The sequence below is a fragment of the Pseudorca crassidens genome, chromosome 14 (assembly GCF_039906515.1).
Source record: "Pseudorca crassidens isolate mPseCra1 chromosome 14, mPseCra1.hap1, whole genome shotgun sequence".
NCBI lineage: Eukaryota > Metazoa > Chordata > Mammalia > Artiodactyla > Delphinidae > Pseudorca > Pseudorca crassidens.
Window position 1 is genome coordinate 76,388,546 of NC_090309.1, and position 71,651 is coordinate 76,460,196.

General features: G+C 47.0%; 1 protein-coding gene across 1 annotated transcript; it reads left to right on the forward strand.

Moving 5' to 3' along the window:
• Window positions 1–4,745: 4,745 nt before the first annotated feature.
• Window positions 4,746–44,142, forward strand: APOB (apolipoprotein B). The gene is made up of 29 exons (XM_067703607.1): window positions 4,746–4,848; window positions 5,162–5,200; window positions 6,252–6,367; window positions 7,406–7,551; window positions 9,798–9,951; window positions 10,805–10,960; window positions 11,409–11,533; window positions 12,524–12,609; window positions 14,110–14,329; window positions 15,086–15,313; window positions 15,535–15,652; window positions 15,744–15,890; window positions 16,594–16,805; window positions 17,061–17,298; window positions 17,859–18,035; window positions 19,460–19,651; window positions 21,146–21,313; window positions 21,770–21,981; window positions 24,496–24,678; window positions 25,384–25,505; window positions 28,393–28,603; window positions 29,170–29,345; window positions 29,472–29,659; window positions 30,133–30,278; window positions 32,065–32,438; window positions 32,954–40,510; window positions 40,905–41,019; window positions 41,118–41,304; window positions 42,202–44,142. The coding sequence occupies exons 1-29, from the start codon at window positions 4,779–4,781 to the stop codon at window positions 43,840–43,842; spliced, it is 13,704 nt and encodes a 4,567-aa protein (XP_067559708.1). The 5' UTR covers window positions 4,746–4,778; the 3' UTR covers window positions 43,843–44,142.
• Window positions 44,143–71,651: the final 27,509 nt, after the last annotated feature.

Consider the following 71,651-nt stretch of genomic DNA (forward strand, 5'->3'; position numbering starts at 1 on the left):
GGTGAGGGACCATACTCAGAGTCTGAGACTGTCCCGTGATCCCGGCTCCGAGATCCTGCCTCTCTCGTGCAGATTCAGATTCACCATGCAGTCTAAATTAAGATATAAGCATACACAGCGGCACCTGAGAGTAAAACTGAGTTGCAGGTATGAAAAACACCTGTCTCACAAGGACCATCTCACATTATAATCACAGCGTTTACCCCTTTGCTACCATCTGCCTTGCCTAGTGCGAGGTGCTGGTGAGGGAGAGGGAAGGCGAATACAAAGGTGAAAACGACGCTCAGTTCTCATCCTCCAAGCTTCTCTCTCTGGTTGGCAAGTTAACATGTAAACACATGAAAAGTTAGATAATATCACCCGAGACAAATGTAAGTTCAGGGCAACAGCAGGTCTGTATGAAGGCCCTTCACTTGCCCTGTGAAGAAACTGCCTGATAAGAGACCAGGGTCAGAAGCCATGAGGTCTTACTGGACTGGAGCCAGAGGAAGGCTCCTCGAAGGAGGTGGGGCTGGAGCAGGCCCTGGCAGGGTGGAGGGATGAGACCTTCATGGTCAAGGAAGTGATAGCTGCACACACATAGAACCTGACTGCACGCTAAACGGTGCTGACTTCGGACTTTTCTCCCCAGTAAGAACCGCTGCTCAACATTCTGAGCTTATCTCTTGGACAGCAGAATAACAAAGTAAGAAAGTTTCTTTCTGCTTCCTCACCGGAGGTTAATCATCCATCAGTAATGTCTTCATCTGGTCGACACTGGGCCCATCCCACCATCTTTCACTTGTACCACTCACCTCAATGCACTTTTTTTCCCTGACGTTTATCATTTGTGTCTGTGTTTGTATATGTGTGTGTGTGCACTTGTTATTAGCATGCACAGACCACGCTGGGCATGGCTCCATCTACAATTCTTGAAGTTTACTTTCCAGCTTCTGGGCATCATGTGCAATTATAATGCTGTCAGAGGCAGAAAAGAGATAGGCTAATTAGTCATTGTCAGCACTGGTCCCTATTTGCCAGATGAGTTATTTGAACAGTACAGCTGGGAATAATTTGCATCAGATTGTATCTCCTTGTTTTATGTCACTGTAAAGATTTATTTAGCGTCATGGTCACTGTACATAAATATCCTGAAAGCCGTGGGGTGTAACTGAATGGCGTAGATTCGTTTGTATTCGGCAAATATATACTGAACACCTATTTCAGTATATGAACTACACTAACTCAGGATATTGGGCTGCTGAGGGGCTTTTAATAGTCTCCATAGGTCCCTGAACTTGACCAGGGCCCTTCTGGTCACCTGCACATAAGCAATGTGTAGTTTCGCTTCTCGAGGCTGTTAACTGGAGTCCCTGGCATTATCTAATTCCTTGAAGTTCCATTCATCAGGTGACTTTCTGATGGGTACGCAGAGCTTTGTGATTACTCAGACTGATGGTTCACCTTATGGGACTTTGCATTCACAGACTGTCAGGTCATAGCCACTAGCTGAGATTAATCTTTGTGATATCAGAACGTGTCTCTGCTAGAGTCACTAGTCTGCTTGCTGTAGGAAGGCCTCCATTCACCCCCAGAAAGGACAGTGATTTCACATCCCCAGAAAAGTTAGGAATCATCAGAGACAAATGGATGTTCTGTCTCCCCTACGCGCAGCCCTCAAGGATGCCCTGTCTTGTTTCTGCTCTCTTTCCCTAATGCGATTTCCTGTTTTTGTTCTGTCAATCTCTGTCTCTATATCCATTGTGGTTAGCTAGCTCAATAGCTACCCTCTAAATATACTTCCACGCCAACACACACACATAATAAATGATAATTTATCATTCATTGTCTTTTTTGCCAGGCATCGTGCTATCAATGCAATTATTTACATAATTGTTTCACTTAATTCTCACAAAAATTCCTATGAGGAAGGTTGCTATTTTTAATCCGGTTTTAGGGATGGCTAAACAGAGGTTTAGGAAAGTGAAGTCACCCAAGGTTACAAGCCACACAAGAAACCCATCTAGGACACAATCCCAGGTCTTCTTGAGTCTAACACTCATACTGCTTTCCTTTACATCAGCTGACCTCGCTCGACCTGGGTTTTCTCTGTTCAATGAATACCTTATACTAGTAGATTTCCTGACTCCTGACACCATTTGATGTCTCTGTGAAGACAGGTCACTGTCCTTTGAAACTTTGAATGTGTTTAGTAGAGGGAACTGAGAAATGTTCTTCTTAAAGGCAAAGAGATGAAGGGTGATATCTGTGTTCACAAATAATGCTATTTTAAAATAGCTTTTGACAAAAGATCTAAGTGGATTTAGTAATGTAAGAATAGTCTACGCAGTAATCCTTACAGTATTTCTGTAAGTGTACCCAAGTCAACTCAACGATCCAACACTTCCTCTGTGGTGCTTCTGTACCTGACCTTGTCAGAGGATGAGTACTGCTGGCTGCTACCCAGCACTAGGGTGACCTTTCAGAGGAAATCAGGGGAAGAAAGAGAAGCTGAGCCCAATGCTTCCAAGTCTCCATTTAGAGATGGTGACAGTCACCTCAGGGGCATCTAAGCAACCCACAAGTTTTCCCTGCATCCAAGTTAGCAGATTCATTTTCTGATTCCCAAATCATAAAAATGATGTCCTCTACTTTTTTAAATCATCATAATTCAGTATTTCTGTATGTTGTGAAATGATCACAATGCCAACATCTTACACTATACATGCCCCCGCACAATTTTTTCTTTTCTTGTGATAAAGACTTCTACGATCTACTCTCTTAGCAACTTGCAAATACACAAAATAGTGCTATGAACTATGTTCATCATGCTGTTCATTACATCCCCAAGTCTTATGTAATGTTCTCTGCTGACAGACTATAGGACAGTGGCTTCATTTGTCATCCAACAGAGAAATCCTGGCCTTGTGCTTATAAATTGAAGTTAACCATCTCATTTCAGTTTCTTTATACCTAAATATTTTTACCCACGTGCATGGGAGCATGACCGTTTCCTGATCTACTAACAGCAGCTCCTCCTGTGGAAGGACAATCCACGGAAAATAGTTCAAATAAAGTGTTCAGAGAAATGGGGTTCGGGGGCAGTTACTTCTTCCAGACCTTTCTGAATTCAGTGGTGTGGGTGTGAGCAGCCTTGGGTTGAAACCTCTGTAATATCCACTTTTAACAATATTAATATACCCTGGATGCAAAGCAGCTCATCACTGAAGGGAGTTTAGCTGCCCACAGGGAGCTCCTGGCTAAGGAAAATACATGAATTGAGGAGAAGTGTGGCAACCCAAGTGCCAGTAACAAGACAAACATCCTCCTGCAAGTCTCGGCTAAGGTAATGGGGGGTTTATACACTGTTACTGTCTCAGAACTGACCCTTCTGACCATCATGTTTGGCACCAGAAGATTTAAATGACTTCACAGTTAGTTTGTTACACCTGGATACATCTCATAAATAACAAATCGTAACAACAAATACTGACTTCTGCCTCCGGTGCTTCATGTCCCCGTCAGTCCACAGCCCCTCTTCATTGCTCCAGGACCCCCGTCTCCCACGCCTCCCTTTGCTCTCCTCCAGCAGTTATACCCCACACAGTTCAGCATTGCTTTCAGCCTGCCTTCACTGCTCACCAGCAGTTTCCCGTCTACACACTTTGTCTCCCCAACCGGATTGGAGGTGCCTTGTGGACATGGCCAGTCCCAGACATTTGTCCATCCCATCACAGCACCATCCCATCATTCACCCTTTATCATCGCTTCTGGGTCAGTAAGTCAGTGTTGCTGAAATATCTATACTGTGCCTTGGCACAAGTTTCCTGTGGGGAATGGACAGTACCTAGAAAAGGAGGGGAGGATTCATGGAGACGTTTCCGGGATGTTTAGGAGGAACATTATGCATCCACCCACTACTCTACTTCTCCTCGCTGGCCTCCCCCATCCGTGAGGAAACCCAGAAGCTGTTCATGTAGGGAAAAGCCTCCTCTCCTCAATTTCTGAAGAAGAAATTGGGCTGCTGGGGGGAAGACGGGGGAGGCTGGTCTTTTCCAAAGGCCCCACCTTACTGGGGTTTCTAGAAGATTTAGGCTGCTGGATTTCTGCTTTCACTGAGACGTGGTCCCTCAGGTCGAGTGGGGGTCAGTCCCTCACCAGACCTCCCTCCTTCCCCTTGCTGTTTGCTCCCTCCAGATGGGCTGAATCCAGGGCATGTGACCCAGAGCCACGGGTACTGACCTGGGTTACAGGCCCCCATGCAAACTCAGAGTCCACTAAAGGGGGAGGAAGGGGTAGGAAAATGTCTCCACCAAGACGCTGTGAAGGACTGGCTCCCCAGTGGTTACAAAGCTCAGGGAGCAGGGGCGAGATTGGCTCCTGTGCTTGCATCTCCCGGAGGCACCCCTAGCTCAGGGCAGGCGCTTCGGGTGCTGAGCCCACTGGCCCGGGGCCCTGAGACCCCGGGGACAGGAGAGGCGAGAGGCAAGGCCCCAGTGGCCCTGGCTGAGTCCAGGCTGAGCCCCCTCCTCGGGGCTCAGAGCAGGGCCTGGGGCGGAAAAGCAAACAGGCCCGGGACGCTGCCCTTTGGACCTTTTGCAATTTGCCCAGCGCTCTTTCAGCTGCAGCCCTGCGCGGGCGGCGTCATATAAATAGGGCCCGGGCGCCGGCCCCGCATTCCCAAGGCGGGTGCGGGTGCGGAGCTGCTGCCAGTGGGCGCCGGTCCCTAAGGAGCCAGCGAGCAGCGCGGAGGCCAGGCCCAGCCAGCGGACGGGAGGGAGCCGCCGGTCAGGTCGGCCATGGGCCCCCCGAGGCCTGCGCTGCTGCCGCTGCTGCTGCTGCTGCTGCTTGCCGCCAGCGCCCGGGCCCGTGAGTGAGGCCCCCCCGGCCGCTGGGGCGCCAGGCCGGGGGTGGGGGGCGGAAGCCAGGGCACGGGCGGGGGCTGGGGCAGCTTGGGCCTGGGTCAGAGGGAGGACGGCCACAGGGTCGGGGGGCAGGGGCACAGGACCAGCTGGGTGGCTTCTCCAGACTCAGGTAATGGGTGGGGCTGGGGATTGGGTTCCTCAAAACCTGCTTCCCTCCAAGACACTCAAAGTCCTCTGCAGTTGTCGTCCCCGTCAGACGCTAGGACCCATCTGAAAGGACGGGAACACCCACAGTTGTCGTTCTCCCTTTCTTACAGGAGACACCGTGCTGGAAAATGTCAGCCCGAGCTGCCCAAGTAAGGCATTTCCCGCAGGGGCAAGGAAGGGCCCACCCACCCATCCCCCACCCACCCATCCCCCACCCATCCCCCACCCATCCCCCACCCATCCCCCTGCACCTCAGGCCACTTAAGTGCTGTGATGCTGTGATTGGCGTACCCTGCTCTGAGCCCAAGAAGCCAGTTCCTTGAGCCTCTGACCCCCTCCAAGGGGTCTCCGCTCTCTTCTACCCACCCTTCCCATCGGTCCTAAAAGTTCAGCCTGGGAGTAGGGTGGGGAAGGGACCGCCAACTGTTGGTCCATAGACAATTTAAAGAGACATCTGTCCTGTTTGTCAGGGGCTAATCATTAATTTGAAGCGCAGGAAGGTGAGGAAATGCTGACTTTAACCTTTGTGCAGAAATCCAGATGCCCACCCCTTTGTATTTACCTGACCCCTAGGGGTCAAAGGAGCTGGCCTTGCAGTGGTACCCTGTGTTCTCCCAAGAGCCGGAGGCTGCCCTCTGATGGAGCAGCACTGCCATCTCGTGGGCGTCTGGCATCACTGCATCTGGGCTCAGAACCCAAATGTTCTTTTTCTCAAATTGTTCAGAAAATGCCTCTCACGCCCTGTGGAAACCTCCGGAAATTCCTTCTTGGGGGTTTCTTAAATCAGCCGGATACTCTTAACGCTTAGTGAACTTAGCCTCAGATGTTTGGTAGAATCAAAAAAGAGCCACAGAATTATGGTATTTTCAAGCTGAAAAGGCAATGAGAGAGATTTGCTTCTATGCTATCAACTCTTAATTTTCCAGGAAGTCTTTCCTATAGACTTTCTGAGCCTCATTACTTGACACTCCCTGCCTTGTGTCTCAGATTATATATTCAAGGATTACCAGCTAATTTAAATATTAGCCTCAGCAAAATCATAATGCAGAAGCTAAATCTATAAAGGAAAATTAATAAAAAATAATTTGAGTTTAATTACCATTTTTTATTATCTTTGCCACTACCCCTCCCTGCCCAGGACTGACTGTCCTCGGGCGAGTTATTCCTGCTGTGTAGCTGACTGACTTCTCCTCATTGCAGAAGATGCAACGCGATTCAAGCACCTCAGGAAATATGTGTACAACTATGAGGCTGAGAGTTCCAGTGGAGTCCCCGGGACTGCTGATTCAAGAAGTTCCACCAAGATCAACTGCAAGGTATGAGGGGAGATGGAGGGCCCTGGAGCCCGGGGCTGAGCAAACCAGCTTGTGCCAGGACTGTCGTAATCTCCAAGTGCTGGACTGGCCCTCAGTTTGAAAGTCAGCCACTTTGCTGAGAAGTTTTCTGCCACAGAAAAAAAAAATTTACCCACCAGGTGTATTTTCCCATTAGCTTCCAAGATGTAATTAGAATATGTGATCTAGAATATCAGGATTGCAGACCAGAAGATTTAATATGTTGAGAGATGTCCAGCGGGTGAGCCAAGGGAGGTGAGCATCCCAGGAAAGCATTCTGGAGAGCGATTTTTATCATCTAAGTCAAATAGTATCTGCTACTACTTATTGTTGAGAATGACTGTACTCCTATCCATGTTCCTGTGGAACAGATCTAAGGGCCACTATTGGGGTTCGTGTGGGAAAGAGAAGTCAGGCTGGGCCACCCTCTTCTTTCTAGGGTCCCAGCGTCTGGCTGTCAGATAAGGTAGCCATTAGCCACGTGTGGCTATTTAAATTGAATGAAAGTAAAAATTCAGATTCTTAGTCACACTAGCCACATTTCACATGCCCAATAGGCACCTATGCCTAGCAGCCCCCATGTTGGATAGTGAGAATATAGAACATTTCCAGCACTGCAGAAAGTTCTTTAAACAGTGCTGGATAACAACTAGGGATCTGTTTAAACTACAGCTGCATGCAAAGCTCTGAATAGGCCCTGATAGGTACAGTGGTCTTGGATTTTTGGTTTTTCTATTTATGTTAAGGAAACATTCGCTGTTGAAAGCAATGATAGCCCTCCTCCTGCCTCCTGGTTTTCTTCCAAACCCTCACTCCTAGGCTGCCTTTCTTCTAGCCAGTTGTACATCTTTAAAGCGCGTACATTTAGAACCAATAAAGATATCATCCTTTGCATGCATAGGGGAAAACTTCAGAAGCATGGTACCCTAGGACATGGAAAAGGCCAGAAAGCCCTGGGCTGAGGGGGGATCTGGTGTTCTTGGTGGAGAGTCTTAATGTGCTGTTCCCCTCTGTTGTCAGGTTGAGATGGAGGTCCCCCAACTCTGCAACTTCATCCTGAAGACAAGCCTCTGCACCCTGAAAGAGGTGTATGGCTTCAACCCTGAGGGCAAGGCCTTGCTGAAGAAGGCCAAGAACTCTGAGGAGTTTACTGCCGCCATGTCCAAGTAAGACGTGGGCCTGTGCATTCACACTTCTGAGCTCTGAGTACCGCTGCACGTGTCGCACATGAGCGTGTGGGTGTGTGTCCACTGAGGCATGAGTGTGTGTGTTTATGTTGGGCACGTATGTGAGTGTAAGTATTGGTATTCTCTGTTCACCATGGATCAGGGAATTGCTGAGTTTTCACAACAATCAAAAGAGAGAAGCAGTATTTACCCTCCCCTACTGAAGTTCCCCTAATTATCATTTAAATGTGGTTCTAAAAGATCTCACGTTTTAAAACTCCTTGAGACAGTAAAGCTGAGATGGTTTGTTTAAACAAGTGAACTCACGGTTAAAGAATGAAACAAGACTACGCCTCGTAGTCTTCAGACAGGGTCCCGGCAGGACTTGCTGTGGCCAAACATGGCAGTGCAGGGCCTGCTCAGCAGAGGACACCAGCTTCAAGGGGTCCAGGGAGAGCTGAGGCCTGAGCTGATCTCCCTCCAGGGCTGGCATTTTGCCAGTGCACACGGACCAGGCCATTCCTCTTGTTTATGACTGGCATCACTTCTGACTGATCAGTGTTCACGTTGTATTGGTTGTTAGATTTTTTTTTTTTTTGCGGTACGCGGTTGTAGCCTCTCCCGTTGCGGAGCACAGGCTCCAGACGCGCAGGCTCAGCAGCCATGGTTCACGGGCCCAGCCGCTCCGCGGCATGTGGGATCTTCGCGCACCGGGGCACGAACCCATGTCCCCTGCATCGGCAGGCGGACTCTCAACCACTGCGCCACCAGGGAAGCCCTGTTAGATTTTTTGATCATCCCTGCCTCATCTCCAGATCACAGTTTGTAGTGTCCTGAGTGTGTGCAAATACAGACAGTCATGGATTTGTTGATTTGGTAACATCGGAAACTCCCCCCCCTCCGTGCCCTTCTTTCAGTTTGTTAAACATCAGACTCGGAAGCCAGAGTGGGCCTTGATGCTTCTGTCTCTTACCAATACATCTTATTTTATCCAAGACTTAGATGTATCTGAGGGAGTGGGGTGCAGCGACAGAAGGGAGTCACAGTTCCTTTGTGGTCCTTACCCTCCTGCAAAAAAGGACTCCTGCTTTTGGCCACCTCAAGGCTTTCCTGTGAGCCTGCATCAGTGTCTGCAATTTTCTGAGAGGATGGACAGCTGTGGGAAACATGCCTGGTCTTCTTTTCTTTACTCTGACTTAACTAGAGCAGGTGCTGCCAGGCCATGTGAAACCCCCTAAGGAAGTCCCCAGAGAAAGGTCCCTTAGATCAGAGTTGACCCAGGCTTTAGACATGGCCTGAGATCATATAAAAGAGTGAATGAATGTCCAACAAATGTATGGAAAGAAGCTCCAATCGCCAGTGGTCGGGAAATGCAATTAATGTAACAATGAGATACTTATCACCTTATACCCATTAAGACTACAGAAATTGACAACAGCTATAGCACTTGTTGCTAACAAGCCTATGAGGAAAAGTGTACCCTAGTGCACTGTTGGTGAGAATGAGTGCCGTTAGTCAATATCTACTATAATTAAAAATACTTGTAGCATTTGACACAGCAATTTCAAATGCTGGGACTCTAGCCCATGAAAAGAAAAGTAGTAATGTGTGACAATAGATGCATAAAAATGTTTATTTCAGTGTTGTTCGTGTGGAAAAAAAAAACTAAAAAATCTAGGAAGAGAAAGTGAATGCCATCAAACAGGGGACTATGAATAAAGTATATATAACCACAGAATGGAACGTTGTACAGCTTTTTAAAAAGAATCTGTTAGAGCGCTACCAAATGACTCAGAAGGATTTTCATGGAGTATAATTAAATGAGAAAAGCAAGATAAAGACAAGCATGCATAATAGCATCCCATTTGGATAAAACAAGGAACGACAAACTCTTTCTATGCAGGTGTTTTCACTCCCACGCTTCTATACGGGATTGTCTGAGTGTGGAGATACAAATGGGGGATGCCCAGTAGGTTGTTCTGTGGGGGAGTGTGACCGCAGAGACCCGATGTGGGTAGAAAAGAGAGAGGATGAGTGAGCCAATCAAAGAAGGAAAAGAAATGAAAGAATACCAAAAGCATATACATATTTGTATGCTCTTGAAAAAATATATATATGTTGATATGTATGAAGAAAAAATGTAAAAAGAAAATAAGTAAAAAGGAGGCTACAAAGCCACCCAGCTTATGCCCATCAGGTTCATGGTGGAGAAAGGACACTGAGTGACCACACTCTCTCTGGCACAGGTACGATCTCAGGCTGGCTGTTCCTGAAGGGAAGCAAGTTTTACTTTACCCAGAGAAAGAAGAGCCTAAACACATCCTGAACATCAAGAGGGGCATCATCTCTGCCCTCCTGCTTCCCCCGGATACAGAAGAGGCTAAACAAGTGTTGTTTCTGGTGAGAATTTAGAAAGCTGATAACAGTGGCCCTTTGAACGCATCTTCACATATTGGAGCCGGGTCCCACTTATACATCAGGTGGATCATTGACTCAGCTGCATGGCTAGTTACATGGGAGGCCCGATATTGGTGTGAAGCACAGTGCCCAGGGCTTGCCCCAGCCTCTGGGCTCACTGAGGGCTCAGCCCACGCAGCCTGAGCAGGTTGGGTCTAATTTTATAGCAGTTTCTGGGGAGTCCCAACCACCCTACTCCTTTGTTTGATTTTGTTCTGTTTCCACAAGGTATAGCCTCTGTGTGTTTTAAACACAGAAAATAATTGAATCTACTTGCCAGCCTCTTTTAAGAATTTCAGGTTTTGATCGGAGAGAGAATTCAATTTACTTCAGTCCCGCTAACACTTTTGAGCCCTTACTATGTTCTGAGTTCCATCCTGTGCTACTCGCAGAGAACTCACGGCTGCATCCTGCAGGGGCCTCTCCTCAGGGAGTTCTCAGGACCTGGGATGAGAACCAAGACACATATAACACAAGGCAGATTGGAATACGAGCCATAAATGAACAGCAGAGAAAATGCTCTGCGAGCACAGAATATAAAACCAGCACTGGCTAGGTCCTAGGAGGGCAGGCAGGGATGCCTCAGAACCAGGATCACCTGTAAGTGGTTTTCTCACTCCAGCTCTGGCCGCCCTTGGAACCAGCAATGCCCACGCTCTGTCAAAGAGGATGAAGCTTTCTCCCAAAGCCACTTTGCATCCGCCTTTTCTCCCTGGCTCCTTTCCCAGCCCCACCCCAAGAACCTAAAGATGTTTCCCCGTGTTGAATACACCAATTGTATCTTTTGCTCCCATAGGACACCGTGTATGGAAACTGCTCCAGTGACGTTACCGTTAAAACAAGGAAGGGAAATGTGGCAACAGAAATATCCATTGAAAGGAACCTGGAGAATTGTGATCACTTCCAGCCCATTAGCACGGCAGTTAGCCCCCTTGCTTTGATCAAAGGCTTGGTGAGTTTCACACCAGCATTGCTATTCACACTGGCAGCAGCCTCTTTATTATTAAAATGATGGAATGTTAGTGCTATAAGGGATCTCAAAGAAAAACTTCTAGGCAAAGAAAACATAAGGAGCAGTAGCAGCTGTGAAGTGTTTGTGTTTGGTGGGATGGACAGGCGTGTGTAGGATACCAGGTCATATGTACTTCGTGCAGGATCATAGGTCCACTGGGGTAGAATAAGAAGAGTCTGTAGCTCGACTCAGCCTTGGATCTGCCAAGTTGTTGCATCCCCTTGTCAAAATGTCAAGTACCAAGCTCTCTTCTCTAACTGAATTTATCTAGTGGTACAGAACCCCTATTCCCCCACCTTCTTCCCTGAAGGTAAATACCTATGGCAGGAGACTCAGGTTCAAGCCCCAGGGACTGATGAAGATGCTTCTCCCCTGATCTCATTCACAGACCCGCCCCTTGTCAACGCTGATTGGCAGCAGCCAGTCCTGCCACTACACCCTGGACCCTAAGAGGAAGCACGTGTCAGAAGCCATCTGCAAGGAGCAACACCTGTTCCTGCCTTTCTCCTATAAGTAGGTCACCCTCTGCAGCCTTGATTCATTACTTATGGAGCCAGTAGGAGCTGAATGCTTCTCAGGTGCCCTCTTGCAAGCTAGGCTGTGCCTGGGAGGGGGTTGTGAAGAGGTACAAAGCAGAGCCCATCCCTGTCCTCCTGTCTCAAGCTAACAGGCAATTTGGTAGGAAAGTCTTAGGCATGCAGAATAATTTGGAACCAACAAAAGATAGCTGAGACCCAGACTTTAAGGGCTACAGGTCAGGAAAAACTGGGGATCATTACAGCCTGCCCTGGTTATAAAGGCTTTGCAGAAGATTTGGTAATTGGCATAGAGACTTGTGTACCCAAATCCATCCTGAAAACTGGTCAGTCAACTAATGTATATTGAGTAACTGCTATAGGCTTGGCACTGTGCTGTGGGAGGCGCAAAGGGATTTCAAAGCACAATGTTAGTCCATTCCCTCTGGGCGCTCCAGAATGGTGGAGGGTGTAAGGTACATGTGTCCTTCTGGTGGAAGGACAGCCAACATGACCAGAAGGAGGTGGTACTGTTCACCAGGGGGATCAAGGACAGTTGGCTTTTTTTTTTTTAACTGGAGTATAGTTGCTTTACAATGTTGTGTTAGTTTCTGTCATACAGCAAAGTGAATCAGCTATGCATATACATATATCCCCTCTTTTTTGGATTTCCTTTCCATTTAGGTCACCACAGGGCACTGAGTAGAGTTCCCTGTGCTATACAGTAGGTTCTCATTAGTTATCTATTTTATACATAGTAGTATATATATGTCAATCCCAATGCCCCAGTTCATCCCACCCCCCTTCCCCCCTTGGTATCTATCTGTTTGTTCTCTACACCTGTGAAGGACAGTTGGCTATAACTATGGGTTGAAAGGTGAGCAGAATTTGGGTAGAAGCAGAGGTGGGGGAAACATTCAACGTGAAAAGAACAGAATGGTCTGGGGAGCCGGCCATTGACGACATGACGTGCCTCCTTTGTTACCAGGAATAAGTATGGGATGACGGCACAGGTTACACAGACTTTGAAGCTTGAAGACACACCTAAGATCAACGGCCGCTTCTTTGATGAAGGTAAGACTTTATGTGCACCTGATTGCCAGGGCTGGGAAATCTGCCCACGATGTACCAGCCATGGCTTAGCTCCTTGCTGGGCCCGATGAAATGTCTGCTGGTGATGAGGTCATGGGCTCCAGTGTTCTGGCTGTGGGCCGTTCTACTGAGAAAGCATATTCGCCTCAGAATGTCAGGTGGCAATGGGATAAAGGAAAGGGAGTTCCCCAAAGCTACCTGGGTTTTTGTAAGTAGGAAACTGGTTTCCTAAGTCAACCTTTGGTAGATCTGACAATCTCATACACCCCATGATAAGGCCTGGGGCCTGGACAGGGTGGGGCAAGTGAGAGAGACCCTCAGGGTCAGGGATCAGTCTTTAGAGCTGACAGGAACTATAGAGACCTCTAGTCCAACCCCAGCCCTGCATGTCTTGTACGTGAAGCTGTCGTATGTCTTACCTCGTTGTTCTCAGCAACCTGTGATGTCAGGTGGTAGTAACGTGTGCTTTTATACCCATCAAAGGGGAGAGGGACCCAGAGAGAGGCTTAGTGATGTGTTCACAGTCACAGACTATTAGAGGTGGTGAAAAATAGGCCTCCAGGTCTACTCTAACCTAAGTGGACTCCTTCCACTGCACCGTATTTCCGTGCTGATTCACCTGCCTCCCTGGCACAGGTGAGAGCAGGGTGATGAAGGGGACACAAAAGCGTCTTCCCCTCCCCCACAAACTGCCATTAGATCCCCCTGGAAGAAAGGGTGGGCGAGCAGCAGTGAGTCAGCTTCAACTGTTGCCACATCAGCAGCAGCGCCTCCTCACCAGGTCTTTTAGGCAGAAGGGTTATCCAATACCAGAGTCACAAAAGCCTGGATTCAGTTCCAGCTCTGCCTCTCACACCCAGAAAGGTCTTGGGCAAGGTGAGTGGCTCGCTTCTGGGTCTTAGTTCCCTTATCTTTATTTTTTTATTTTTTATAAGTTTATTTATTCTACTTATTTATTTTTGGCTGCATTGGGTCTTTGTTGCGGTGCACGGGCTTCTACTGAGGTGGCTGCTTCTCTTGTTGTGGAGCTCGGGCTGTAGGCGCACGGGCTTCAGTGGTTGCAGCACGCAGGCTCAGTAGTTGTGGCTCGCGGGCTCTAGGCGCGCGGGCTTCAGTAGTTGTGGCGCACGGGCTTAGTTGCTCCGCGGCACGTGGGATCTTCCCGGACCAGGGCTCGAACCCCTGCCCCCTGCACTGGCGGGTGGATTCTTAACCACTGCGCCACCAGGGAAGTCCCCCCTTATCTTTAAATTGAGAAATACTAATACCCTCAGGGACAGTGTGATGAGTCAATGAAAACACTGAAGTCAGACCCCTAGCACAGAGCCAGATAGATACGTAATGGGTATCAAGTAGAGTACTGGATAGTTTTCTTTTCTTTTCCCCTCTGCTGACCCCTCCTTGATCTCCAGTTTCCAGTACAAAGATGAGGGTGAGCAGCAGAGGTAAGCAAGAATCCCTCTGACACATTCCTCCTTCCAGGTGCCGAGGCGGTGGGTCTTGCCTTTGAGAGCACCAAGTCCACATCACCTCCAAAGCAGGCCGAGGCCATCGTGAAGACCCTCCAGGAGCTGCAGAAACTGGATGTCTCTGAGCAGAACGCCCAGAGAGCTAACCTCTTCCATAAACTGGTGACTGAGCTGCGAGCCCTCAGCAATGAGGCAGTCACATCCCTCTTGCCAAAGCTGATCGAGGTGTCCAGGTATTTCTTGAATGGTCGCAGCTCAATCTTTCATAGATTATACACCTGTGGTAGCTGGCTGAGACCTCGGCCAAACAGAGAATCTCAGGGACCACTGAAATTTCAACCCAGTTAATCAATTAGTCAGTCAGTTAACGTTTACTGGATAGAGAAGTATCGGCTAAGGTGTCTAGAGTTCCATGGGCAAAACACACATACACACATTGCATCCAAGGTAGATACGTATTTGTGTATTAAGACAGGAGGAAAATATTTCCCACATTTTGATGTGTATCTTCTAATTCCTAGTTCTGTAATGGGTACCCTGGAGTGTTTGAGAGAAAAAGAAGTCTGTGCTCTCTGGAAGCCTATAGGCTAGAGGAGAGAGAACTCAGGCAAACAAAATAATACCGTGCCTTCTCTTTACTCCAATGCACTCACTGTTAGTGCCATGAAGACCAGAGAAGGGACTGAAGGCTGGATGAGTGTTTGCCTGGCATGTTCTGTGTTCTGACCAAAGGATGACAGACCTTTCTGGATGTTGAATCCAGGGGGTCCTTCTTCAGGCTTTGCTCCGTGGTGCTTCTCTGGTGGATAATGCTTATAGGGAAGCCTTTCTGGTTCTAGGGATCTGAGTTAGATTTTGGAAGATGGTTGGATTTGGATTGTGAATAAGGGGAATAAGGGCATTCCTGACAGAGGGAACACCACGGGCCAAGGATATTTTAGCTGCCTAGAAGGTGATGTTTATAACTCTCTCTGCCCTTTTCTTCTCAGCCCCATCACTTTACAAGCCTTGATTCAATGCGGACAGCCCCAGTGTTACACTCACATCCTCCAGTGGCTGAAAAGTGAGAAAGCCAACCCCCTTCTGATAGATGTTGTGACCTACCTGGTGGCCTTGATCCCAAAGCCCTCTGCCGAGAGGCTGCAAACAATCTTTAACATGGCAAAGGAGCAGCAGAGCCGGGCCACATTTTATGCTCTGAGTCACGTGATCAACAAGTGAGTTCTACACTGGTTCTCCTCGTAGGAGCTAAGGAAGACCCCGCTTCTCTGTATTAAGTTTGTACCCTCCCTCCACTTTCAAATTATGATGCTTACTCTTTTGTTTTTCTACTGCTCATTTTGAGAGTAATGATTTGAAATAAGAAATCAGCAAATATAAGTGTATATTTTAAGATAAATCTGGCTATGCTCGCTGAATCCTACCTCTTATTCTGTAGCTATCATAAGACAAACCCTACGGGGACACAGGACCTGCTGGAAATTGCTGATTACCTGTCGGAACAGATTCGCAATGACTGCACTGGGAACGAAGATCACATCTACTTGATTCTGAGGGTATTTTCAGTTTTTTGTATGAAATGCAGTTTTCCTGTACACCCCTCACTTCTTCTGTGCCCTGATTCCCTCTTGTTTCTTTTCAATGCAGGTCATTGGAAATATTGGTAGAACCATGGAGCAACTAACCCCAAAACTCCAATCTTCAGTCCTGAAATGTATCAAAAGTAGACAGCCATCACTGCTGATTCAGAAGGCTGCCATCCAGGCCCTGCGGAAAATGGAGCTTAGAGACGAGGTAAAGTCCACAGAAGAGGACTGAAAGTGAAAAGTTTATTCAGACTAACAAGGATTTGGAATGAGATTCTAAATCTCATCATTCTAGTGACTTTATTCTACTGCTTTTTAATTGCAACTTTCAACACACCTGGTGACTGCCTAGCAGTAAGGTGGACGTGAGAGAAATATTTGAGCTTGTTGCTACTCCAGCAGGCGGAGTGTGAGCTGTTCACTATATGCTGTCCTCCCACCAGATTGACCATCGTTCCCATCTTGGGAAAACATGTCTGATTTTTCCCCAGTTTCCCTAGACTAGGATAGTCAAACTGGCCCCAGAAAGTGGCAGTGGCTCCAGAGCTTTGCAGACAACCTGACTTATTAGTACCAAATTCTCACTGTCCCTTCCCGCCTTTATCCTCATATTGAGATAATCTATGTTAAAACAACTTTATCTTCAGTTAGTGGCAGATCTCCGACAAGTTGTAACTTGGCCATAACTTGTGTATTTTAATGCAGTTGAATTCAACATGCATCTGATAGGTGTCTTCTGAGAACACTTCCTTCAGCTGGTTGCTCTGGGGGGAACACAGGCAAGAAGGTTCAGTACCAGCGTTTGAAGGATTCTTAGAGAGAAATTCAACTTGCGCATAATAAGACCAGGCACGTTTGCCAGGCATGTTCTGTGTTCTGACAGTGATAACAGTCTCCTCTTTTGGCTACAGGTCCGGGAAGTCCTACTTCAGACTTTCCTCGATGACACCTCTCCGGGGGATAAGCGACTGGCTGCCTATCTCATGCTGATGGGCGGCCCTTCCCAGTCAGATATTAACAAAATCACCCAACTCCTCACACGGGAAAAGAATGAGCAAGTGAAGAACTTTGTGGCTTCCCACATCGCCAACATCTTAAACTCAGAAGAGCTGTATGTCCAGGAGTGAGTGAAGTCGTCCCCATCTGCCACAGGGGCCTGAAATTCCAAACCTCAATTCTGATTTAGCCACTGCCTGCCCTTCATACATTGTTCTTTCTTCTGGAACAAACATCTGGGTGAAAGGGTGGCAGATCTGAGCCAAGCTCTTGGGGCAAATGAAACCCAAATAGCTTGGTAGCGATTGGAAATCCATATTTACTTGGGGGTGGAAGAGTAACGTGATGTGTGTCGGCTCACAATATCCTCCTCTTCATCTAGGTTGAAAAAGTTAGTGGAAGAAGCTCTGAAAACATCTCAACTTCCGACTGTCATGGACTTCAGAAAGTTTTCCCGGAACTATCACCTTTCCAAATCTATTTCTCTTCCATCACTTGACCCAGTCTCGGGCAGAATCGAAGGGAATCTTATATTTGATACAAGTAATTACCTTCCTAAAGAAAGCATGCTGAAAATGACCCTCTCAGCCTTTGGATTTGCTCCAGCTGACCTCTTTGAGGTATGTGTGAGATTGAAGCAGAGCCTTATGTTTTCTAGGCCATTCTGTTCTACATCATAAAGTCAAATCAAGGGAGCCGTGAGCCAGCTACAGAGGAACAGGAATCATCAGGCAGTGGTACCATCACTTCTTTCCCTCCTCCCTTGCCTTCCTGCCTCCCCACTAGGGGCCATCTGAAGCATGACTCCTTATATGAATGGAAATGCAGATGTCTCAGAGAAGCCCTTAGACCCCAAATCCAAGGAAGTGCATGGGCTGCACAGTCAGACGGCTCTGGTTCAAACCCCAAGTCCACTCCCAACTCTGAATCTTTGGTGTAACTATTTATGCTCTCTGAACCTTAGCTGCCTCTTCCAGAAAACAGGCAAGCGATAAGTTCTGCCTGTCAAGATTCTGCTGAGATTTAAATAAGACAACTCACGTGGAGTGCTAAGCTCAGCTCCTGCCCTGGAGTTGTCACCGAATACTTGTTTAATGAATTGGGCATAAAGAGGGGAATGGAAGGCTGACAGACAACAGAGAAACATGATGGCATTTTCTTGCCTGATTTTCTTTCTCAGATTGGTCTGCAAGGAAAAGGCTTTGAGCCAACACTGGAAGCTCTTTTTGGCAAGCAAGGGTTTTTCCCAGACAGTGTCAACAAGGCTTTGTACTGGGTTGATGGTCAAGTTCCTGATCATGTCTCCAAGGTCTTGGTGGATCACTTTGGCTACAACAAAGAGGATAAACGTGAGCAGGTATGTTTCTGTTAAGTATCCTCTCAATGAAAGCTTTGGGTTTCAATGCGAAAACGTTCTTGTCTAAGCCTGGAAGTCACCAAGGTACTATCTAACTGAAGTGACAACTATGGCTATTATTAACCAGTCCAGTGAGGATAAGAGCCAGTATCCTCTGTGGGTGTGGGCCTCCTGGAGATTCAGTCTACCCACATCCAGACTCATTAGAGGCCTAACATAATTAGAGGCTCTCTAACATTAGAGGCTCTCTAACATAGAGTTCATAATAGTATGAACTCTGGGGCATGGGTTTGAAATCTAACCTCACTCTCTTCAAGCTCTGCATACCTGGACAAGTTGCCTGATGTTATGTCTGTTTCCACATCCCCAGATTGCTAATAATAATCCGTACCCTTCACGAGGATATTTAAAGACTAAATGAACTGAAGTATGTAAAAAGCGAAGCCAAGTGCCTGACTCTTAAATTGATTACTCAGGAAGCAGATAGTATTATACTCTTTATTTTCATGTTTTCATTATTACTAACTACCTTCTTTGGCTCTCACCCACACCACTGCACTAGCTTATGAGAAGCTAGCATGAGCCTCCACTTAAGGAGTAGAAAATAGATTGTATGATCTGGAGCTTCTTATGCTTTAGCTTTTTGCTACCCAAAGTGTGGTCATCATTGGCATCACATGAGAGCTTGTTAGAAATGCAGGTTCTCAGGCCCCACTGGGCTCTGCTGAATCAGAACCTGCACTCTAACGAGACCCCCAAGGAACTGGTGTGCACATTTCAGTTTGAGAAGCAGGGCCATAATTTACTCCTCCATGCTCGCAAATGGTCCCACCTCTGTCTCCTAATTTACTTACCTCCACTTGAGGCTGAGGGTCTTTGATCTGTTTGGAGCCTTTCAGTCAATCACTCTTTTCTTCCTCAATGCCCAAGCATCAGTCTATGGAATCCTAATCTCTAAGAACTTACCTAGATAAGAACTTACCTAGACCAGGTGTTTTTCAAGCTTTTGGCCAATGTATGTAGCAGCTATGCTTTCCCAAGAAACCCCTAGTGTTTTTGCCTCGTCAAAGGAGAGAGGGAGTAAGCAGGGGAGGGGTTGGCAGACAGAGGGTCTTCTAATCTTGGGGAGCCGTTGGGATCCTGGCATCCTGGAAGGCGTCCCTTACCATGGCTACATCATTCAAGTTAAGAGCAGAGTGGAAGCGCCGTTGTCCCTGAGCGTCTTCGTCTCAGTCTGGAGGAGCTAGTATCTACCTTCTGATAAAAGGTGGGAGCCTGATTTCAGTGTCTGCCCTGTGCCCCCGCCTTGAGCATTTGTGTTTAGGCCCATCCCGGCTGCAGCAGGTAGGTCCCACATCTAAATCTATGGGTGTTTGTTTGACAACACTCACACCTCACTAGACGTTTTGTTGTTAAAATCCCAGGACATGGTCAACGGAATTATGCTCAACGCTGAGAAGCTGATCAAAGATTTGAAATCCGAAGACTTCCCAGAAGCCAGAGCCTACCTCCACATCTTGGGCGAAGAGCTTGGCTTTGTCAAGCTCCAGGACCTCCAGCTCCTGGGGAGGCTGCTGCTCAGCGGTGCCCGTACCCTGCAGGGGGTTCCTCAGATGGTGAGTGGGTGACGGGATTAGCCTGGGCTCCTTTTAGGTCTCCCAGGCTCCCTTAAGACCCCAGCCACACAAACCAGAGAAAGTGCTTGTACATCCTTCAGAGAGGCAGGTTTGTCTTGAATTTCAGTGAAGATGATTCTTGGATCCTAAGGATTGATAACATTTGGAAATTAAGCTATTCATCATGTTAGATGTATCTTTTAACAGCGTTCATTTGTTCATCTGGAAAACAATGTTAAGTGTGTCTCCCTCTACCTATGCTACAGGTTCCTTTTAATATTGAAACGATGCAGTGATTATGAAACAACATATGTAGAAAACTGTAATCCACTATCTAAATATGAACTATAGGGTTTTTTTTTTTTAAGTTTTTTTTTTTTTTTGGCTGCGTCAGGTCTTAGTTGTGGCACGCGGGCTCTTCGTTGCTGCGCGTGGGCTTCTCTCTTCATTGTGGCACATGGGCTTCTCTCTAGTTGTGGCGTGTAGGCTCCAGAGCACATGGGCTCTGTAGTTGTGGCGTGTGGGTCCCAGAGCGCATGGGCTCTGTAGTTTGCGGCACGCAGGCTCTCTAGTTGAGGTACGTGAGCTCAGTAGTTGTGGTGCGCGGGCTTAGTTGCCCCGCAGCATATGGGGTCTTAGTTCCCTGACCAGGGATTGAACCCACGTCCCCTGCATTGTAAGGTAGATTCTCTACCACTGGACCACCAGGGAAGTCCCTATAGTGTTTTATAATTATTAATTTATTAAAAAGGGAGAAAATATCCAAGTATACTCCCTAGGATATAATGAATAATAATGTGGCTTTAATAAAAGAGATCTCAAGTTATTTTGCAGGTGTGTTATAAAGAACAAAGAACAATACATACTTGTATGTACATCATCTAAATAGCTCATCAGTTTTGGTTTTTTTATTATTTTTTAAAATATTTATTTATTTATTTGGCTGTGCTGGGTCTTAGTTGCGGCCTGCGGGATCGTCATTGTGGTGTGCAGGATCTTTTAGTTGCAGCATGTGGATCTAGTTCCCTGACCAGGGATCGAACCCAGGCCCCCTGCATTGGGAGCACGGAGTCTTAGCCACTGGACCACCAGGGAAGTCCCAGCTCATCAGTTTTTAAAAATCGGTTTTACCATAATATATTGTGCTGCAAGTTAAACCCTCATTTACATTTAGACTCCAGAAAATCAGAATTAAGCCATGCTATGCAGTGATATTTAAAGTTCATAAATCTCAGAGGCCCAGAAATATTCTGAAATGCCTTCTAAATCACCAGTTGAAAACAATGTGGTATTTACACAGGGCAATTTTCTGTATCCCAATTTGTTGAAATCAATCATCATTCATCTTATTAAACTATTCAGCTAATTAAAATATGCTGGTCCCTTCCTTTCTGGATAAAGAAGAATAACCATTGTCTAATGGGGGGGGAGGTCGCATTTCACAAAGCCCACTTTGATGAGGCGTACTTTTCGTCTCCCCTGTCGGATCTACAGATTAAAGAGCTCGTAAGGAAAGGTTCAAAGGGTGACTTGTTTCTTCACTACATCTTCATGGACAATGCCTTTGAACTCCCCACCGGACTTGGATTACAACTGCAGGTGTCCTCCTCTGGAGTCATCACTCCTGGAATCAAGGCTGGAGTGAAACTGGAAGTAGCCAGTGTAAGACTCCGTCCACTTTTTCCTTCCGTAGGTTGTTCTTTTCCTCCAGGGTGGGTGTCTTGTGCAAGTTAAAAAATGTGTTTCCAGTTCAAGATGAAGTGCGTCACCATTGGAATCACCTCGTTAACTGTTACGACAAACGTCAGGCTTCCACTAGGATGCCCCACCTTGCTAGTCCTGCTGGGGCACGGCAGTAGCATGAGAACTCAGCTGTTTCTGTCGTCCTTGTGTCTTGTTATGCTTCAAGTTAACTTGGGCACTTGCTATTCCTGGGTATCAGTCTGGCCCTGGACGACTGAGAACTTGGCTTTTCCTCCTACAAACGAATCGCAGTAACGTTTCCTCTGGTGTGAGCCATTCAGAGATATTTGCCCAGGGGTGGGAAGGATGGCTGATCTGACTGCAGGGGACTGAGGTTATTTAACAAAGCTGAATAGGTTGTTTTGTGACTTACAGATACAGGCAGAACTGGTGACAAAGCCGTCTGTGTCTGTGGAGTTTGTGACAAGTATGGGCATCATCATTCCGGACTTTGCTAGGAGTGGGGTCCAGATGAACACCAACTTCTTCCATGAGACAGGCCTGGAGGCGAGAGTAGCCCTGAAAGCTGGGCAGCTGGAGTTCATCGTTCCTTCTCCTAAGAGGCCAGTCAGGCTGTTCAGTGGCAGGTAATTCTTTCAGTTAGATCTGATGAGCCAGTCTGAAAGAAGGAATTATGACTACAGGGTTTGGCCAGGCTAGACAGCTGATTGAGATAATTCAGGCCCCAGTGGATCTGGGGGCGGTGGTGGCTGGAGAGAGAGAAGGTACTGGATTACCTATTTTTAACCTGGCCTAGACTCAGTATGTAATTACAGTTTCCTCGACTTTTCACATTTTACTAAGATGAGACTTAAGACCTACTGATTAATTAGTTGCTGTTAGGTTGTGTTTTCTTGTTGTTTGTTTTGAGAATGAAGAAGCACTAGCTATAGAGAAGTCATCTTTGGGAAATGGGTATTTTTCCCAGGAAAACCACCAAAGGACATACTGATTTGCAGTGGCTAGTTCAGTGCATGAAGCATGGAAGTCCTACTCTCCTGATTATGGGATGCTGCCTCCTATCGAGAGCTCCATTTTCAATGAAATCTTCAAACGTTGATTTACCTTAGTTTCCATATTTTGGACACATTAATTTGTCCATTCAGATATAGTGAGGCAGCAGTGACTATCGAGTGAGGGCTCGGTTAGAGGAAGCAGGAGAGGACCATGAAATGACATATCACGGAGCCTGTGGCAGTTAGGGAAAACCTTCTGAAGAAAGCCACACTTGAGCTGATCCCTGGAAGCTGTGTCGGAGTTATGCAGACAGAAGAGAAAGGAATGACTGTTCCCAGGCAGAGAGAAAAGCACATGAAATGGCCTGAAGGAAAAATGATACGGTTTGGGAACTACAAGAAATTCCATGAGGTCAAGTACATGGGGAGCATGGTGAGAGAGGAAGTGAGAGGCTGGCAAGGGTCAGCCTGTGAGCCGTCTTAGGGAGATTGGGCTCTTCTGAAGGCAAAAGGGTTTCAAGTGGGAGCATAAGTAAAATAAGGTCGGTGCTTTAGAAAACTCTGACTCCAGAGCGGGAAATGGGTGGAAAGGAGGCATGACTGGCAACAGGGAGACCAGTCAGGAGCCTGTTCCAATCACATACAGGAGGGAGACGATAGTGGCCACACCCGACAAGGGCCAGGTTGACAGATGAGTGAGCCAACCCCAGAAATCCTTAGGAGGTAGAAACACAAGTACTTGGTGATTGACTGACTGAATATGGTGGTCGTGGGGGGGCGGAGAAAGAGGCAGGAGGAGTCAGGGGTGCCCTTCTTTGAAATAAGGACTAAAGAGGAAGAGCAGCTGGCGTGGGGGACAATGACGAAGTCTATTTTCAACACGCTGCACTGGAAGTCCTGTGAGCCAGCCGACGAGAACACCCAGGCGTCAGCGGACCCGTGGGTCTGAGCTCAGTGAAAAGGTCTGAGCTCTGAATACAGATCTGGGCATCACTGGCACATAGCGGCGGTTGAAGTCCAACAGTGGTTAGTATAGAGTAAGGCATGAGGGACTAGGGCAGAAACAGGCAGAACAGACACACCAGAAGGGGAGAGGAATAAGCAGCAACGAGTGAGAAGGGGTGACCAAAGCCGGAAAGGGGCCCAGAAGCCCAGGAGTGGCCACGGGGTGGATCACCCCATAGACAGGCCAACGCTGGCACGTAGGGTCCCAGCCCACCAGCAAACGTTGGTCTTAGGGCACCCCAAGATGAGGAAACAATACTGAGAAAAGAACACGATATATCAAAGATCCTTTCGTCCTTGGATGAAATCAGGACATTGTTGAACTTTCTGGCACTTACTAATTTTTTAAGTACGTACTTGGGAGGAGGATACCATAATCTTTTCAGGGGGTTCGGGTTCAAAAGTCTTAATCTGGCCATAAGTGAGCAACTCTACTGAATGCTTCCAAGAGATCAAGGAAGGCAAAGCCTCAAAATGTCCTTTGGAGCTGACTGGAGCTGCTGATGAAAGCAATTCCAGAAGCACCATGGGGGTGAAAGTCAGATCCCTGTCCAGTGAGATGGGTGTTGAAAGAAAGTGGAGACTGCAAAGGCAGACAAATTTCTTGACTGTGAGGGAGACAAGAGGGGGCTAGAAGGGAAGGAAAGAGGTGTGTGTGTGTGTGTGTGCGCACACAGTGGGAGAAGAAACTTGAGCATGTTTAATGCTGGTGGAAAGAAGCTAGTAGAGAGAGATTTCAGAGGAAAGAGAAGCAGGACACCTCTTATCCACACTTTAGGGAGGAAGGGGCAGCCCTGAGGTCCGATCCCAGCGATGATTACTGACCCCTCTGAGCCTCTTTCCTCTGTAAAAGGAGACTCTTAATGCCCACTGTTGTGGAAATTACAGATAACAAATGTGACGAACTTAGTGCAATATCTTAGTGCAAGTTGTTTCAGGAAACGTAAGAGTCACCGTGATTGTTAGCCTTGTTAATGTTCTTACTTTTCTTTGTTTCTGAGTAAATCAAAGAATCTGAGGTGGGTGTGGACAGAGGGGAGACAGAGGGCAGGATAAGGGGGCGTTTGTGCTGCGAGAATCAGTGATGTTCATTTCGGTCCGTGACTTGAAGATAACTCAGATTTTTTCTTCCTTCACCAGTAACACATTGCATCTGGTGTCTACCACCAAAACGGAAGTGATCCCACCTCTCGTTGATAACAGGCAGTCCTGGTCAACTTGCAAGCCTTTCTTTATTGGCCTGAACTACTGCACCACGGTTGCTTATTCCAACGCCAGCTCCACAGACTCTTCTTCCTACTACCCGCTGACTGGGGACAGCAGGTCAGAGATGTCTCAGTGTCCCCACCCAGCACATGCTTACCTCCTACCTTATGGCAACCGAGCAGGGCCAAGAAAAAACGCTGTGTGTTGTAGATGTCACGTCACCAGCCTCAGGAATTTGCACCGTCCTTTGATTATTTAGAACAGTTGTCCTTTGCCCAACACACCTGAAGGGTACCTACCTAACCTTTGAGTCTAGGGTGGGCGTCTTCATAGGTGGGTAGGAGTGGGGCGGTGCTGGAAGGTGAGGCGTCATGACCCCTAAGGGAGGTCTTTGCTCAAAAAATAAACAACAAGGGACTTCCCTGGTGGTCCAGTGGTTAAGACTCCACGCTTCCACTGCAGGGGTCACAGGTTCGATCCCAGGTCGGGGAACTAAGATCCCACATGCAGCACAGTGCAGCCAAAATATAAAATAAAATAAAATAAGAGTTACAGGACAAGTCTTATCCTCGTTCTCAGCTTTGCTGACACAACCAACCAACTCCTGCTTGTCCAAAACCCCAGGCACCCTGGGATCTGCCCTTGCCTTGGGCTTTCAGAGGGACTGAAAGGGATCGTAAAGATCATCATTAGTTAAGGACAAGAGACAATGTTAAATAAGGACCAGATTTTTGTTGCAGTTGAGGCTGACTTGTTTTGGGGACGTTGTCACCATCATGAAAGCTCTAACATTATGCATCACACGCATCGTAACATCTTTAGATTTGAACTGGAACTGAAGCCAACAGGAGAAGTAGAGCAGTATTCTGCCAGGGCATTCTACGAACTCCAGAGAGACGGTGAAGCTTTGGTGGACATGCTGAAGTTTGTAACTCAGGCAAAAGGCAAGTGCCCAGAAAAGGGTCCCTCTCTCTCTCTGCCCTCGGTCTCAGGTCCAGGACTCACAAGCAGAATATATTTAATTTAATGTATTTAACAAATATTTACTGAGTGCCAGATAAGCGTCAGGCCTGTTCTGAGAGCTGAGGGTAGAATAGTAAACAATGGAGATAAAGTCCCCATCCTTGTGGAGTTACAGTAAACAACCAAGTAAATATTCAGAAAGTCAGATTAGTGCTGGGGAGAAGAATAGAGCACAGAGGGGTCTAGGGAATGTCAGGAGTGGCAGCAAGGAGGAAGGATGGGGGAAGCCAGTGCCATTTAGAATGATAAGTGAAACCCTCACTGGTAAAGGGAGCATAAAAAAAAGACGTGAAGGAGGGAAGGGGATAAGCCGTGTGGAAAGAGCGTTACAGGCTGAGGGGCGAGCTGGTGCAGAGGCCCTGAGGCAGGTGCATGGCTACTGTGTTTGAGGAAAAGGAAGGAAGCCAGTGTGGCTGAAGCAGGAAGATCAGGGAGGAAAATGGTAGATGAAGTCAGAGAGGTAGGGGGTTGTGAGGGAAGGACAGTCTTCTAGGCTGTGTACGGATGTTAGTTTTTACGATGAGTGAAGTAAGAAGCTACTATTTTTTTTTAATTGAAGTATGCTTGATTTAAAATGGTGTGTTACTTTCAGGTGTACAGCAAAGTGATTCAGTTGTACATATATTCTTTTTCAGATTCTTTTCCATTATAGATTATTACAAGATACTGACTATAGTTTCCTGTGCTATACAGTAGATCCTTGTTTATCTCTTTTATATATAGTACTGTGTATCTGTTCATCTCAAACTTCTAGTATACCCATCCACCCCCTTTCCCCTTTAGTAACCATAAGTTTGTTTTCTATGTCTGTGAGTCTGTTTTGTAAATAAGTTCATTTGTATCATTTTTTTTTAGATTCCACATGTAAGTGATAGCATATGATATTTGTCTTTCTCTGACTTACTTCACTTAGTACAATAACCTCTAGGTCCATCCATGTTGCTACAAATAGCAGTGTTTCATTCTTTTTTTATGGCTGAGTAGTATTTCGTTGTATGTATATACCAGGTCTTCTTTACCCATTCATCTGTTGATGGACACTTAACGTTTCTTCCATGTCTTGACTATTACAGATAGTGTTGCTGTGAACATTAGGGTTCATGTATCTTTTCAAATTAGAGTTTTTGTCTAATTTGGATATATGCCCAGGAGTGGGATTGCTACATCGTATGGTAAGTCTCTTTTTAGTTTTTTAGGAAACCTCCATACTGTTCTCCATAGTGGCTGCACCAATTTACATTCCCATCAACAGTGCAGGAGGGTTCCCTTTTCTCCACACCCTCTCCAGCATTTGTTACTTTTAGACTTTTTGATCACGGCCATTCTGACTGGTGTGAGGTGACACCTCATTGTAGTTTTGATTCGTGTTTCTCTAATAATTAGCAGTGCTGAGCATCTTTTCACGTGCTTGTTTGCCATCTGTATGTCTGTTTAGTTCTTCTGCCCATTTTTTGATTGGGTTGTTTTTTTTGATATTGAGCCGTATAAAGCTGTTTGTATGCTTGGAAATTAATTAAGCTGTTGTTGGCAGCATCGTTTGCAAATATTTTCTCCCAGTCTGTAGGTTGTCTTTTCATCTTGTTCATGGTTTCCTTTGCTGTGGTTATAAGTTTGATTATGTCCTATTTGTTTATTTTTGAAGAAGCTACTGTTTGATTTATGTTTATGTTGAAGAAAGACTTGAGGTGGGGACAAGAGCAGAGAAACTAGTATGTAGGCTGTCAGAGTAATCCAGGCCAGAGACAGTGGTGCTTTGGGTTGGAGTGGTGATGGCAAAGGCGGTTGGACTCGGCCATGTTTTAAAGACTGGGCAGACAACAATCTGCTGATACAGTAGGTGTTCAGGGTGAGAGAAAAAAGGCAATCAGGACGACTTGAAGTTTTTGGCCTGAACAGCTGAAGAACAGGGCTGCCACATCCTGAGATGGGGGCACAGGTTTTAAATGTTCACTTTGGAAGATTTTTTATGTAGGAATAATATGTCACAAAATTCAACAAGGAAAACAAAACCCGCAGGAAGGGGGGGGGCACACAGGGGGCACATACTGAAAAAAAGTGTCAAGTAACGATTTTACAAGAGATGTAAAATGGGTATTGACCTGTGAATTCAAGGAAGCCTGGAAATCTTGTGGCAAAGAAAGGAGGAGCCGGGGAGAGGGGAAGGCAGGGCAGGGTGGCAGCGAACCAGGAAGGGTGTCGTAGGCAGACGATCATACAGAGATGTCACGTGTGCCTGACACAGAAGGACCCCGAGCCCTTACTGGTCCCTGAACACGCTGAGTTTTTCTCATATCCGAACGTTTGCCTTTCTGATTCCCTCTGCCTGGAAGGCTCTCCCTGCAGAATGCAGCGCAGCTCAGCCTCTCTCTTCATTCAGGTCTCTGCCCACACATCCTCTTGTCAGAACTTCTCTGACCACCACACGTGAAATAGCACCTGTTCTATCCCTTTCTCTCCTTTATCACCTTATCCGGTTTTACTTTTCTTCTGAACAAACATGTATTGCCACCTGACATAAATAATGTACTTGCTTATTGTCTGTACCCCTCCCATTAGAATGTCAGTTCCATGAGGGCAGGGGCCTCCAGTGCCAAGAGCAGTGCCTAGCACGCGATAAGCAATCAGTAAATACTTACAGATTGAACAAATGTGCAAGTACCACTGAGTTAAAAATTTAAGGTAAAATCCTAAACTGTGTCCTCATTTGAGCACATTAAGTACTTGAGGTTTCTCTGCCTTTTTCTCTCTCTTTCCTTCCTAAACATATCTTCTGAATAGACATCTTGATTCTCTTGTACACTCTTCCAGGTGTGAAGCAGACCGAGGCTACTATGATGTTCACATATAACCGGCAGAGTAAGACTTTGTCCAGTGAAATCCAGATTCCAGATTTTGATGTTGACCTTGGGACAGTCCTCAGAGTTCGTGATGAATCTGCTGAGGAAGAAAAGTCTTACAAGCTCACCCTTGACATTCAGAATAAGAAAATCACTGAGGTCACCCTCACCGGCCATATGAGGTAAGGAAGGCTCAAGGCAGGGTCTGACCTGAGCTGTGGGCCTTCGTGGCTCTTTCCTTTCTTCCTTTTCAGCTTGAAAGCTGACCAAGGGGTCTGCACTTTAAGGGGCAGACAGAGCCCTCAACACTGTGACCCTCTGCACGTGTCCAGTTGGATCTGCCTACCGTTCATTGGGTACTTACTATTCATCAGGCACTATACTGGGTACTTTAAAGAAATTATCTCAGCCCTCATAATAAACTGCAGATAGGTATGAGTGTCCCTGTTTTATAGATAAGGAAATGGTAGCTCGGAGGGGTTAAATAATTCGGCCAAGGCAGTAGAGCTAGTAAATGGTAGAGCAGGATTCAAACAGTTTTCGAAAACCTTCTCTCTCCCATACCTCCCTGGAGTGTCCTGAATTTGTAGGGAGTTAGCTTTAGGAGTTAAGGAATTCAATCTCTGCTCATTTCTCTGAGCCATTCACGTATCTTGTTTTCATCGCCACAAGTGGAACTTGCATTGAACCCTGCCTATCTCTTTGGAATGAATGGAGTCACTGATGTCAACTTTTTCTTTTTCAATAGTTATGACAGGAAGGAAGAAGGCAAAATCAAAGGTGTTATCTCCATACCCCGTTTGCAAGCAGAAGCCAGAAGTGAGATCCTCACCCAGTGGTCTCCCTCAAAACTGCTCCTGCAGATGGACTCATCTGCTACAGCTTACGGCTCAACAGTTTCCAAGAAGGTGGCATGGCGTTATGGTAAGCACGTCTTCCCCACGTGAGCACTTCCAAGAGCACGGTGTACTCGACAGCAGTGCGTGTTGACAGCCACAGGTGGGAGCTGACCTGGCACTACTGACAACTATTTCACGTGTGTGTTTTCAGATGAAGAGAAGATTGAATTTGAATGGAACACAGGCACCAACGTGGATACCAAAAAAGCAGCTTCCAGTTTCCCTGTGGATCTCTCTGATTATCCTAAAAGTTTGCAAATGTATGCCAGTAGTCTCCTGGATCACAGAGTTCCTCAAACAAACATGACTTTCCGGCACATGGGTTCCAAATTAGCAGTTGTAAGTACACATCAGCCAGTCAATAAATACACGGTTATAAGTGCTAATTACATAGTCAGCTCTGAGTTAGTTAGGTGAAAGAGTATCCAGAGATGGATAAGGCATGCTTCCTACCCCCAGGGAATTCCTGGGGAGAAAAAGAAGCACTCACGTATGCATAGTTACCCAGTTACACAAGGCTATGTTTTTAAATACCAGATGAATACTACTAAGCAGAAGAGTTACCTAAGATATCACAGGGAGCTTCAGGACACTGACTAGGGGTTTGACTATGCTACGTATTCCTTTTATAAAATACAGGAAGAGATTAATTACTGACAACCAAAATTCATAATTTTTATGATTTATTTTTTAACTTTGAGTATACCGTCCTGCTTAGTGATCGAGCTGCCAAATACGGATTCTCACCTGATGTTAACTGTGTTTGATGCCCACCCATGCCCATTGCTTTCAAAACTTCTATTATTTTGTAGGCAACAAGTACATGGCTTCAGGAGGCATCGAGGAATCTTCCTTATGCCCAGAATTTACAAGATCATCTCAGTGGCCTACAAGAGTTGTACCTCCAGAAAATGGAATTGCCAGACTTCCACATCCCAGAAAACCTCTTCTTAAAAAGGTAAAAAGAGGAACCAGAAAAATTTCTTGAACCATGAAAAGTAAATGGAAGATTTTACTTAGCATGATCTAGACTTCTTTTAAATTTACATTTTTAAGGGAAACAAGGTAAGCATTTTAAGGAGATTAGTAACTGTCACATAAACATTGTGGCATTTTCACATTTTTAAATATGAGGTCAGAATGTGAATGCCAACCCAGTCGGAAAAAAAAAAAAAAAAAACCTAAGAAAGTAATTAGGAGATGCTGGTACTTCCACCGTAAGATGTTTTATTCACTTAGTTTTAAAACTGAATTTGAAAGCCATTCACTTTTCCTCTGCTGTAAGTGAACTCGCCTTATGCTCAGGATCAGGATATACTCGTAATCGTGAAGAATTCAAGAGTGGCTGGCAGACTTGTTGGCTACAGGCTTGCTGTTGAGCTCACAGGGTCAGAACAGCCATTGGGCATGGAATGAAGGCACATTCTGAGAGCATATGTCACTTTAGCAAAATAGCATCATCCTTATGGGGAAGTCAGATTGGAAAATGCTCGGTCCCCTTCTGTACTTACAGAAATACATGTGATGCTTTGATTTCTGTCATGAAAATTTAAAACTCAGAGCATGAGCTGAAAAGACTACAGTCTGTTCTGGATTGGCTGTTCTCTGTGTTATCCTCAGGGTTTAGAAAACAAGTGGCCTGTGTCACATGGGCCTTTCCATAGTCTGTGTCTGGGCAGCAAAGTGTAATAGGCCAGATAAGTGTGTGAAAGGGCTAAAATCCACCAAAACAGTCATATGGACAAAATATGAAGATAAGAGAAAAAAAGTGGCAGCTTCAGAGGACCCAGGAACCTCTTCCTTCACTCCTAGTGTTTCCAACCAACAGTCTTGTCTGTGCTGTGCTGAAAAGGCAGGACCACAGGACCTTAGAAGTGGATGGGGCCTTATCAAGCATGGGATCTCATCATGAATGTTGGGATCTGCATAGGCAGCATCCAGTCCTTGACGGAGTAATGCAATGAATAGGTGTTTGTTTACTACACTTACACTCTGCCATCCTACTTTCCTCTTGTGAGTTGTCAAAATAGTCCATTGTATGTGCACAGTACGGAAAAGATTGGTATTTTAGGTATTTTTTTCTCATTTCATATCCAAGACCAGCTCTGTGAGATCAGCAGAAACGGTACTGTCATCCTCACCACACAGATAACATCACTGAGACTCAGAAAGGCGAATTCACTAGCACAGCTCCCACTGATTGCTGATACTAACGTTATAACTCAAGATTACTGATGCCCATGCCTGTGCTCTTTCCACATGTCAAGATGCCTCAATTCAGTTGAGCAGATACGTATCAAGTATCCCGTGTGCAGTACTAGATTAGACTAGGTGCAGTGAGAAAATAAAAACTGGCTAAGGTGTAATGCTTCCCCCCACAGGAAGACACTGTGTAGACACTGACAACTGAACAAATAAGTGCTAGTTATATAAGCAGATTATGAAAAGATCTTTGAGATAGGTGGAAGCGACTGTGTCACTATAAGAACAAGAGAAATTGACTGTGACTTAGATGGGATGGTAGAAATAAGGACACAGCTCTTGGGAGGTATTTGAACGGATGTGAGTGTTTGTAGGTAGAGGTTAAAGCCAAGGGACGCCAGGCCCTGGGAGCAGCAGGAGGAACAGTGCAGTGCAGGATTGGAAATGAGACACATGCACTATCGCTCAGAAGCTCAGGTGGCAGAGAACTTCGAGGGCTTGCTGTCTTACTGTGGGGACATTGTCTTTGCTCTTCATTTCAGTGACGGTCGGATCAAATACACCCTGAACAAGAACAGTGTGAACATTGAGATCCCTTTGCCTTTTGGTGGCAAATCCTCCAAAGATCTAAAGATGTTAGAGACTATTCGGACACCAGCCCTCAACTTCCAGCCTGTGGGATTCCACCTGCCATCTCAAGAGTTCCAAGTCCCCACTTTTACAATCCCCAAGTTGTATCAACTGCGGGTGCCTCTCTTGGGTGTTCTAGACCTCTCCACAAATACCTACAGTAACTTGTATAACTGGTCCGCCTCCTATACTGGCGGCAACACCAGCACAGACTCCTTGAGCCTCCAGGCTCAGTGCCATGTGAAGGCAGACGCCGTGGTCGACCTGCTCTCCTACCATGTGCAAGGTGAGCCCTGCACAAGGGGAGTTTCACAGAGCGAACTTGCTGCAGGTTCCAATGGGCTAGCCTCCTCTGGGAAGGGAAAAACTTGGGCTTTCTTGCAGACATTGTTCTTGCTACTTGGAACCCTATTCTTTTTCCTTCCTCCCTTCCTTCCTCCCTCCCTTCCTTCCTTCGGAAATATGTATTAAACACCTATGTATCAAGCATTCTACTAGGCAGTAACAGAGAAAACAGATAAACTGGCAATTAGAATTCAGTGTGAGAGGTGCTGTGATAGGGTATAGTGTGTAAGGTACAGTGGAGGACAAGGGAACCCAGCAAGGTCTGTGGTGGTCAGGGAAGGCCTCCAGGAGGAATGCCTTTTGCTGTCAGATTTTGTGCTCATGTTATAAATGGAGGAGACTGTTGCACAACTGACCAAGACCAATGGGACTTCCTTATTGAAAGACTTTCAACATAGAAATTGTTGTGGAAGTGCATGACTTCATTTAACCAATGTGTTTTGATTTTTATGCTAGGATCTGCAAAAACAACGTATGACCACAGGAATACACTCACGTTTTCGGGTGATGGGTCTCTACACCACAAATTCCTGGATTCACACGTCAAATTCAGTCACGTGGAGAAAACTGGAAACAATCCAGCCTCAAAAGGTTTCCTGACATTTGATGCATCGAGTGCCTGGGGACCACAGATATCTGCTTCAGTCCATTTAGACTCAAAAAAGAAACAGCATTTGTATGTCAAAGAGGTCACGATTGATGGGCAGCTCAGAGCCTCTTCGTTCTACGCTAAAGGTGTATATGGCCTGTCTTATCAGAGGGATCCTACCACTGGCCAGCTAAGTGGAGAATCCAACATGAGGTTTAACTCCTCCTACCTCCAGGGCACCAACCAGATAACAGGAAGATATGAAGATGGAACAGTCTCTGTTACCTCCACCTTGGATCTGCAAGGTGGCCTCATGAAAAATACCGCTTCCCTGAAGTACGAGAACTACGAGCTGACTCTGAAATCTGACACCAATGGGAAGTATGAGGACTTTGCCACTTCGAACAAGATGGATCTGACCTTCTCTAAGCAAAGTGCATTGCTACGTTCTGAGTATCAGGCTGATTACAAGTCACTGAAGTTCTTCACCCTGCTTTCCGGATCACTAAACTCCCGTGGTCTTGAGTTAAATGCTGACATCTTGGGCACTGACAGAATTAATAGTGGTGCTCACAAGGCAACACTAAGGATTGCCCAAGATGGAATGTCTACCAGTGCAACGACCAACTTGAAGTGTAGTCCCCTAATGCTGGAGAATGAACTCAATGCCGCGCTTGGCCTCTCTGGGGCATCCCTGAAGTTAACAACAAATGGCCGCTTCCGGGAACACCATGCAAAATTCAGTCTAGATGGAAGAGCTACCCTCACAGAGGTGTCACTGGGAAGTGCTTATCAGGCCATGATTCTGGGGGTCGACAGCAAAAACATTTTCAACTTCAGAATCAACCAGGAAGGACTCAAGCTTTCAAATGACATGATGGGCTCATACGCTGAAATGAAACTTGACTACACAAACAATCTGAACATTGCAGGGTTATCACTGGACTTCTCTTCCAAACTTGACAACATTTATAGCTCTGACAAGTTTTATAAGCAAAATTTTAATCTACAGTTACAGCCCTATTCCCTGGTAACTACTTTAAACAACGACTTGAAATTCAGTGCTCTGGATATGACCAACAATGGAAAATTACGGATTGAACCTCTGAAGCTGAGTGTGGGTGGGACCATAAAAGGAGCCTACCAAAATAATGAACTAAAACACATCTACACTCTTTCTTATGCTGACTTATCAGCAAGTTATAAAGCAGACACTGTAGCTAAGGTGCAGGGGGCAGAGTTTAGCCATCGGCTCAACACTAACATCGCTGGGTTTGCTTCAACCGTTGACATCAGTACAAACTACAATTCGGACTCCCTGCATTTCAACAATGTTTTCCACTCTGCAGTGGCCCCATTTACAATGACCGTCGACACGCATACAAATGGCAATGGGAAACTGGTTCTCTGGGGACAACACACTGGGCAGCTGTATAGCAAATTCCTGTTGAAAGCAGAACCTCTGGCCTTTACTTTTTCTCATGATTACAGAGGATCCACAAGTCACCATCTCGTGTCCAGGAGGAGCATCAGGACTGCTCTTGATCACAAAATCAGTGCCCTGCTCACTCTGGCCGAGCAGACAAGCACCTGGAAACTCAAGACCCAGTTGAACCAAAATGAATACAGCCAGGACTTCAGTGCTTACAACACTAAAGACAAAGTTGGTGTTGAGCTCAGTGGACGAGCCCTGGCTGACCTCACTGTGCTGGACTCCCCTATTACAGTGCCACTTTTACTCAGTGAGCCCATCAGTGTAATTGACGCTTTAGAGCTGAGGGATGCTGTTGACCAGCCCCAAGAATTCACTCTTGTTGCTTCTGTAAAGTATGATAAGAACCAAGAGGTTCACACCATCAACCTCCCATTCTTTAAAATCCTGCCAGAATATTTTGAGAAGACTCGAGAGGTAGTTATAGGTGCACTGGAAGCTATACAGAAAGAATTGAAACACATCAATATTGATGAACGCATGAGGAAATACACAGCAGCCTTGGACAGACTCCCACAGCAAGTTAATGATTATCTGAATGCATTCAACTGGGAGAAACAAGTTTTGAGTGCCAAGGAGAAACTAACTGCTTTCACAGAAAATTACAGAATTACAGAAAATGATCTGCAGATCGTATTAGACAATGCCAAAATCAACCTTAATGGAAAACTATCTCAGCTACAAACATATGTGATACAATTTGATCAGTATATTAAAGATAATTATGATTTACATGATTTTAAGGCAGCTATTGCTAAGATTATTGATCGAATCATTGAAAAATTGAAAACTCTTGATGAACATTATCATATCCGTGTAACTGTACTAAAAGAAATCCGTGATCTGTGTTTTTTTATTGAAAATATTGATTTTAACAAAATTGGAAGTAGTACTGCATCTTGGATTCAAAATATGGATACTAAGTATCAAATCAGAATCCAGATACAAGAAAAATTGCAGCAGCTCCATGTGCAGATTCAGAATGTAGACATCCAGCACCTTGCGGACAAGGTCAGACAACAGGTTGAAGCTGTTGATGTCAGAGTGCTCTTAGATCAGTTGAGAACCACAATCTCATTTCAAAGAATAAAGGAAATTATTGAGCATGTCAAATACTGTGTTACACATCTTTTTGAAGACTTTGAAGTAATTGAGGAAATCAATGCTTTCAGAGTCATGGTCCATGAGTTCATTGAGACATATAAAATAGACCACCACATCCAGGTTTTAATGGATAAGTCAGTGCAGTTGGCCCACCAATACAAGCTGCAGGAGACTGTTCAGAAGCTAAGCAGTGTCCTACGGCAAGTCAAGATGGCAGATCTTGTTGAGGAATTGATTGGGTTTACCGACCATGCTCTCAGGCAGCTTGAAGCATTGTCTTTTAAACAATTCATTGAGGAAATAAACAGATTCCTTGACTTGCTGGTAAAGAAGTTAAGGTCATTTGATTACCACCAGTTTGTAGGTGAAGCCAATAATAAAATTCGTGAGGTGACTCAGAGAATCAATGGTGAAATTCGGGCTCTGGGACTTCCACAGAAAGCTAAAGCACTACAGCTGTTCACAGAGGACGTCAAGGCCACAGTCTCAGTCCATCTGGAAAACCTAAAGGCCACCAAAGTAACCTGGTTCCTTGATTGGTTACGGGTTTCTGTAGTTCACATGAAAGCCAAATTCCAAGACACCCTGGAAGATATACGAGACCGAGTGTATCAAATGGATATGCAGCAGGAAGTCCAGCGATACCTGTTCCTAGTTGGCCAGGTTTACAGCACACTTGTCACCTACATTTCTGATTGGTGGAATCTTGCTGCTAAGAACCTTACTGACTTTGCAGAGCAGTATTCTCTCCAAGACTGGGCCAAAAACCTGAAAACATTAGTAGAACAAGGGTTCACTGTCCCCAAAATCCAGACCACCTTTGGGACCATACCTGCCTTTGAAGTCAGTCTCCGTGCCCTTCAGGAGGCTACATATCAGACTCCTGACTTCATTGTCCCCCTGACAGATCTGAAGATTCCATCCGTTCAGATCAACTTCAAAAAGTTGAAAGATATAAAAATCCCATCCAGGTTTTCCACGCCAGAATTTACTGTCCTCAATACCTTCCACATCCCTTCCTTTACAGTTGACTTGGTAGAAATAAAAACAAAGATCATCAGAACCATTGACCAAATGCTGAACAGTGAGCTGCAGTGGCCAGTCCCAGAAGTGTACCTGAGGGATCTGAGCGGGGTGGACACGGTTCTTGCTAGAATCCCTGTGCCAGACTTCCATTTACCAGAAATCACAATTCCAGAATTTGTCATCCCACATCTCAATGTTACAGATTTTCAAGTTTCTGACCTTCACATACCAGAATTCCAGCTTCCCCACATCTCACACACAACTGAAGTACCTACTTTTGGCAAGCTATATGGCATTTTGAAAATCCAATCTCCCCTTCTCATACTAGATGCAAATGCTGACATTCAGAATGTAACTGCTTCAGCAAACCAGGCAGAGATTGAGGCTTCTGTCACTGCCAAAGGAGAATCCAAATTAGAAGTTCTCAATTTTGATTTTCAAGCAAACGCACAACTCTCAGACCCTAAGATTAATCCACTGGTTCTGAAGGAATCTATGAGGTTCTCCAGCAAGTACCTGAAAATGGAGCATGAGAGTGAAGTGCTATTTGTTGGAAATGCTATTGAGGGAAAATCAAACACAGTGGCAGGTTTACACACAGAAAAAAATACACTGGAGCTTAGTAACGGTGTGCTTGTCAAGATAAATCATCAGCTTACCCTGGACAGCAACACAAAGTACTTCCACAAATTGAACATCCCCAAACTGGACTTCTCCAGCCAGGCTGACCTGCGCAGTGAAATCAAGACCCTGTTGGAAGCTGGACACCTAGCATGGACTTCTTCTGGAACAGGGTCCTGGAAATTGGCCTGCCACAAATTCTCAGATGAGGGAACACAGGAATCCCAAAGTAACTTTACTGTGGAAGGACCCATCACGTCCTTTGGATTATCTAATAAGATCAATAGCAAACACCTAAGAGTAAACCAAAATATAGTTTATGAATCTCGCTTCCTCAACTTTTCTAAATTTGAAATCCAGTCACAAGCTGAATGCCAGTACTTGGGCCGCAGTGTTCTAACTGCTAAAGGTATGGCGCTGCTTAGAGAAGGGAAGGCAGAGATAACTGGCAACCACGATGCGCATTTAAATGGAAAGGTTATTGGAACTCTGAAAAATTCTCTTTTCTTTTCAGCACAGCCACATGCGCTTACCGCATCCACAAACAATGAAGGGAACTTGAGAGTTAGTTTTCCATTAAAATTGACAGGGAAGATAGACTTTTTGAATAATTATGCACTGTTTCTGAGTCCTGGTGCCCAGCAAGCAAGTTGGCAATCAAGTGCCAGGTTCAATCAGTATAAGTACAATCAGAATTTCTCTGCTGGAAACAATGAGAAAAGCATCAAGGCCCACATAGGGATAAATGGAGAAGCCAACCTGGATTTTTTAAACATTCCTTTAACAATCCCTGAAATGACTCTACCTTATACAAACCTCACAACACCCCAGGTGAAAGATATCTCCTTATGGGAAAAGACAGGCTTGAAGGAATTCTTGAAAACAACAAAGCAATCATTCGATTTAAGTGTAAAGGCTCAGTATAAGAAAAACAAAGACAAGCATTCCATCCCAGTTCCTCTGGCTGGATTTTATGCATTTATCAATCGTAACATCAATTCCTTCAACAGGCATTTCGAGACAGTCAAAAACAAGGCATTAGATTTTTTTATCAAATCCTACAATGAAGCAAAAATTACATTTGATAAGTACAAGGTTGAAAAATCCCTCAACCAGCAACCCAGGTTCTATAAAATTCCTGGATACACTATTCCAGTTACCAACATTGAAGTGTCTCCATTCACAGTGAAGATGTTGACATTCGGGTATGTGATCCCCAAAGAGATCAGTACCCCCAGCATCACCATCCCGGGTTCTGGCGCCTACGTGCCCTCATACACATTAGTCCCGCCATTCCTAGAGCTGCCAACCCTTCATGTCCCTAGGAATCTTCTTGAGCTTTCTCTTCCAGAGTTCAAGGTATTGAGTACCACAAACAAAATTCTAATTCCAGCCATGGGCAATATTACCTATGATTTTTCCTTTAAATCAAGTGTCATCACACTGAATACCAATGTTGGTCTTTATAACCAATCAGATATTGTGGCTCATTTTCTTACTTCCTCTTCTTCTGTCATTGATGCACTGCAGTACAAATTAGAGGGCACCTCAAGTTTGACAAGGAAAAGAGGGTTGAAGTTAGCCACAGCTTTGTCTCTGAGTAACAAACTCGTGGAGGGCAATCATGACAATACTATTAGCTTCACCAAGAAAAACATGGATGCATCCATGACAACAACTGCAAGAGTCCAAATTCCACTTTTGAGAATGAATTTCAAGCAAGAACTTAATGGAAATACCAAGTCAAAACCTACTGTCTCTTCATCCATTGAACTGAAGTATGATTTCAGTTGGCCCCATGTGTACACTACTGCTACAGGGGCGTTTGACCACAAGCTCAGCTTAGAATGTCTCACCTCTTACTCTTCCATTGAGTCATCTACCAAAGGAGATGTCAAGGCTTTTATCCTTTCAAGGGAATATTCAGGAACTCTTGCCAGTGAGACCAGCACTTACTTGAATTCCAAGGGTACTCGATCTTCTGTGAAGCTGCTAGGAGCTTCCAAAGTAGATGGTATCTGGAACCTTGAAGTAAAAGAAAATTTTGCTGGAGAAACCACTCTCCAACGCATATATGCCATCTGGGAACAAAATACGAAAAACCATTTACAGCTAGGGGGCCTCTTTTTAACATCTGGAGAGCATACAAGCAAAGCCACCCTGGAACTTTCCCTGTGGGAAATATCAGCCCTTGTTCAGGTCCGTGCACGTCAGCCCAATTCCCTCCTTAATATCAATTACCTTGGCCAGGAAGTGTCCCTGAATGCTAACACTGAGAACCAGAAAATGAGCTGGAAAAGTCAGGTCCAGGTTCATTCTGGGTCTCTCCAGAACAACATACAGCTTTCCAATGGCCAAGAAGAGGCACGCCTTGACATGGCAGTCTCCTTAGAAGGGTACCTATGGTTCCTCAAAGATGCTGTCTTACCAGTTTATGACAAGAGCATGTGGGACCTCCTAAAGCTGGATGTAACCACCACCAACGATAGGAAACAGTATCTCCGTGCTTCAACTGCCCTTGTATATACCAAAAACCCCAATGGCTATCCTGTTTCTATCCCCCTGCAAGAATTGGCTGATAAATTCATTATTCCTGGACTGAAACTAAATAACCTAAATTCCGTTCATGTCACACCTACATTCCACGTCCCCTTTACAGATCTTCAGGTTCCATCCTACATACTTGACTTCAGTGAAATAAAAATCTACAAGCTAAGTACTTTGCCATTTGCCCTCAACATACCAACACTACCCAAAGTGAAATTCCCCAAAGTTGATGTGTTAGCACAACATTCTAAACCAGAAGTCTCCTCGGTTCCCTTTTTTGAGATAACTGTGCCTGCATCTCAGTTAACTGTGTCCCACTTCACCCTTCCAAAAAGTATTTCAGTTGGCAGTGCTGTTTTGGATCTAAATGTGGTGGCCAACAACACTGCAGACTTCGAGTTGCCAACAGTCACCATGCCTGAGCAGACTATTGAGATTCCTTCCATGAAGTTCTCTGTACCTGCTGGAATTTTCATTCCTTCCTTTGGAACACTGACTGCACGTTTCGAGGTGGCCTCTCCCTTGTATAATGCCACTTGGAGTGCTGGTTTGAAAAATAAAGAAGATCACGTTGAAACATTCCTGGATTCCACATGCAGCTCCACCATTCAGTTCCTGGAATATGACCTAAACGGTAAGGAAATTTCCTGCCTCCCCTACGCGCTTTATTTCTTCAGTGCGAGTTGTGAATAAATAATTATGTGTTTAGACATGACTTGAAGCAAAATTGCTCTCTATAGCAAAATTGAAAAGAGGCGGGAAGGAGACACATGTATACCCCACATGTGAAAACCATCCTGTTGAAAACCTACTGACATTGCTGAAGAATAGGTTCAGAGAAAATAGATTTTTCTGTAATCATTTTAGGACTAAAAAGGTCTCCTGTTTTTTTAAGTGAGGACCGCATGTTTCAAACATATAAATTCTATCTCTCTTAACTGTTAAGATAGAATTCTCTGCTTTCACAATGAAAATGTTTATATCCTGCAGTTACTAATCTAATGAAATATAAAATCTTTCCCATACAGTTGTGGGAACACACAAAATTGAAGGTGGCATGTTAGTTTGTAAAACTAACGGATCATTTGCACACCACGACTTCAGTGCAGAGTATGAAGAAGTTGGCAGATATCAAGGACTTGGGTATGGAACTTCTATTTTCATCTCTTTTCCAGTCATTGTGATGTTTGCCATCTCCACATCCCTTTCGTGACAGCCCATCTGCTTTCTTTTGCTTTCAGGTACTGGAATGGAAAGGTCGACCTTAACATCACCAGCCCGACATTAACTGATGTCCATCTGCGCTACCAGGAAAGCGAGAACCACCACTCCTCCTCAGTAGCCTCCCCAGCCATAGGCACTGTGGTCATCGACGTGAAGAACATTAACGATACCTTATGGAGATGGAACCTCTACTACCGCCCTCAGGTGAGTCCCATCTAGTGGGTTACACACCCCAAGAGCAAACAGAGAATATGGGCAGGTAATACAAAGTATTACCTAGGGGCTTTCCCAAACTAGGTGAAACACAAGCAATGAGCAGGTTGAACTTCTCTTCTGAGGAGCTATTCTCCAGAACGTATTAGGAGTCTTTTATTGATTGTATTTGATGCACACATGACCTCATATTACCACTATTATTTTATTACATTTGGGCAGTTCTAGAAAGATGAGAGTTTTGCCTCATCACCTAAATCATGGAAAAACCCTGCCATATGCTGAGTACATTTTTCAGACTGGGGCTTCTTGGAGTATTTGAGGCTTCACAATTCTTCCCCACAGTAGGATTGTTAGATATGCCAGGTTTCTCTCATTGGGCTCTGCCAGGGCCCAATCAAAGATGCCATCAGTAGAGGAGAGAAAATAATCGGGTTCTGTCACTAAAGTTTATCACAGGCTTAGAGGATGGATGGCCCCTGATATTGGGCTTCTAGGTCTCTGCTCGGTGGGCCCTGGACTTTTTTCTTTTTTGTTACTTCTCCTTTCTCTGAATTAGTCTTTCCCTGTGTTTCTCTCCCCGTTCTTTTCCTCCTTGTCCTCTTCTGATCTTCAGGCCTAGAAAGGCCTGAATGTTAAATGTTACTGTGTAAATGCCTTACATAATTTTGTCCTTTCTGGGGCATGTGTTAAAGAGGAATTAACAAGAGTGTATTTGTTTAACCCTAAGACAAACACATGAACTGACATATGAAAGATAAATCCCCATCAGAATATGAAAGATCCTCTGATCTTTACTTCTAACTGCTAATGAAGTTTTAGTGTAGTATACTATGAAATCAAGATAATTGAAAACATGTTCTTTTCATCCTTTTTTGCTGGTTTTAGTCCTCTCCAGATAAAACACTCAACATAGTCAAAATTGAGATGAGAGCCCCGGAATCGGATGATGAAGTTCAGATTAAAGCTAACTGGGAAGAAGAAGCAGTGTCTGAATTGCTAAGCTGTCTCAAAGACAATATGCCCAAGGCCATGGGGGCCTCTTATGACTATGTCAACAAGTACCACCAGGAGTACACGGGACTCGATCTGAGAGATGCTTCTTTAAAACTGAGAAGAGGTTTGCAGAACAGCGCTGAGCAGGTGTATCAAGGGGCCGTGAGGCAGATTGATGAGGTGGACGTGGGGCTCCAAAGGATAGCCAGAGGCACCACTAGAACCTACCAGCAGTGGAAGGACACGGCCAAGAGTCTGTACCAGGAACTGTTGGCTCAGGAGGACCACAGTGGTTTCCAGAGACTCCAGAAGAAGGTGTTTGACAGCTTAATAGGAGTTACTCAGGAATACAATGTGACAGTCAACCGTGTGATTGACTCGTTCATTGATTTCCTGAAGTCCACCAGATTCCAGCTCCCAGGAGGAGCCGGGAACTACACTGAAGACGAACTCTACACTACGGTCCTGAAGAAAGTAGGTAAGCTACTGTCCCAGGTACATTCAAAGATCCATAGTGGGTTAGAAATACTGTTTTCCTATTTCCAAGACCTGATGGAGAAATCTGAATTAATCAAGGACCTAAAGAATAAATTTCCCTTTGATTCAGTGTACTATCAACTAATAGGTATAGGCTCAGAGTATGGAAAACTGTTGAAATCTTTATCACAAGAGATCCAAAAGGCACTTAGTGACCTCCAGTCTGTCAAGACTACAGAGATGCTAAGTAATCTTAAGAGGTTTCTACAAAGCATTTTCCAAGAGACAGAAGAAGATCTTAAACGCTTGAAGGAGAAGAAATTTACTGATCTCATTAATGATATCCAACACGACATCAGCACAACCTTCGACACATTCATTTCATTTGTTTTTAGACTCCTGAAAGAAAACCTAGGTCCTAACTTTGGTGAGTTTAATGAACTTGTTCAAAACAAACTTCAGGAAGCCTCTCAAGAGTTACAGCAGCTCCATCAGTATATGCAGGCTCTTCGCAAAGAATATTTTGATCCAAGTATGGTTGGCTGGACAGTGAAATATTATGAACTTGAAGAAAAGTTCATCAACCTGATCAAGAAGCTAGTAGATGTCCTTAAGGACTTCCATTCCAAATACACTGTCAGTGCTGCTGGCTTTGCTTCCCAACTCTCAAGTCAGGTTGAGCAACTGGTGCAGAAAGATTTCCAGGAATATCTGAGCATCCTTGCCGATGCAGATGGAAAAGGGAAAGAGAAGATTGCAGAGCTTTCTACCAGTGCTCAGGAAATAATTAAAAGCTGGGCTGTTGCAGTGAAGGAAATCATCTCTGATTACCGCCAGCAGTTCACATATAAACTACAGGATTTTGCAGACCAACTCTCTGATTACTATGAAAAATTCATTGCTGAGTCCAAAAGATTGATTGACCTGTCCATTCAAAACTACCACATGTTTCTGAGATACATCATGGAGTTACTGAAAGAGCTACAATTGGCCACAGTCAATGGCATGAGCCCCTACATAAAGGTTGCTCCAGGAGAGTTTACTATCACCTTCTAATTTTTTATAGCAATTCTCATTTATTCTTCTGCTCCAATTAAACTTCCACATAGTAGGGAAAAAATTCAAACTGTATGTATTAATATAATCATCCACCAGCCAGCCCTGTAGCAGGGAGCTGACTACAAGCAGAAACACATATGAACTGGACCTGCATCGAAGCTGGCATCAGATCTCTGAGGGTCTCTGAACTCTGGGAAATGACATTTTTTGCAAGTTAAAGAAAACCAGGATCTGAGTTATTTTGCTAAACTTTGGGAGAGCGAGAACAAATAAATAAATTCTTTACTGTGTCTCATACCACTCAACGTGACTCATTCATATTGAAAGATAGAGAAATGAGGTAATTTATTCAAATGTCTGGCATTTCAAAACCTCTAGAACACACACTGTTTTGAGTGATAGGGGAAAAGGAGAATTTAGGGAGGGAAACACTTTGCCACCTTGAAGAAAGTAACTGATCTCAGAGACTGTATTTGCCAAGTGAGAATGAACAACTATTTGCAAAGGCTTTCACATAATTTGACCCACAGGAGCATCTCAGTATGTGCCACACAACCTTCCTCACCAACCAGTCTGCTTTTGCCAGGTAAGGCTCTCTGCTAGGCTCTGAGATGAACCATCAGGCCCTTTATTTGACTCACCTGCCAGCAGTGGAAAAGGAGTGGCTAAGAAAGAAGTCCTAACGGCAAGGGCTTCATGGCAGTAGGGATCCCAGAAGGCTCCCTGCGGCTCGGCCAGGATCCATTCGTGGCAGAGGAAGTAAGGGTGGGAGAGGAGACTTGGGACATGGGTTCCTAACATTTCTGGGACCAAGCATACATTAATGCTCTTGAATTTCTTTATTTCTCCAAGCTTAATATCCAGTAATCCTAAGTGTAATCAAAACCCAAGCGTTTCCCCTACTACATCCACTCACCTCAAACTCTGATTTTAAACACTGGCAACATCCAGTCAGAGCATCCAGGATGAGCTCTGGTGAGGGAAGGCTGCAGAGAAGCCGTGCAGCCCAGCTGTCCCTAATGTCATCGGGAAGGTCAGCGGTAACTTGCATTTCAGCGGCACTGGAGGACAAAGGAAGGGTGTGACCTTTGGGGAATAGGAAATTGGAGACCACCCCAAGTCCTACATGAGACCTGTTTGGAAAAGGCCCTTTTTATCCCCAGATACCTTCAAGCTGCAGCATTCTTTCATAAAGCCTTCAGATTCCCTTGGTAAAGGCCACTCTTAAAATGCACAAGCATTACCTGGAAAAGAAAACACATAGCCTCTTGGTACCTTAGCAGGATTCTCCTGTCTAGAACCGAGGAGCCAGAAAGAGTCATAGGGAGGTGGAACATGTATGCTCTGGTGCTTTGCTTGTCCTCTACCTTGGTCTTCCACTACATATCAGGATACTTCTCTGGGTTCAGTTAGTGGCTACATTCCTTACTTGTTTGGAGCTTTGCGCATCTTATTTCCCCTCTGTGAGCTTCAGTTTTCTTATCTACAAAATGAGGATAATATCTATCCTACCTGCCTTGAAAGGCTGTCCCATGAAAATCAGTTGAAATAATAATGTGAAAGCGTTTTGTAACCTTTAATGTTGTGTAGAAACGAAGTGTTATTATTATTAGATGATTATTTAAACAAGTTTATGGCAAGGAGAGAGAATGGAGACAAGGAGAACTGGCCAGTTTAGTGAACATTTATTAAATGCTTCTATGTCCTAAGCACAAAAGCTCTACAGAGGAGACAAAAATCAGCAAGACACAGTTCCTGGATGTCTGTCTGTCCATCTGTTTATCAAAGGTGGAATGTGTTGTCGCGTGATGGGTATAAACAAAGTACTATGAAGGCTTTATAACAGGAAAGGATAAGAATCAAGAAGTTTTCATGGAGACCATTGAAATGGATCTTGAAGTTACATAGACTTTAATAAGAGATAAGGGAGAAATGACATTCTAGAAGAAGAAAATAGCAAATAAAGATAGATGGGTGTGTTTGAAGGTGGCCAAAGCACAGAAAAGTCAAGGGGAGACAGGACTGGAAAGGCAGCAGAGGTCTTGAAAGCTGGAGTGAAAGGTGGTACTCTCTTGGCTGGAGAGGACATCCAATGAAAGTATTTGAACAGGAGGGTGTTATGGGTTGTGACTTAAGAAAACTGATAATGGCAGCTCTTGCAGGATGAATTGTAATGAGATGAATCTGGGTATGAGGCTGTTCCAAGGTCCAAGTAAAAGATGCTGAGCATCTGAGCCAAGTCATAGGTGCTGCAGATGGTGAGGACCGGTTGGATACAAGAAGCATCATGAGGACATAAGACAGAGCCAGGGGGCTGACTGTTTAGGACAGAAGGGATGGGTACAAAAGCTATTAGAACTGAGCTGCCTTGAAAATTCACTGGAACCAAAAATTGGAGGGGTTGCTGGAGTGACCTGAAAACAAGGAAGAAGGACTAAAGCAGACTTCAGAGTTACGAAATTTTGAACCTGCGTAACTTGAAGACCTATGGGGCATCACTAGAAATAGGAGAAACGTGTTGAGGGTAGACTATTAATGTAAGGCATGGACTCACAGATGATCAGTGACAGCTGGAAAGGGAGTGTGGGATCGCATGGTGAGTTTCAAGTTGCAGTGGTATGTCCAAGCAGAAGTATCTCCAATATTAAATTGGAAATGTGGGCTAGAGGAACAACATCCAAAGGAATGGGGACTAAGGGGAATTTTAACCAATTGTATTGATTTTATGTCTTTATATGTACCTTTAGAAACATAACAAGAAAACAAAGTTTGTCCTCTTGTACAATTAATTGGCCTATTGACCTGAGAGTGAGCCAACATGTACGTGTCCTGAGAACATACTGTGAGATGACTCGGAAAGCACTACAATAAACACAGCTATTCCTCCCGTAAAACAAATATCCAAAGTTTAAAACCAAAGGAGAAATAAGATAATGGCGCCCAGCCCAGGTCCCTGGAACTCTGGAAGCGTGATCAAGCTGTGCTTTGGTTTGACTCCCAGGTCCTGCCTTCGACAGTGGTGCTGTCCCCAGAAGAAACCTTGTGATCGTTGGGTCCACTGAGAGTGGGCACCACCAGGTGCTTTTGGAGCCCCCTCAGTTCTCTTTGCTTTTCACCTGGCGGCTGGTCAGTTGGGGAACCCAATTGCACTTTATTGGTGAGATGAGCAAAACCCCCTCTGACTTCTCATTCTAGGTCCCTCTTCTGGCTCTAATTTATGACTTAGTCCCCATTCAGTCAGAGAAGGGGCCAAGCTGGCCCTCAAATGGGGCCTGTAACATGGGAGCCATAGTGGACAAACAGATGTTCCCTCTAAAAGTGTCCAAAAACCAGAGATAAATGTGCAGAAACAGACCCTACCTCTTAGCTCATCTCCTTGTCTTGCTGTTTCACATTAAGAGGTCAGCTGCACTCCCTTCAAGCACTCCATTTTTTGGTGCGATGGTTGGGTGGTCACTAACAAATAACATTCCAGGGCCTCGTAAAAGCTGGTGGAGTAGGAGGTACACACGTTTTAGGAGGAGAGGGCCCTGCCCTTCTCCTGTACAGACTGGCTCACGCCTCCTCCGAGTCTGAGCAGTGCTTTGGGTCAGTGATACCCAGGCACTAGGCACAGAGCTCTGACCTTTGTGTCAACTTTACCCCTCCACTGGCACCACCGAGGCCCAGTTTTAAGTGAGAGACACAGCGCAGGCCTTGGAGGTAGCCTGGTCCGTGAGCTGTAGACCTGTGTCCCCACCCTTGCTTCTAAGCTGTGTCTGGGCCATAGCTGTGCAGCATGAGTACCACACAGAGAGCAGAGGCATCCACAGTTCAGACTGTAAGCTAGAGAGTAGCCTGAGGAAAGGGCAGTTCAGTCAGCAGCCCAGCTCCCCAGTTCTCCCTGGCCCCTCAGGTGGGCTCTCCACTCCTTCTCTTCCCTTCCATCAAGCAGGTCCCACTCAGACCGGCACCTAGGCCCCTATAGAGCAGTGAGGTCCAGGACAGCTCCAGGAGCCTTGTACCTGGGCTGGGCTAGAGGGATCGGAGCTGAGGTCATTAGAACACTCCTGGAATTACATGATGCCTGGGAAGTTCACGGAGAGAACAGTAGAAAGATGGCGGAGTCCTGCCTGTAATTTTGCTGAGCTGGGGCAGCCACTACTTCCCTCTTCTCAAAAGAAGGCTAAGCTCTGGAGCCAAATTCAGGCTTCACCATTCATGAGTTATATAACCTCAGGAAAGTTACTTGATTTTTCTAGTTTCACCTTTCAAATGGGAATAGTGAAAGAACAGGTTGAAGCACTCTGAGCAGGAATAGAGGGTGGTTCCCTCTTACATTATAGGCTTGTAATGAAGGTGAAAGGAAATAATGTATCTGAAGTACCTGGCACACAGAAAGTGGATTAATTGAATGTATCGTATTGACAGAAGTTAAAGCAAATGAAGTATAATTACAATTACACACAACCATGTAGAGGAATTTTACCAACATAAATGGAGCAAGAAGGTAAGTCCCAGAAGACTAAACACAGCATGATACCCTTTTAATAAAGTTAAAATCAACTAAAACCAAACAATTTATTTTCTGGAATTATAGTTTTAAAGGAAAGGAATGGTAGACTCAAGATTCAAAATAGGTTCCGTATGGTGGAGAGAGACAGGGGAAGGGTGGGTGTATTGGTCAGACTTCTCCAGAGAAACAGAATTAATAGTGTGTGTGTGTGTGTGTATACATATATATGTATATATATATGTGTGTGTGTGTATACACACACACACACACACACACACACACACAGAAACAGATTTAACAGGAAATTTATTATAGGAATTGTCTAGAAAATGGAGGCCAAGAAGTCCCATGATCTACCATCTGCAACCTGGAGAACCAGGCAAGCCAGCAGTGTCTGGGTTTGAAGGCCTGAGAATCTGGGGGCCAATTGTGTGAGCCCTGGTCAGAGTCCAAAGGCCCAAGAACCAGGAGCAGTAATGTCCGAGAGCAGGAGGAGATGGACGTCCCAGCTCAGGAAAGAGCAAATTCACCCTTCCTCTGCCTTTTGTTCTATCCAGGCCTCAACAGATTGGTTGGTGCTCACCAGTATTGTGACTGCTATCTGTTTTACTCAGTCTACCAATTCAAGGGCTAATCTCTTCTGGAAGCGACCTTACAGACACACCCAGAAATAATGTTTACCAGCTACTGGGTATCCCTTGGCTCAGTCAAGGTGACACATAAAATTAACTGTCACAATGGGTGAGGACACAAAGGTAGGTGTGAGTTATGTCATGCTTTCACTCTCATGCTGGATGAGTTTGGGGGCATTTATTATGTTATTAATTAATTTAAATATATTATTATTTTTTACTTGATTCAAAAATGTAAAGAGAGAAAAGAAAACCTGCAAGGGCCTGACAAATATTAAGTACTTAATTTAATTTGTGGTTCCCTTTCTTTATGGCATCAACCTGGGATTTTTGGATGGACAAACTCCTCTTTGAAAAGAAAATTATTTCATATCTTCAGCAGCTGTTCATTAAGCCCCTTCCCTAGGCCAGGCACTGTCCTAAGCATTCAGGACACAGAAATGCACAAGGCTCTGCAGTGGGAGGCTGGGGGAGGCCCAGATGGGAAGGACTCACAGGAACCCTAGGGTCCCAGGGGACAGTGGGGGCAGGGAGGGAGAGAGGGAAACTTGTTGTGGGGTCCTGGGAGAGTCACTCTGCCTCTCAGTCCTCAGTTTCTACATCTGCGAAATGGGAACACAAAAGTCATGCACTCCAGATAAAGTGAATTAGTCTTGGTCCTCTTCACTATCTAAACTTTATTTCTTATCTCCATGACTGATCCTTTTTAATTCTCCCTAGGAAAATCCTTCAAGCCTCAGCAAAAAATGGCTCTTACATAAAGGTGGCCAGTAGGCACATGAAAAGATGCTCAACATCGCTAATTATTAGAGAAAAGCAAAGCAAAACCACAACGAGCTACACCTCGCACCGGTCAGAATGGCCATCATTAAAAAGTCTACAAATAACAAATGCTGGAGAGGGTGTGGAGAAAAGGGAACCCTCCTACACTGTTGGTTTGCCATGTAAATTGGTGCAGCCACTATGGAGAACAGAATGGAGGTTCCTCAAAAAACTAAAAACAGAGTTACCATATGATCCAGCAATCCCACTCCTGGGCATATATCCAGAATATAATTCAAAAAGATACATGCACTTCTGTGTTCACAGCAGCACTATATACAATAGCTAAGACATGGAAACAACTTAAAAGTCCATTGACAGATGAACAGATAAAATGTGGTATGTGTATATATATATATATATATATATATATACACACACACACAATGTACAATGTATATATATATTGTATATATACTATATATATATGTATATATATATACAATGGAATATTACTCAGCCATAAAAAGGAATGAAATAATGCCATTTGCAGCAACATGGATGGACCTAGAGATTATCACACTAAGCAAAGTAAGTCAGACAGAGAAAGACAAATACCATATGATATCACCTTTATGTGGAGTCTAAAATATGACACAAATGAACTTGTCCATGAAGCAGAAACAGACTCACAGATGTAAAGAACAGACCTGTGGTTGTCAAGGGGGAAGGGGGACAGGGGAAGGATGGATTAGGAGGTTGGGACTAGCAGATGCAAACTATTATATATAGAATGGATAAACAACAAAGTCCTATTATATAGAACAGGGAACTATATTCCATATCCTGTAATAAACCACAATGGAAAAGAATATGAAAAAGGATATATATGTGTGTGTATGTGTATATATATATATCTGAATCACTTTGCTGTATACCAGAAACTAATACAACAATACAACATTGTAAATTAACTATACTTGATTTAAAATATATATATATATATATATATATGTGTGTGTGAAAATAATAGGTCTTAGTCCTTGAAACCTCTGGTCACCTATGATGCACACCCAGGCCACATGCTGGCATTGACCCATGTTCTTTGCTGCCCCAGACCAAATTCTGAAATCAACCAGGCTATTGCAATGGGCTTCCACTAAGACTTTGTCAGTTTTCTTCTACGTTCCACCTTGTGGCTGGGTGCTTGAAGGTCCCAGCCTCTTTTGAGGATCCCCTGAGTTTGGTGAAACAACGATTCCCTTCTGTGAACTCCTCTGAGACAACCCACTCAGCCCTGCTGTGGGCTGTTTGTTGACTGCCTGAGTGACCATTGCACTGAAGTCGTACTTGTAGACTTTTTCTCTCACGAAAGGGTTTGAATGGAAGAAGGAGGGGGCTGAAAACCCACAAGGCTGATGTTGGCTCTTTGGGGAGAGACCATCCATGTCTTCCAAGGAGGCTGAGCTGCCAGGGGCTGCTCAGGATGGTGGGAAGCTGAAGTGTCTCTTCTTTCCTCCACACCCGCCCTGGAACTGCCCCTCCACACACCCACTCCCCCCAGTAAAAACTGGCCTCCTCCTAACTCCAACCCCCTTCCAACCTACCTGCTGCCTTCCCAGCCTCCACACAGCCACCACTACTTCCTCTGCTCCAAGATGACTGGGTGTGCATTTTAATTAATCAGGCCAGTTCATTTGGTCCATTTTTAGTGGCATTTCCCATTGTACGTCGTTTCTCTGATGTCTTAGATCACTTCGTCTGCCTGCTTTATTACCTTGACCTCTGGTCAGGGCTCTTAATGCCCCGGGTGATGGATAACAGAAGGCCACCTTCACTGACTGCAGCCTGATACTCTGGACTGCCTTCTTCCCTTCCCTCTGGGTGCTTGCTCCCAGGCCAGATTCTGTGTTTTTACCTCAGCTTTATCCTCTCCGGCCCTGGCACCCCACCTCCCCATTCACAGGTCTCCTAGGCCATGCAGGACTGAGTCTTATTCTGTATCAGGTACAGATGCAAACTCTCCTCAGGTCTGTGTATGGGGCAAAGCCATGGGGCTAGGACAGAAGGCACGTAAAGCCTCAACTCCCCAGTGACACCGGAGGTGGGGATAATCCAAACATGGGACACACCAACCCCAACTCCTCACTCCTCCTCTGACGGCCGCTTAGCTTCTCCATGCTCCCCACAGGGCCACCGTGTCCTGGGAAACCCCAGTGGAAATCTGGCCTCCCGGGAGTCCTCCATCTGGCCAGTGGGGCAGTCTCCATCTGCAAGCAGAGCCTCTACTTGGAGGAGTCCCTCCACGGCAGTCAGGAGGCCTGGCTCCATCTCTGCTGCAGACCTGGCTGGCTCTGTGATGCTGCACAGGTCACCCTGCCTCCTATGGTCCTCCCAGGACTGACAGCCTGTGGGTCCAGTATGACCACGGCGTGCCCCACTTTGAGCAAATCCATATACACAGAGCACAAACCTAAAACTCATTATGCAACCAAGTGCTGGCTGCCTGGATGTGCCCACATTATGCAGCCTCCAAGGTCTCCCTCCTCTTTAACATCGGAATCAACCCACTGAGCTCCAGCCCACATACACCCCCTCCCCGAGGTCCCCTAACCCATGGCTGTCCTGTGAGCCAACTGCTCCCATCTCTCTAGGGCTCTCTTCTCCTCCCCCTTCAACTCTCCCCAGGTCCCCAAACCCTGCCTGCCCACCCAACAGAGGAAGACTCCAGTCACTGTGGACGGCAGGAGGATTTGACTCTTCCTGGGGAGGCAGTGGGGCCTCCCGTTTTCCAACAAACGCCCATCGACCTATTTTCCTTTAAGACAAAACAAGCAGCCTTCTTACCAGGAAACATTTTACCTTCCTCTTAGGCCAACAGGCTCCAACTGCAGCTGGCTTTAAAATACTTTTTTCCTACCTTTCACAAATAAAATGGGGCAGTGATTCATCCTACCATGTTTTTAAAAGAATCTGTTTATCGAAAATTCTTCACGCAGTTTTCCTGGGACAAGGTAGATAGGTAACGAGAGGCCCCCACGTGTTTCTGCCTTCTCCCGAGAGGGTGAGATGAAAACCTTGCACGGGGAAACTTAGTCAAGGCGTTGGTTTTTTTGTGAGGGGTAGGTCCTGTGGATGCAGGTTCCTGATAGAATATTCTCTGCGGGGGCTTCCCAGGTTGTGCAGTGGGTAACAATCCACCTGCCAATGCAGGGGACACACGTTCAAGCCCGGGTCCGGGAAGATCCCACATGCCGCGGAGCCGCTAAGCCTGTGCGCCACAACTACTGAGCCTGCACTCTACAGTCCGTGAGCCACAACTACTGAGCCTGCGTGCCACAAATACTGAGCCTGCATGCCGCAACTACTGAAGCCCACGCACCTGGAGCCCGTGCTCCGCAACAAGAGAGGTCACTGCAGTGAGAGGCCCACGCACTGCAATGAAGAGTAGCCCCCACTCACCACAACTAGAGAACGCCCGCGTGCAGAAATGAAGACCCAGCGCAGCCAAAATTAATAAATAAAAAATAAATATTTTTTTAAAAATTCTAAAAAAAAAAAAAAGAATATTCTCTGCATTCCCTTTTGGTGTCTAAGGGAAGGAAACAGGTAGGAGAGAGCGGAGGATAGAATTTGCAGGCGATTTTTCTGCTGCAAAATAGTCACTTACATTGGAAGGTGATTTCTAAGCCAATCACATCCCTGATTCACTTTACACATTTACTAGGTCCAAGAAAATGTGAGCGTTCACTTTGATAAATCAAAGAATATCTGAGGGACTTCCCTGGCGATCCAGTGGTTAAGACTCTGCATTTCCACTTCAGGAGGCACAGGTTCGATCCCACACGCCGCATGGCGTGGCCACATAAATAAATAAATTAAATAATGAAGGGAAAATAAAGGGAAATAAGTGTCTTTAAAATAACATTTCAGTAGCTGATGTTGCCAAAGAATGTTTGAAATGTACAATATAAGAGAATCTGATGGGAAGATTCTCGTAAAGCAGTTTCCTCTTATCCTATGAAACATTCTCCCTAAAATGAATGTTCTTCGCAGTTTTCAGAGTTTTATGGAGTTTTCTTCAATCAGGGTGGTACCCAGCCACGTCCTACTGAGGCCACTGGAAGGCACTGGAAGACAGTGTGCAGTAAATATACCAGGTAACATCAGGGAGGATTTGTTTCTACTGTTACAGAAATACTTCTATTCTAGGAAAAATCCAATTGAGAAATCAGGCCGGTCACTTGGTTTGTACATATGGTGCATTTTCCTCACAGAGGTCCCAGTCTGACACGGAGGCAGGAGGTGTTTCCTGCCACGTCATCATCACCGGCACATACATGAGGGCAAGGTTACCCTGGGGAGTCCGTCAGCGGATCCAGCCTCCTCTCTCACCTAGAGCGCGGGCTCCGCCGGCCCCCTCTCCTGAGTTCCCTAAGTCTTGACTACCTGTCTGCCCACAATGCAGCCCCACTGTCTCCATCGTATGATGCGTCCTCTGGGCCTGACACAGGCTGGTCTCGCTGTGACACCTCAGCAGTACCGGCCTGGGGCCCTCTTCTCAGAGTACAGACGAGGTTCCCTACTCCCCTCAGCTCAGTGAGGGCACAGAGCTTGGTTGTACTCCCCCAAGAGAAGGAATGACGACACACCCCAGCCCTGGAAGCGGCCCTGCTTCCGGCCAGCCAGCAATTTCTTTGTGGTGGAAAGGGCAGGTCAGGTGGAAAGCAGACTGGACTTGGGAGTCAAGTGGTCTGGGTTCTGGTCCCAGCTCATCCTCACTCGCACCTCTGACCTAAGTCTGGGAGGTCACGTAACTTCCCTGAGCCTCCATTTCTGCATCTTATAAAAATCCCTCTCACAGGAGCACGGAAACACCGGTGCCCGCTGAAGGCATGGCACACTCAGCCTGCCCACGGCCTGGCACACAAGGAGATGCTGAGTAACGTGTGTTGATGCGGTGAAGGATGGTGCAGGCTCTCCCGGAGGGCTGAGCCCTCCCCTGCCGGCTCTGACCCAGGAACGGGCCTGGCTCACCGGCCCGCCCAGCAAGGCTGCTTCTCTGCACCATCTTGATTCCCGCAGAAACTTTCTCTTGTCGGACAGAACACACGCTTCCTGTCATCTTTTATTTCTGTGAGGGCTTGCTTACGAGCAGGGCATTCTGTTCTTGGAATTTCTTGTTAAAATATTTCATTTAATTAAGTTTTTACAACCAGCTCTGCTTTGTGTCTGTCAGAAGGTAGGGGCCATGGCCGCCCTCTCCCCAGCTCCCTGGGAGGCCAGGTCACAGAGCCTCTGGGGAGGGACAAGCCCAGGCCTAGGGGCTGTGGCCTAGGTCTCCAGGCATGCAGCCACCAAAGCTGAAATTGTCAACAGGTGGACGCCCTCGACGGGCCCCACTGGAGAACTCAGTGCCACCAGAAAGGTTGCCGAGGACTCCACATGGGTATCTCTCTCTGCCCAGGAACTGCCCTGTCTCTGAGCCGGAAACACAGTCCAGGGCAAGCACACCGTAGATGATCACAGCCACCTCTCAGAACCTCCGAAACTCCAACCAAGACCAACACCTTGTGGCCTTCCTTCCCAGGCCCCCACCTCGCCCACTCCTCTGCCTGTACAAGCCTTGCTCAATTCCTTCTCTGCGGGCCCCGTGGTCAGATCTGCCTCCCCACTCCAGCCACATCATGAAATGCAGACCGTACCCACTGCCCGACTGGTTGTTCATCCATCCTCTCCTCCGGACCGACAGACCGTTGCCTCCACCACACCAGGCCACGGCGGGGTCACCACGTCCACGTGGGCCCCAGTTCATGGCCTTGCTAGGGAACCTCAGGAGATGCTGAACTCACCATGCCCTTTCTCCCCCAGGGCCCGGCTGCCACTGGGCAGGAATCTGTGGTCAGAGAGGAGGCAGGAGGTGCTGTGCCCCCCACACTCGGGTTTTGGAAGGATACAGACCATGGACACCTAACAGGTAGAACATGAGGTCACTTAGATGGGGGCGGGAGACGCAGGCGAGCAGATGGGTTTGTGCAGGGACGTGGCTGCGCCCAGCACCCAGCACGGAGCCTTAGGAAACTCTCTTACACAGCAAACCAACCGGCGCTCCCCTGCTAGTCTCCCATGCTCCCTGGCAGAGCTCCCCCAGTGCTTCTGGAAAGCAGGACCCAGGGTGAGGGAGCTTAGGAGGGGTCCGTCCTGTGCCCCAGGCTAAGGCCGCACCTGGTCTGTCTCAGGAGCACTGGAGGCCAAGGTTCCCCCTTCCTTTCTCTGGACCCGGCCTGTACCTGCCCTAAGGGAAGCACCGTGGCCCCTGGATAATTCCAGGCTCCTGGTGGCGTTGCTAAGAGCCCGGCTGCCACCTGTCAGGAATTTGCAGTCAGGGATGTGGCAGAATGCGCTGTTTTCCCACACTCATATTTTAAAAGGTTACAGACCATGTGTGCGTAACAGGCAGAACATTAGGTCACTTGTCTCACTTAGAACAATAATCCGTTTTGCTAGGGGTCAGGTTGACACAAAGAATCTGTCCAGACCAGGTCTCTGGATGGGACTTAGCCCTCCCCTCAAACTAATGAAATTTTCAACTCGTGGGTACTTGAGTTAATAAAGTGTGCCACACATCTGCTCGGGCCGCTGGCAGAAGAAAGCCCTGGGGTTCAGTTTTGAGATCACTGACATGATGTTTGAGTGGCCTCCCGCTGCTGCCCAGCGGGACACCAAATTAAGGAAAGCCGCACAATGAATGTGTGAGAAAAAACATTAGTGTCTAAACACAGAGGCCAAGCCTCCCCGAGGAGAGGGTGAGCGAGGGGAGGCCAAGGAATTACAGAGAGAGGGTCAGTGGGTGCTACCACTGGGATTTCACACCAGCGGCCTACAGGTCATGAATTATTTTAAAGGAAACTGGCACCAACATGATCTTAGGTCAAAAAGATGAAAAAAGTAAAAAGAGCGTATTTTCTGTGGCTGTTGAATTAAGTGCTAAAGTATAATGGGAACAGTTCTGAACGAAACATAAAGCTGGAGGTGAGAATATAAAACGGCCCCGGGAGAGGTTACGTTTCAAGGCCCACCGACCCCTGAGAACCAAGCCACCGCTCCCCATGCCACCAGCCTGGCAGGGGCGGGGTCATTGGGCTTGACTGAGACCTACTCAGGGCGGGGAGGAAGGAGCCTGTCGCCCGTGGGCACACTCTCCACAGGCTTTCCCAGCTGCCCACAGACAGAAAATCAAACTTAAAGGTCTTCAGGGTATGTAATTCCTGATGACCCCTCTGCTAGAGATGTGGAGAGGACGGCAAGAGGCCGGCCCTGAATTTTCCGTGGTGTTCCCTTGGCGATGAGGGAGAAGCCTTCTTACTTCCGTGGCCTGGCTCCCAAGAAACGCCACTGCGTTTGCTTTGAGGTCAGTCTAAACCAAGGTAGGGCCGAGGGTGTTCCCCGCCCCCCAAAACCAATGAGTAAGGGGAACTGATCAGGGCTGAGGCCCCCTGCTGACACTGCCCGGCATCTCCCCCAGTCCTGCCTGGTGACAGGGTGTAAGGGGGAAGGGCGCTGACGGCTCCCCAGGGCCCCCGGCCAGGTGCCTGGGCTGAGGGTGGTACCCTGGAGGAGAACGCAGCACCCTCAGGGGCAGCTGCCCCATACACGAATCCTGGGCTCAGGCGGGCCGGAGAGGCACACAGCTAAGGTGAAGGAAGACCATGCTTATGTCCTCCAGGCTTGGCCCGGGCTTCTGCTGCAGGCAGGCTCTGCTGGGGAATCACCCGGTTACTTGTCCTTAGTTCCTTTGTTCCTCTAAGTGCTGCCCATGTGTTCTGGGCCCTGCCCCGTGGGGCGCACAGAGGGGTGAGGCCAGTACACAGGGGTGAATACCGGAGCCTGCATGATGGGGCCCTGTGGCCCAGCACCACGAGGGGTCTCAGCCCTCCTGACCCGGGAGGAAAAGGGCTCAACAAACGTGGCCCCAAGGGCTTTGCCAGCAGCCCCTGTCACTCCCACCCTTTTCCCAGTAGCAGGCCACACCTGTCTGCTCACCCCTTTGCCACAAAGCTCCCAGATTCCCCCTCCTCTGGGAAGCCTTCTCTGACCCAGTGCCCCAACCCTCAGGGCCCCTGGTGCTCCCATGAGCCTGCCCTCTTGGCTCCTGGCCGTGTGGCCTGTGCGTGCCCTGGGCCAGGCCTGGGTTTCATACGTCTCATCCCATCCATAGCCCACGACTGGGCCTCGTGGACCCAAGCCCCTGGCAAGAACACAGAAAAACCTTAAAGATCAACTTTAGGGCAGAGTTGGTTCCAACTACACACCCGTGGGAGGCCAGGAGCCCACCCTTCAAGGGAAGGCCACTCTCCCTTTCTCAGTGAGAATTCGGCAAGTGAGCGAGGAGGGGCAGGGCGGGTGGGGCCAGTCCCCATGAGGGGCCACGCCGTGATTAATGATGCTCCCCAGAGGCTCTCCAGGCAACCGCGCATGGCCGCCGTGGAATGCAGAGTAAGCCGCTTCTCAAGCCGCCCAGCCCCGCGCGGAGCTCCAGGGCTTCCTGTGCCGAAGAAATGCCCATGCTTTCAGTTTCCCAACACGTGGCCCAGATCTCACTCTGGGGAAGGAAGGGGCCTTGTCCTTCGAGCCGATCCTCCAACAGAGGACGCAGAGCAGACTCCAGGGCCTGGTCACCTGGATCTAATTCCAGTTCCCTCGTGTGCCCGGGCTGTGGGCTTCTGAGATCCCTGGGCTATTCTGTATCTGCGTTTCCTCAAATGTAAAATGGGGATTATAATAGTACCTACCTCAGAGGTTCTTGGGAAAATTATAGGCATTAACACATGTCAGTTGCTTAGAGTGGTGACTGACACAATGTGAAGGCCATAGAAGTACCTGCTATCTTTAGCATCTCATGATCTGACTTCTGAAACCCACTATTCTCTGAGAACCACCTGAACACCTTGTGGGCCATCAGCCTCCACCTCCTTCACCAGCCCCAAAAGGAGCAATAAGTTCCTGTAACCTTGGTACCTGGGGAACTAGGAGGCCTTGTCTTGACTCAGTTTCTGCCTCTAACTTTAAGGCAGCGTCTACACAGACCTCACAACATGGAGAGGATGTTTCTCAGGTGACGGGGCCAGGGCAGCCCTGACCTGGGTAAGCCAGCCAGGCTACTGCTGTGTCCAGCAGAGAAGAGGCTCCATGATGCCCTCCCCGCTCCTCCCCTTGCTCCAAAGTTACTAGGAGCCCAGGTTTCAGGGAGGCTGCTGACACAACACACATACGAAGAATGGAGTTGTCAGCGATGAGCAACAATTGACAAGCTGATCAAGTCATGAAAGGCGTGTGTGGCACCAACGTCTTGCAAAGTCCCAAGGTCAGCTGCGGTCACACAGGTCACAAGGTCACTAAGTCCCAGGACTCAGCAAAGTGAAGAAAGCCATCCCAGCTGAAGGCCCATTGGCCTTCTCATGCCTCAGTGGACCCCTCAGGAGGTCAGTCCCATGTCACATTTCTCCAGACCACAGCAGAACCAGGTAATGTCTAAAGGCCTTCAGGTTCTGATAGACTGTGTCTCTTCTTTTACCATCATCATCATCAGAAATAATATTAATGGACTCGTCTATAGATTACTTCCTATGTGTGAGACAGTGTTCACAGTATTACAACAAACCCATTGCAGCACACTGTGGTCTTTATTTTACAGACAGGGAAACTGAGGCTCACAGAGGTTGAGTAGCTTCAATTTTACAACTTATACACAGAAAACTGGCCTTAAAATTCAGATCTGTGTGATCTCCAAAACCATACCTGGAAGCATATACTGTGCCATTTGTATAATACAAATGATAACACCAATAATTTTAACAACTTTCCCGCCCATGCACACTGCATGGGTTTATCTCATTTCATCTTTACCTCATCCTTACGTAAAGGTGGGTACGGTCATCCCAGTTTACAGGAGGATTGACAGAGCGCCCTTTCTAACATGTAAATCCGATCCTATGGGCTCCCTTTGTTGAAAACCTAACAGAGCTGAAATATATTTTCCTAGTTACTCACCCAAGTTTATTTTTTGTGACAGCAGAACTGATGCACTAGGAAGGCCATGCCAGCTATTAAAATACTGAAATATATCTGAACCAGTCAGTACCTCTGCACATGCCTGCCTCCTGCCCTGCCCCCGTCACCCTAGCCCCTCCTACGGGATCCGCTGGGCCACCCTATCCCTACTCCAGCCGCTGCCCTGTTACTGACAGCGTCATTCTGATTGGTCAGTGCCTGTGCTAGTCTGAGTGTGGGCCCTTGGTGACAGTAACCTAAGCACACACACAGGCATGTGAGCACACACGTTACATCGACCAGGGCCGTATGCATTTGTGCACGTGGGACACAGGATCGCAGAAACAGAAATACCTGTTAAAAATTAAACATACTGAGGTGGTTCTAATGCCTCAGTAGCCTATGTAAGCAAACCAAAATGGAAACCTAAGAACCACCAGTCACAAGCAGCCAACTAGGCGCTCCCAAATAAGGCAACCCCTTCAGCTATAGCCAATCAAATAATAGGCGCTCCCAAATAAAGCAACCCCTTCAGCTGTAGCCAATCAAATAATAGGTGCTCCCAAATAGGCAACCCCTTCAGCTGCAGCCAATCAGGTAATGTCCTCGCTTTGCTTCTGCCCCTTCTCCACAAAAGTCTTGCCCCATCTCCTCTTGCACTGCCCAGTTCAAATCGACTTTGCTCCCATAAACTCTTAAGGTGTTTAGTATGCCTCAATTTATCTTTTAACACCTGTATATAGACACCAGGCACGCACACACGTGGCTACACACATCTGCATGACCGTACACACGTACCCGTACACACGTACCCACGTGCCCGTACACACGTACCCATACACACACAAATGAACAGATGCACCCCGCACTTACATACCCCCCAGTGCATCCTCCCTCTTGGTGCCTCCCTGTAGCTGCTAGAGACGTACCATCCCAGGTCCGCTGCCCACCTCTGCTTCTGAAATTCTCCCTTTCCTGTTCCACGGTACGTTCAGCTGCTCCCTTGAAAGCCAGGGTTATGCCATCTGGTACCTGGAAGCAGAGAGGGGCTCCACAGCCATGGTCAGATGGCTGGTCCTTGAGAAAGGGGGCTGAGAGCAAGGTCTCCGTCAACCCAGCCTGGCGTCCCCGGCACACACCAGTGCTCTGCTTGTTAGACACCAGCTCAACTAGGAGAGAAACAGCCCAATCACAGGCAGGCAGGTTTGATTGCCTGATTGCCCACAGCCGCCGAGCTCCCGGTAAGTCCACAGCCAGCTCTGGGTGAGCCCCAGCTGGGCACCGGCCACGAGGCAGGGGCAGGACAGTTCCTCGCTTGGACTGTTACTCCCCATGGGGTACAGCTCCTGGAGCTGTTGTAGAAATCCCCGGAGTACGTCGCAGCACTTTGCTCTCAAATGAGCTCCTGTGCAGGTCAGCCCACACCCCCTGCCTGAGCACAAGTCTGGGACCCCTCACCTCCCTGCCTCCTACTCCAGCCAGCATCGAAGGGTGGGGAGAAGGGCGCAGAAGTGGAGATGTGCTGTGCTCTTTCATTCAACAGTTACTGAGCACCTGCCGTGTGCCTGCCGCTTTCCTAGGAGAGAGCAAACAAACGCAAATCTCTCCACTCTGCCTGGGTAGCTCTGCCTGCAAAGCCGTCCCCTATCCTGCAGTAACATGGCACTTGTTGGCCTCTGACTCTTTCTCTTGGGGCCACAAACTCCCTTTCTATTCTATGAGTTGTTTGGGTCTCAGAACCTCCCAGCTCGGACTTTTATCAGGGTAGCTCCCAGAGACGTCTAATCTCTCATGGCCAGGAGAGCAGCTGAGCTTCCAAGGAAAGGCCTGGAGTGTCTGAGCAGGCAGGCATCTCTGCTGCAGAAAGCGCTCCCTCCCAGCACCGGCCCCAGGCTTGCGTTTCTCCGGGGAGTGTCTCTCATTTGAGTAAGATGTCCCAGAAATAAGCCCCCTCCTGCCTCAAGAACTGCATCCAAGAGCTGCCTGGGGCCCTGACTGCTGCGGAAACGCACTTCCAGCTGCACACGTGCGGTCTCTGTTTCACTCCATGTAGAGGGGCCCCTGGGAATTTCAGAGGTGACACTGATGAATAGAACGCACACAGCCTGACTGCCAAGACCAACAGGACTGTTTGGAGGGACTTTCCGCCAAATTTCTGTGCTTGAGGAGTCGCTCACCAGAGCTGCTGCCACTGGACCAAGCCACTCTCCATTGGGACCACCCCCCAGCCTATAGCCTGGAAGAGCCCTGCACCCCTCCCTGCATGCAAGGAGCACACCCATAGCATCTTTACCACCAGCACAAGACCAGACACAGAGCAATGACCCCCTAAACACACTGCTTGTGTTTGCCTTCCGCAGAATCAGCTCAACGAAGGCAAGGTCTCTGTTTCAAACCCCTTCCTGGATGCCCATGTGTCCTCCCCCACGACCATCACCTCTTGTGCCATCTGGCTCCAGGTCAACACCAGCTGAAGGGGTCAGGGGAGGGAGCCAGTTTTCTGCACAGCTCCTGCCTCCAAGGAGTTGGCTTGAATCATCCCCACTGCTCGCCTCCATCCTCCCCGTGTACCTGTGCCCCTCCGGACGGAGGAGGTCACATCAGCACACCGGCTGTCCCTCACCCAAGGAGACTGATATTTCACACACAGCCTCGAGGTTCAGGGTAAGTCCCACTGTTGGCTCCAAGCCAACTTTCAAAATTAACTTAAAGCTCAAAATGTGCCGTAAATGCTCAGCCCAGGACCGGGATTTACAGAGAGCTGCCCGCACCGTGGGTGTTAAGCTGACTGTGCATATTCCTCACTGGATGCAGGACGAGAGTGGACCAGACCTGGAACTACTCTCAGACCCCCCAAATCCTCCCCGAGTGGGGGTCTTCTACCCTGGCCTCGCCACCCAACCTTGCCCGAGAGCGCCTCAGGCACGACCAGCAGGAGGAAGCCTCACTGCAAGCTTCCGGAGCAGAACAAGGATAGAAAAGACAAGAACAAAATGTTGCTTTGACTCACCTTGGTAATAATATTTCCCATTCCCTAGATGACCTTCCAACCCCAGAAAACCCATATAAAAACCTTCAGCCCGCTCAATAACATCAAGAGTTTGCAAAACATGTGCGCCCATTGAAATGACAGCTAGATCGAGGCCTGAACTTCGTACTGTGATCTCAATGCCCAGAACAAGGTGGTCACTGGTTCCTTATTCTCTAATGAGTGACAATAGCCACGTTGTTACGGTTTGGCTTGGTTTGGTTTTTGTCTGTCTCTTAAGCCTCTCAGCATGTTATGTTCGTGCCACACAAAGAAAGCCTTAGCCATGAAGACAGGCATCGTGGGGCCAGTAAGAACGTGGACCCGTAGGAAATCTGCAGGACGAAAGGCAAACCTGGGCTGAGGGCCTCGGGCTCCACAATTTCCTAAGAGCCGTGAGCATCGCTTCCTTTCTCTTCTGAGGCTGTAGGCTCTGGCTCTTTCTGTGGCCTTGGCTGTCTGTATAGCAGGTTCTGCCAGCTTCTAGCTTTTTATTCAATTATGCCTTTCAGTGTCTGGGCAATAACTTTTGGGAGAATGAAAAAGTCACGGCACCACCAAATTCATCAGATGTCTGGGGAGCTTAAGAAAAATGCCTGTCTGGCAAATAGAAGGGTATCAGAAAATAATGGAACTGGGAAATGGGCAGGAGTTCTATTTCCAGTCCTAGTTCTGCCCCCAACTTCCCATGAAATCTTGGGAAACTCCTTCTAGTCTTCAGTTTCCTCAGTTTCTTCAGAGGGAGGCCAAGAGGCAGAAAATTCCTGAGGGGCCTGGAGAACTGCCTCCCTGGAAGAAGATGCTGAGGCAGCTGGAGCCCAATTAGGGGCTAATTGCCGAGGCTACTGTGCTGGCTGACAGGTGAGGCCAGAACCCTTCTCCTCGGCCCTGGGAACCAAGCAAGCAGTCAGGATCTCAGACTCACACAGAAGATAACAGGGAGATGTGAGGTTGGAGGGTCCCCTCAGGGCCCTCCCTCCCAACTGCAGGGTGCACGGCAGGCTTCCTGAGTCACTGCATGCAGCAGAGTCCCCAGGGCAGCAACCCAAGCTGCACGCGGGCATTGTGCTCCTTAGGAAGGGGCACTGGTTGACGTGGTCCAGCGCACTCAAGGCAGGCTTCTACCAGGCAGAGGGCCGGCCAACCAGCCCTGAGGCAGCTCATTCTAATGCGTGAGAGAGTCAAATGGGATTTTAGGCTCAAAAAGACTTTTGACCACCACTGCCTCTTTGAGAGTGAAAATGGATGGTAATCCCCATGTCCCAGAATTCTCATGGTCTGTCTGTGAGATGCCAACACTGTGACAACCCCACACTCTTCCTGGCCTTCCCTCCACCCCGGGATACAAGGCTGGTGATGCAATGGGAACTTGGGCTCCAGAAGGGTGAAGGGCGAGCAGGGCAGCAGGGGAATGCTCACCCACCCTAGACTGGCAAACCAACTAAACCAGCACCTCCGTAACCCTCCCTTTGGTCCCTTTGCCTTGAGTGAAATCCAGGCCATGAGGATTCAAGAATGTGCCTCACAGTGATCCCAGACCCCAGCTCCTTATTAGACGTTTCCATACTCATTTGAGCACAATCAGAATTTTTTAATCATCTTCCTGAACATCCATTTATGGGGACAGATCATTTCCAGATGTGATTCAATATACAAAAAAAAAAAAAAGCGCATTCATTGATTAACAAATGATTTCTAGATGGAGAAATGCAATTAGCAATTAGCAATCCCCAGCTGAAACTTGCATCAAATTCTGTTTGAGTGATACAGAAGCCAGGTATCCGCTAGTGTGGTCTATCTCTTTTCAGCTGAGGTCTCTTCCCTAGGCTGACTCCAGATGTATCTGTTTCTGACCAGAACAAACAGGAGCTGGAGAGAGTGCTTTGGCCTTGACCAGATTCTCTCTCCCACTTCTGTTGGTGATTTCTCACAGCCCCCAAGCTCTGAGCCACAGGCAAAAGCAAATGGTCCACAGAAGAGTTCAGAGCTGCCCATCAGAAGACAGCTTTCTAGTCCACACTCGACAACGAATTGCCTGGGAGCTTTAGGAAGACACCTGCTCTGTCCGTTCTATTCATTCCTCATTTGGCTACTCGCTGTACCAACATTTCTAAATCACGTACTGGGCACTAGTCCCTGATCAGCCTATGCTGTGTGTGCCCTTGTCCACAGCAGACATTGCTAATCGATGATTGTACACTTTCCCAAGATCCTTCCCTTGGTGCACTGGGCACCCACTAAAAACCTACTCCTGCTGCAGAGATCCAAATCTGGGCATGACTCGGTGTCTTCAGCCTGAGCTGGCAAGTCAGCAGAAGAGGCAGATCCAGACACACTTGCCACAGAAAGCGGCAGGAAACCAAAGCCACAAGTGAGGGGAAACTGGAGATTCCAGAAAGGGCAGAACCGGGGCTTGATGTTTGGGCTCTGATGTAGGAACTTACCAGTTCAAAGAGAGATGTGCCCATCCTAGAAAGAAAATAAGGATAGTGAGAATTTGGGAGATTGCCCCAGTGCCAGTCAAAACCACTAGACTGGCTTTAGTTCTGCCCAGACTTAGCACCAGCAGCTGACTCCTGTCCACCTGGGGCCTGCTTTGCTGCTTTTCTTCTTTGGCCTTTCAGAGCCCCTGCGGTTCCCCTAGATGCCCCACATTCCATCAGTTAATTGGTTTGTTCCTTCTATTCTGTGCATAGCAGATACCACGTGACATTTGCATTATTCCCAGCCCTCTTTCAAATGATATCAATTCCTCCAATGACCGTAAGTGATTCTCAGTTCCTGAATGTTTCGCGGGGCCTCTGGAAGGGCAGATGCGCCTATCAAAAAGGAAAATGTCTGCATCTTGGGCTGCAACCAAGCCACAACTTAATTTCCTCTTCTGGCTGTACTTCTTGAGAAGTAAATATGAAAAATGGGGCTGGGGTGACTTTGTCTCAGATAAATATGCGACACCCTGTAGCTGGACAAACAAGGTGCTTGGCCGGAAATACGATGTTCTTTGGCTGGCATCTCCAAAACGTGACAGATTCTTCCCAGATGCTACTTAAAGCATGCAGTGAGCTTTTCCTGCCTTGATACACTGCCTACACCAGACTTTAAAACTCAGGCAGAACGCAAACATAGCAGCAATAAAGCTGATGCTTTTCAAATAAATACTAGGTCGTAGTCACTAACAGAAGCATTTTGCCTGTGTTTTCTCCTTTAATCCTCACTGCAACCCTCTGAAGTTGTTTATTACTATTACTATTAATATTTTCCCATTTTACCAATGAGGGAACTGAGGTTCGGTGGGGTTAAACCAATTGCCTGAAGACACACAGCTAGTAAGTGATGCGGCACGGATTTGAACCAAAACCTAACTCCAAAAACTGTCATCTTAATTGCTACCGTGCGCTAGCTTAATTGCTTTAAGTGTCAGCTTAAAGGCTAGAGGCCACGCCTATGGACTCTGTCTACCTCATGCCCACAGGGTCCCAGCTGAAGCTTGTCACCATGACAACAAGCATTTATTTGGGCCACAGAGATTCTAAGATCCTCAACAAATCAGAACTCCCTTTTGTTCTCCTTCCAGGAAGTTTGGGGGCCTCATTCTGCCGGTGGGGCCTCTGGCTGGCCCGGAAAGCAGAGGGGCTTGAGCGCTAGGGCTCACCCTCAACAGAATGGTCACAGCTCTGGTCGAGAGACAGGAGCATTTCTGAGGAGCCTGGGGCAGGCGGAGAGAAGGTATGTGCCTGGTTACTGCCTCACAGCAGGGAAGGAAATGCAGTGTGAAGGCCAAAATACAGACAATTGACAATGTGCCACTTTCACAGCCAAAAGCTAGTTTTCCAGGCAAAGCAGAAATTCTATATTGAGCATACCCCTCTGTCACAGCCCAGGACGACGACTTTTAAATACAAATATAAAATAATAACATGCAGAAATTTGTCATGGATCTCGGTTAATGGCTCACTTTCACCCTCCAGATATATCCATTACCACCAGCAGGAACTACCAGCCGCCCTTTCTTTACGGCTTCCTCCGCATCGCATCGGCAGGGCCCCGGTGAGCCAGGGAGGGGCTGGGGCTGGGGCTTGCGCAGGCGCTTCTGAGCAGGCCGCCCCCTGTCCTGCCCTCCTCGTTCCTGTCACCTGAATCAGATGGCAAAACGGTGGGTCAGGCCGCTTCTTCATGTGCCATTGTGGAAGTCTCTGAGGGAGAAAGATGGTCTTTTCTCTTTCAGGCTATCAGTTCAGCCCTGGACATGTTTTCTGAGTTAAACTGGATCCTTTTAGTACAGGACAGAGCTCCTCCTGGACGGTCCCTGCAAGGGTATAGGTTCGATTTTCCCCCTGAGTTACCTTGCCCCTGGGGACTACCCAGGCCTTCGAGCACACTCTTGGTGACCTCTGACCCTGTCTTTCCATCCTGGAAAGTCACTGGGGTTTAAGCCCCTAAGACTCTCTCCCTCCTCTCCTGGGGCCCAGGGGCTCTCACACTCTCCTTTATGGTTCTAGAATTTGCCTTGCTCTTTCCTCCAATATGCTCCTTGGACTTCGTCCTCGTGGTTATTCTCTCACCTCCAAACTGGCCTTGAAACCAGGACCTTCCCAACTAGTAGCTCAGCTTCCAGCCGAAGTGCAGATGACTTCAGTGAGTGGAGCTCTTGTGGGGGCCCCAAAGCAAACCAACTCTGTTCAAAAGTCTCTCCTCGGAAGGAGCTTGGGACAAGTTTCCTGGGGCAGGGTTGGAGAAAACTGTGGGACCTTATTCCCTCCCTCCCCACAGTGAGTGACCATCGTCTCTGAAGGGTCTTCATCTCTGAAGCCCAGGAGACTGTCCCAGACGTGGGTCCTAGAGAACCCGCCCTTGCATGTCAGCTCCCCCCAGAGAGGAGCGTTGTGTGCACCTTCCGCGCCTCCAGAAGCTCGACTGACCTGCCTACGACAAGAGTGTCAAGCTCAGGGGATCTGAACTCAACTTTCCCATCACCCCCCACCACTCAGCACCAAACCTACTTAACGCCCAACTCTCTTCTCTCTCTTTTTTTTTTTTTGGCCGCACCGCACAGCCTGTGGGCTGTTAGTTTCCCAACCAGGGATTGAACCTGGGCCCTCGGCAGTGAAAGCACAGAGTCTTAAGCGCTGGATGCGTTTGTCACCTCGGAGCCCTTCCCACATGTCACCAGTCAGCCACAACTCCAGAGACTCCCTCTCATTCGTTCCACGTACATTTGTGGCATGCCTTGCGTCTGTCTCTGCTGAAATGTCCCCACTGCACACGCCCCTTTCCTCTGAGTTTTGTTACAGCCCTACTGTGAGCCTAGTGACTGGGGTGAAGGAGAGAGAAGCAGCCAGGCTGAACCTTTCTCTCTCTCCATTTTCTTTCTCTCTAGAATTTGAACTAAGAGAGACAGAAACTGCAGTAAAAACGTTTGAGGCTCTCAAGGTCATGCATAGTTTGGACCAGAGTAGGTGTCAGGGCAACCCAAAGCCGTGGGCAAGCTGAGATTCTGAAGGAACAGAAATGAAGGGCCTTGTAGAGGAAGCTCCAGGGAAGGAGCCTGGAGCCGAAAGAAGCAGAGAGACAATGTCGTCTCAGAGAGCGAGACACAGATAGTCTGACAAGCACCCCTTGGAGACTCTCCAGACTCCGTGAAGCCTGGCAGTGCTCTCAGCCCCTCCCTCTGCTTACTGTTTATCCTCCTGTTTTGCTTAAGCTCATTTGAGTAGTTTTTGTTTTTGTTTCTTATGATCAAATAACCCTCAACTGAGCCGAAAGCTTAGAATGAAGCTTTACTTTTCACATGTTCATGATGAGACTCCTCCCCAAAATGGGCAACCCCCGAAGGCAGGTCCCACACCCTGCGCATCCGAGTCTCTTTGGACAAGGGGCAGACCTGGGCATCCGTGGAGGCACCTGTCAGCAGCATCATAATTCTCCAAGAACACTTTCATTTCTTCAAATCTATTCACTGCCCAATCAGTCATGGAATACTGACCATGGCCCAGCATGGTCCTATGGCCCCCTCCCAGATTCTCCTTTTGTTCTCTTTTCAACCTTTCCTGTCCCCAGAGACATCCCTCAGGGGGCAGATATCAGGGAGAGGGGCCAAACATCATTCACCTTGCAGGCGGCCAACAAATGCCCTGAAAAATTGCTAATTGTTCATCTTTCATTATATATCCACCCACCCATCCATCCATCCATCCATCCATGCAGTCTATATAGAGCACCACTCCGGGACTCACTGGGATTGGAGACACAGAGATAAACAGCATCACGTCTCTGCCCTGAACTCAAGGAGCTCATACTCTTGAGTCCACGTAACATCAGGAACCAGCGTGCTCAATCTCACCCCAAAAGCATAGCCAGAAATAGATGGGGGAGAAGTTACTGCAATCTTGCCCAGAAATCTTCCTGCTAACATCTACTATCCCTAGAATAGGGGAGGAGCTGTCAGGCAGCAGAGGAGGGCAGGACCCTCTGTACCTGCTGACATCACGTGAGAGGTTGACTGTCATCCTTGCCCAGGTATGAGGCCAGCCTAGGAATACTCACTTGCCCTTTGTAATGGCAGAGGAAGAGTTTATGTTAATGCTTCAGTGAGCAGATGTACCCATCATCACCACCACCATCGCCGTCATCACTACAACCTCCATCACCACCACCAGCATCATCGTAACCATGATCATCGTCACCATCATTACCCCCACAAAACTTACACAGCGATCACTACATGCCAGGCAGAGTTAAATACATACTATCTCATTTAAGCTTGTGGCAACTCTACAGGACAGACATTATCAGTATCCCCATTTCACAGATAAGGATGTGGAGACATGAAAAGATTAACTAGCTCAGGGTCACCAGTTTGTAAGTTGTGAAGCTGGAATTCTACTCTAAGCATCTGGCACTTGTGTCTGTACTCTTCACCCCCCTGTGAAACTGCTTCCGATGAAAAGAGATGGACGTCCTGCCCTGGTGATGAATGGACAGTTGAGACCAGCACATAAAGAACAAGGTGAGAACAAGGCAGCAGGCGCCTGAAGGGGGGCTTTAAGTGAAAGGGGAGTTGCAGAGAGTGAGCACTGCAGTGGGGAGAAAGGTAGCCAACGGCTGGGGAAAGCCTCTCTCCACCTTCCGGTCACAACATGGTAAAGCGTGCTTCCACTGGGCCAGACACTGTGTAGGTCCTGGGGCCATCGCAATTTCTCTTTAAAAGTCGGCCACACCTGCCTTATGCCTTGTTGACCCCGAGCGTGTGGGATTGGGAAGAACTAAATCACGCTCCCAGAGCCACAGAGCAAGCTTGGGCCTTATTAGAGTTCAGTACTGGGGAGGAGTGAGGTGAGTGGGCAGAGGGAAGGGGCTTTGGCTGGCATTCTTGGGACCCCTCACCAGGCTATAGCGGCCCTATGACTGGGAACCCAACCAACCCGTCAACTCCCCATTACAATTGTCACTCCCTTGCTGCCCAAAGATACTTCCGAAGGATCTATCCTTTGTGATACCCAGTTATCACTAAGGTATCCTTCAAGCTGAGCCCCATTTCTCTGGATGTTAAAGTGACCTTCAGAAGTTAGTCTTAGATTCATAAGCAGCTCTGAGCCTGGGGTAGGAGTTGTCAAGGGAAAATCCACAACAGGTAACACAGTGGCAAATGGTCTTAAGGGCTACGTAAAAGAGACTGCGAACTCTTGAGAGTCAAGTTAGTCTTTGAGAGATAAGACTGTGATTAGCATGTTAATTAGAGCTACATTTTATTTAGTGCTTAATATTTACCAGACTCTGTGCTGAAGACTTACACACAAAAATCACATTTAATCCTCACAACAACAGTGCAAATTGGTTCTAACTTGAACAAAGTCTGGTTTTCTGGTTCTGCTTTTGAAAGAATTGTCTCAGCATGATGCCACACTCAAAGGAAACTCTGTGGAGACATCAAAGGGATAGAAGAACCGACTCAATCAGCACTGTAGTCCCTCAAGGAAATAGCAAAGTGGCATCACCATCCTAACAGAGAGAATCTTCTCAAAGATCGTCTTTCCCTAGTTCCTTCTCTTACCACCTGTTTCACATGCTTGACAGATGTCCCCAATCCTCTCTCTTCCCTCATCCCTAATGGGTAAGAAAACGATGGCTCCCAACTAAGCGAGCACAGGCTCCAACTCCTGCCCCACTTCCCCTTTCTGGCTGGGCCCCTGTCCTTCAGCAGTACCCTGCCCTTTGCAGTGGACATCCTATAAGCCCCCATGTTTTCCCCTCACCCACATCCCCCAATCTGGGTAATAAAGACGCCATAACCTTCAGGCAAGAACAGCAGATGTGTTTGTTAGCCAGCAAGGGGAGGGCAGGAGAGAGATGTCTTATTATGGTGGAGACTGAGCTTTGGTACTTTCTGGACCATCATAAATGAATTATCAGCTACAATTTACAGATCAAAAAACTGAGGATCTGAAGCATTAAGTAACTTTTCCAAATCAAACTACTAAATGGATTTGAACCCAGGTCATTTGCAAATAAATGATGAAAAACTGTAAATAGCTGTCATCTAGCCAAATGCTACTAACTCCTGTGGCTAACACTAGATTAATGACATGAATACACTCTTCCCACTACTCTTCCGTGGGCCGAGACACAAAATATCCTTTCCCATTTTTGATCTTGTGACCTCTGGGATGTCACAAGCACAGATATACACCTGATGCACGCATGCAGATCTGTGCACACGATACGCACTCGTGCACAAAAGGCACACTCCCACGACCTCACCTCCTGTGTCTGTGAAATCTTGGCAGCTTCTACACTGGCAAAAGGGAGTCTAGTATTTGAAACGGCTCCTGAGAATCCAGCA

Excerpts from the sequence above, each read along its gene's own strand:
- APOB (XM_067703607.1), top strand. The coding sequence starts at position 4,779 with ATGGGCCCCCCGAGGCCTGCGCTGCTGCCGCTGCTGCTGCTGCTGCTG. Across the intron at positions 29,346-29,471 it reads GAAGGTGGCATGGCGTTATG|ATGAAGAGAAGATTGAATTT; the intron begins GTAAGCACGTCT and ends GTGTGTTTTCAG. Across the intron at positions 29,660-30,132 it reads TGGGTTCCAAATTAGCAGTT|GCAACAAGTACATGGCTTCA; the intron begins GTAAGTACACAT and ends ATTATTTTGTAG.